The 72089-nt window shown below is 31.5% G+C and overlaps 1 protein-coding gene across 2 annotated transcripts; it reads left to right on the top strand.

Moving 5' to 3' along the window:
- Positions 1-2777: 2777 nt before the first annotated feature.
- LOC122515494 (iroquois-class homeodomain protein IRX-6) lies at positions 2778-53138 on the top strand. Of its 2 annotated transcripts, XM_043632867.1 has the most exons (6): positions 2778-4166; positions 4252-4735; positions 25569-26093; positions 28133-28245; positions 51244-51548; positions 52090-53138. In XM_043632867.1, exons 2-6 carry the CDS (start codon positions 4697-4699, stop codon positions 53061-53063), a joined length of 1956 nt encoding a protein of 651 aa, XP_043488802.1. In that variant the 5' UTR covers positions 2778-4166; positions 4252-4696; the 3' UTR covers positions 53064-53138. The 2 variants fall into 2 exon arrangements, with proteins under 2 accessions (XP_043488802.1, XP_043488801.1); XM_043632866.1 differs by having other exon boundaries at positions 2778-4735.
- Positions 53139-72089: the final 18951 nt, after the last annotated feature.

Genomic DNA, 72089 nt, shown 5'->3' on the forward strand with positions numbered 1-72089 from the left:
CATATTTGCTCATACTCTTTTACTCCGTACACACTTGTATACACATGTATGTGTGTGTGTCTGTGTGCTTATGTGCGTATGTAACTCCGTATGTTTTCGTAAACGTAGGATAAGTCCAGCGGTATAAAAAAGAAGTAAGTGAGAGGACTCCGATCTCCTTCCCCTACCCCACTACCGTACACTCCCAAACGATACGTCCTCCTCCTTATTCTCTTTTACAGGCTGCCGCCCCCTTTTCCCGCCTCTTTCCCTCCAACCAACTTTTAGCTGAAAGAACTGCGCAAAACGCACTTTCGCTGCTCGACGCGCGCGAACCCAAGTTTCTTCCTTCCTCGTTCTCTCACTACGTCCACGAGGATAGCCGTCGGTCTTCACTGAACGTGCTGAGTTATGAGATTAAACTCTACAGATTTTGGTTATAAATATTTCTTTAATATTCACATTATTTCGCGAATAGATTTTTAAAGATAACACAGTTATTGTTATCATTTGAGTTACTCTTAAACGTATTTTATGTTAAAGGACTGAGTGTTTGAAAAGAAAAGAGAAGTAAAAAGATTTGGGCCCAGTGAAGAAAAGAGAAAAAGAGAAGTTCGTTGAACGCTGTAGTAGGAGTGAGACCAAAAGAGGTGGAACAGGACAGTGAGAGAGAGAAAGAGAGAAAGAAAAAGATTGTGTAGAGTCGAGTGTCGCGCGTTGTGCGTGAACGCGCGTTGGGGGAGTGGGTGAGCCGACGAAGTTTTGGGTGGGGGTTACAAAGTAGTGACGATCTCTTTGAAAAGGAAAGAGCGAACTGGAAGGAGTGTGAGCAAGTTAAGTGCAAGAAGGAAAGAGAGGAAGGGAGACTGAGTGAATAGTGGAGGAAGAATGGAAGTAATGGTGGGGGAATGGATCGTAGAAGGAATGGTGGGGGTAGAGAACAAACTACCGGGAAGAAGTCAGCGGCAAGTAAAGCAGCGCCGCCGAGGCTAAACTTTCGGATCTATCGAACTAAAATTGTCGTGTAGTAGCTCTCTCTCTTTCTCTTTCTCTCACTCATTCCCCAGGTCTGGGGCTCTAGCCTGGTAAAGCCCCTATCGTCGCGTCCCCTTGCGACAAGCAAGCAGCATCCCCACTACTTTTAGTAGGAGTCGGCACATCGAGTTGAACGAAGAGGGAAGAAAGTGTGAGAGACTGTACGGTGGGGCGAAAACGTCACGAGGCGCGAGAAAGATAGATGAAGAAGAGAGAAAGAGATCGAGAAGGAGGCTCGGCTGTAGCAGCAGACCTAGTTGGAGTGGGGGATAGAGGAAACAGGGAGAGAGTGTACGTTGCTGGCCAGACTCAGCATATTTTATTGTCGCGTTTGCCAACGCTCCTGCTGTTGCTGCTGCTGTTGCCGCTGCTGCTGCTGTTGTTGTTGTTGTTGTTGGTAGTGGTGGTGGTGGTGGTTTTGCTTCTGCAGTTGTCGTTGCTATTTCTCTTGATATTCCTGTTAACCGGCAACAAATTCGTAGTTCATAACCGCGACGCGACCAAAAGAAAGAACGTTCGATTAACCCCAAGAAAGGAGAGAAGGAGAACTAAAATCCTACTAATAGTATTATTACTAGCAGTAGTAATAGTAGCAGTAGTATTATTATTACTAATAGTAGTAGTAGTAGTAGTATGCTGGAGAAGTGGAGAGAAGAGAGAAGGAAGAACTACACGCACGATATCCAGTCTAACTAGATACGAAGATTCGCGTGGCTGCTACCAACGGAGGTGGCACCTGTCCCCCACCACAGCACACTGGCAGGGCCTGCCCTGTCCTGCCCTGCCATGCCCTGACCCTGCCCTGGACCCACCCACCCAACTCGAGTACGAAGTTAAGCCGACTCCCAGCTTAAATTTTTACCCTTCCTTTTTTTTTCAAAACCAACGGAGAAGGAAGGAAAAGAGAAGAGGCATCGAGTTGAAGGATTGATCGTCATTAATCGTGCGTGTGTACATGTGCGTGCGTGTGTGTGCGAGTGTATGTTCTCTTTATCTAATTCCTCAATCAGGGAATCATCGTGACGAGCCTGGAATCATCTAAAACAGTGATTTAATCGAAGATCGAAGAAATCCAAGTGACATTTAACTTCCCCACCATAAAGTCACCCTTTTAGCCAACCCTTGTACGCGTGTCAGGAACGAAAGGGAGTAACTTTTCACAAGCAGCAGGGTCGTCAGACGTGTCGACGAACGGAAAGGGAAGATGAAAAGAGAAAGAGAATAACAGAGAAAGAGAGAGAGAGAGAGAGAGAGAGCGAGCGAGTGAGTAAGCAAGAGAGTGAGGGGAAAGGAATCCCACAGCCGGCAGGCAGGCAGAGCGCCGGCACCCACCACCAGTTACTACGCTCTCTCTTTCTCACATCGTGCTCGTACGCGAGCGAGCGCGCACCGCCGAGGACCCACGTGTTGTGTTGTGTCGTGTGTCGTGCGTACTACTTACACGTACGTCTCTTTAACTAAACATCGACAGTTCCTCGAAACAAATTCGTACAACCGTAATCTACCCGTACTATTCGTGCGCAAAACAAGGACGATACAAAAGTTTAATAATAAAAAAACAAAATAAAAAGAAATAAAGTATAATAAAAGAAACTTTTAATATGTAAAATAAGATTATCGCTAGCAAGGTGTTAGAAGAAGAAGAAAAAAAAAACAAGAAGAACGAAAGAGGGGAAGAAAAAATATATTTAGTGCGAGAAAGAAAAAAAAAAAGAAAAAGAACGAAAGGAAGGAAGGAAGGAAGGAAGAGGTGTAGAGGAGCAGCTAGCAGAGACGCGCAGGACAAGAAGGATTTGAGGAAAGGTGGTAAAAGAATTGGTGCGCGCGCGATTCGTTTTCCCTCTCTCTCGAACCTTTTCTCCCTTCCAAGTATCGCGAGCCGTCCCTCTCGCTCTCGCTCCTCCCCCTCCGCGCCTCGCCCCTCCTCCCACTGGGCAACCGGCCGTCCCGTACTTGTTCTCTCTCTCTCTCTATCTCTCTCTCTCTCTTTCAAAAGCTTGCTTTCTTCGTTCCTCTGAGGAGACTAGTGTACCGGTGACGGTACCACCGCCTCCACCACCGCCGCCGTTGCCACTGCTGCCACGGCGCTCTCTTTCTCTCTCTCTCTCTTCTTTCTTTCTCGTATACCCACCGCCTTCCTATCCACCAAGCGGAGGACTGGATTCCGTCGAAAAGAAACGACGATTCGGAGGATAGTCGCGACCGATCATAGCTGGCGCGTCGATCGGATCAACGACGTGCGCTGGGCAGCAGCCTCGTTGCTAGCACCAGCCCGCGCGCGAGAATTGCTTGCTTGCTTGCTTGCTTGCTTACTTGATAGCTTGCTTGCTTGCTCGCTCGCTTTCCTAGCTTGTTTCCTTCATCGGGAACATTATTTTTTATTCTTCTTTCTTCGAACCTGGTCGTAATCGTCGTAATCATCATCGTCAAAGACAACTTCATCGTTGTCTTCATCGTTCATCCCTAAAAGCTCCAGGCTATCATCTCGTGTGCTACTACCGTTTGCGCTGTTATTATTATTATTATTATTGTTGTTGTTGTTGTTGTTGTTATTATATCTTAATACTTCGCAACGCACTATAACTCTAACAAACCTCGCGCGCCTCGACGACTCTCTTCGTGTTAAACTACTGTGCGTGTGCGCGCGCGCGCGTCCCCGCGCGCTTCACGCTGCTGACCGCTCGTCACTTCATTCTTGGACTCTATTGGAATTGACGTTTTTCAACACTGTGATCGAAGGATTTAACATTAAATCGTCGTTCCGCGTTTTTTAAATCCTTATTCTAATCCCTCATCGATCTATCCGATTGGGTTTTATATATTCTTCAGTATTTAAAAGTCAACGGTTCGAGTTTTGTTGTGTTCAAGTGGTGAGAAGAAAAGTACTGAACGACGTCCGACGGATTCGTTCGTTTTGATAAGTGTTCGTCTATGTCACCGGGAGTTCTCTTGGATTTTTGTTTTGTTTTTTATTTCACTTGGGTGAACTGATAATCGAAGAAGGGAAGAAAAAACTGTATAAGAAGTTGAAGAAGTATAGTGTCGAGGTAGGAGGAAATTGAAACCGGGAAGACTTGTTGGATTGTTGCTGCTGCTGCTGCTGGTGTGCTGAGATGAAAGAAGATTAAGAAACAGAGAAGAAGAAAAATATTGTAATATCTTTCTCTCTCTCTCTCTCTTTCTTTCTTTCTTTTTTATCTATCTTACTCCCCCTCTTTAACACGCTCGATCCTACAGTCTGGATCCTCCGGTGTGTCTCTGCGTGTGACAGTGAGAGTGCATCTGCCGGGAGGGCGCCTCCAGGGCCGAGTATAGTAATCATCTTCGTGTGCACTATAATCGTAACTAAAACGTGCGTGTAATCAACTAAATATATATCGTTCACGTTTAATATTAAATATTTCGATTTGTTATCATCGAAAGAAGCCAACAAAGGAACAGTTCGACGTAAAACAGTGACATTGGTTACACTTTTTTTTGTGATACTTCGAGAAAAGAAAAAAAGAAGAAGAAGAATAATCGGAACAAAAAGAATATTATTAGTGTTTTGCGGATTTCGAAAAAGTGACGAATAAAAGCTCGTGAAAAATAAAGGACCGAATGAAGTAGTGTGTCCCTGAGTTTAAAAATGATGATCGCGTAGCGGCGCCCGATTATCACGGCCCTGAGCGGCCGACACATCATGTCACAGTTCTCCTTCCGAGGATCGCCAAATCTACAGGTGAGTCCTCGTTATTAGAAATGTAATTTGAATACTCTCTCTCTCTCTCTTTTTATTCAGCAAATTAATTCAATTATTTGGCAAAAATACATCAGCAGCATCCTCTTTTCTGTTAACATTATTGTTTCTTTTTCACGTTAAATTCATATTCGTGACGATTATAAATTGATCATCTCGCAATAAATATTTTCAATTAAGTTAGATCCTAACGTAATGATTACTACGAAATAAGGTTTGCTTACTCCAGATTACTCGGCAACGCTTACTTTTAAATCATCGTCACGTACGATTTGCGACGGGTTAAAGTTCAACGAACGTGATCGATGTGCCGGGTAATTTAATGACGTATTCGATCAATCATATTCTTAGTGTTAGAAAAGAGATTACCGAACTGTATCGCTTAATAACAAACGCGTATAACCGAAAAAAAGAACAACAAAAAAAAGAAGAAAAAGAACTTATTTTCAATCGTACAAAATAAGCGACGCGTATAACCAACGAGAAAAAAGAAAACACCCATAATAAAGAAGTATAAAAATGTAACAAAAATTCTCGTTTGTCGTTTAAATCGGAAAAACGAACTGACACGATCAATCGGTTCAAAGTTTCTCATTCCCACGAAGTAAATCCAAAGTGAAATGCCGGCGGATGTAAAGTTTATCGTGAAATATCCCAAGATACACATAATCGTAGAAACGAGTTCTGTGTCTCTAAGAAGTTCCAAGAAATCTCATTGGAGATGAAATGAGTTAGAATGATTTTCTTGGCGGAAGTTGGACTCGGATCGCGGTATCGTTTGTCGTAACGCGTGCACATAACTAACAACTAAGAGTGTAAAAGAGAGGGAGAGAGAGAGAGAGAAAATGTAAGGGAGTGAGTGAGAGAGAGAGAGAGAGAGAGAGAGAGAGTTAGGTAGAGGTGTGCCGTTAATTTCGGTTTTGTAGCCGCATCGGGTAATTTGTAGCGTAGGGTCTTGTCCGTAGTGTAAAATGAATAGCCGTTGGCAAGCCTGAGAGGTTCGGGTACCACGTGTCCTGACACGTTGCATATAGGTATACTCACCCCTCTCATTCTCTCATTCTCTCTCTCTCTCTCTCACTTACTCTCAGCACATACTCCGACTCGACGTGCACCTAACGCCGGAGCTGAGAACATGTGTTGCCACGCCTAAAGCAATGCTCGCGAAATGATCGAGGAGCTTTAGCTCGTCCTACGAATAATTATCTCGTCTTGAACCAATGACTACTAGTTTACTACTCTCTTTTTTTGTCATACTTGTATTTCCTTAATTTCATTTAATCGAGGGTTGTGTTCAAGTCGTCAATTCTTCTAATCGAATCCACTAACATTTTCCTTTAGACATTTTTGTATATTTTAGATAGCAAATATCTATGATTGATTATAACTTTTTTTAATGCTGATGTTGAATGAACAGAAAAAAGTGTTGGGATATTGAATTCATGAGATTGAGACTGTTGTATCTGAATTCATGAGAATGAGACTGTTGTATCTGAATTCATCTTGTTATCAATTATGCGAAAAAATAATAAAGGATTTTTGTTCATCCTCATTGAGATGATTTGTTATCTAAAAAATAATGATCAACTAAAGTTGCTTCAGAAAATTTTTGATAGTTTGTGCACCGTAAGAAAAACTAGATTATTTGGGGTAACCAGTTTGTTCATTATTATCCAAAATTTTTTGGATATTTCTTGGTTTCTAATATCAAATTCATGTATTTTATGTAAATTTAATAATACATACATATATTTAGATTATGTATTGATGATATTCAAACTCGTTTTAATGAAAATGCAGTGCGAATAGGGTTATGTTATTTATTTCACGGGAGAAAATGATGTTGTTCATTCGAATTCTTTTCGGTTATGTGAAGAAAAGTATTTTCTTGATTCCCATTAAGATAGTTTATTATATTCTAATGATATTTATTTAAAATTATATTAACTTTTTAATATTTTACATACCCCAATAAAATTCGAATTATTTGTGGTACCTTGTTTAGTTATTATTATTGAAATATTTGTGATATTTCAAGCTTGTAACATCAAATTTAAGTATTAAATATACTTTTAATAACAGAAATATAAATTTAGATTATTTATAATAGCAAACTTATTTCAAAACAGACGTACGATGATCGAAAAAATTAACGTTACGCATTTTAACTCTTTTCAATTGAAATGAAAAATAAAAATTATTTCCAGTTCCATTGAAACATTATTTTAAAATCCAATTAAACAACAAATTTATCTAACTTTTTACATCTCAAAAGAAAAAATAAATCATTTGTAATTTCATGTAAGTTCAAACATATTTCATATTAAATTTAACACTTGTAATATAAAATCCTAGTAAAAAAACTTATACGTTATCATAGAAATACAATATTTCAACAATTCAATAATTTGTCAATCTTAGCATTAATTTAAATGATTAATTGCTTTTTTGTAGTGTTTACCAATGATCTAAAATGATAGATAAAGAAGTGCTTTTATTGATCATACGTTGTATTAGTAATATCGATACGATAAGATGCGATAATGGAAAAGTAAGAAATTCTATGTACTCAAAAAAAAAAGCAGAGAATACTATTTTTCGTTTCTATTCGATACTATCGTCATATTGTTCGTGAATAATAATAATCAAATATATATTGCAGATGTTTTATACATTCGTTTCGAAAATGGATGAAATGATTTTGAACTTGTGTTAATATAACGTACGGTTAATAACGATTTGTTATCCGAATGCGAACGATTCACTCGCTTGTAACAACAACAGCACCCAACTCTCTAACACCCGTCTCGCTCCGACGACTTTTACGATGAGATTTGTTGAGACAAATTGTACTTACTGTGAGAATGATAATATTGACGATAACGTTTTATAATCAAGTTAGATGACGATGACAGCTTTTCTACAATTTCATTATTTCTCAGCTACATGTGTCGATTATTTTCGAGAGAGATTATACAAATACTTGCTTTAGTTTGATATGAAAATGTTTTCGTTAATGTTTCTTACACAACGAACAAATAATAATACTAATAATAATAATATTTTAAGCATAATTATGACGAATTTATTTTCACCAATTAATTTGATCAAAAATTGCTGATACTTTTTATTCAATTAATAAATGTAAGAAAATTTATATCGTATTAATATGAAGTTCGGTGAATTTAATTGAAATAATGGGCTAGCACGTTCTTTTTATTCTCTACTATACGTTCGTGTTTCTCTTAATACGCGGTGCATATTTTTGGAACACACTTTCCACGATATACCAAATGTCTAACTTAGTTTCCTCGTTGAGCTTGAGCTTGACGTATCGGAGAATTACTTTGAACAACGCGTTCCTGGAGAAAAGCGTCGTCTTCTTCTCCACACTCTCTCGAGTCGAGTTATGGCCACTCGCTTGTCGCTTATATTTATGATCCCGTTGAGATTACAGCAAAGCGCGATTCGAATCAACATTGTTTGTAAATTTGTACGACTTTGTGAATAAGAACCTTTACAATTATTAATCCAGTATAATAATATCATATTACGAAATTATAATACATTTGATGTTTAATGGACAGTTAAATATTCGTTTTAAATTTATAATTTTATTATTTATATATCAATTTTTATTTATATACGAAAAGTATCGTTAAATATATTTTTTTAATATTAAATTATATCTATTTATACATTTATATATGATTATTAATGGATGATAATTGATGTAGGAATTAATATTATTAAAAATAAATCTAATTTTTATTTTAATAAAAATTTGGCTCGAATTTATGATCCCGCTCAAGGTTAATAAAATAATACTTGATTTGAATTATATTTTGGTTGAAAATTTGTACAACTTGTTTGAATAAAAATCTTTTAATTATAAATTAAAATATATATTACAAATTATTATTTATAATTATCATACAAAATATCGTTAATTATATTTCTGTAATTAGTTAAAAATTAAAAATACTTCATATAAAAATGTTATACATTTAAGATATTAATTCTAATTCGATGTAGAAATGAAGAAAGAGAAAAATTCTAACTCCAATGAAATCGTATTTATTCAAAATATTACATCTGACTACCTTTTTCACATTTATCCGCGTCTAAATTTTTTATCGTACCAAACGTACGTATTGAAAATCGTGTTGACAGCTTGAATGGCCACGTTCAAGTTCTCTCGGATACATATGTATGGCTGACATCGTTTTTAGCAGGTTTGATCCTTAATCGATTCATATTTTGGTTATTCGGCATTTATCTACCGTCGATATGGTAATATGCTTCGAACGTTTGTTGCGTTCGAACGTTATTTGACCGTTAATTAACGTTATCAAGTTCGATCTACATCAACGTTGACGTGTCTCTTAAATCATTTCCATTTTAAAGATGTATTAACGATATCATTTCTTATTACTTAATCGTAATTATCATTTTAAAAAAATAATAATTACAAAATTAATTGTATTGAGAAAAAATATTAAACAATGAAAAAATCAATAGAGAATTATTTTCAATTAAATGAAAAACAAACAAATTAAATAAAGAAAATATAAAATAATGATAATAAATAATAATTTAAATAAAAACGTGTCAAAATAATGTGGAACAGATTTTTCCATTTAAATAAATATTTTTAGATTTATGTATCTTTTTTTCTATTTTTATTCTTCTGGTTAGTTATTCCAAGGTCATTATAATATTAACCATTAAATTACACCATTTGTTTTTAAACAAGATACTTTGACTCTTTGTGTCTTAATGACACCTAATTAAAAAGTATACACAAAATGGTAGAAAAAATAAAATTCGCTTGGTCACGAAATTTAATGAACGCAAGTATTACCTATTGTTATTTATTGTTTTATTTTTCTTAATAATTTTTCTTAACTCATGTTCATTCGAAATTGATAAACCATGTTTCGTATACTTTATACACAAATAAAAAATATTTGACATAATATTTTACTATACAAAGTATGTTTAATAGTATTATTATTGTGATTATAAATTATTTTCACGTTCATTGTGTTTGACTTTTACGAAGATAAATTTACTTTTTAATAAATAAATTATTTTGAAATTGTTTTGTTTCATTGATGTAATTAATAGCAATTATATATTTGTTTGCTATAATACATATATAGTTTTAGTAGTTATTTATAATATTTATTATACAATTGTATGATTTTAGTAATATATATTTATAATACTAGTTATATAATATTTTATAATTAAGTTAACTATTTATTAACTATAACATAATCAAAGTAGTTAGCTCGATAATAAAAGATATCACAATTTCAAATATATCCTAACCTCAAAATATAAACCACCATTACGAAAACAAAAAAAACAATTGACTCTCTCTCTCTCTCAAACCAAAAGTAAATAAAATAAATTAAATTAAATAAAATCAACAACGAATATCATCCTTGAACTCGTATACATTAGAAACGATCGATTATTAAATATAACATAATCAAAGTAGTTAGCACGATAATAAAAGATATCACAATTTCAAATATATCCTAACCTCAAAATATAAACCACCAATACGAAAACAAAAAAACAATTGACTCTCTCAAACCAAAAAATAAATAAAATAAATTAAATTAAATAAAATCAACAACGAATATCATCCTTAAACTCGTATACATTAAAAACGATCGAAAGAAAATAATATCAACGATTAATAAGTAAGAATTGTGAATGTGACAAAAGTTTTACACACGTTGATAAAGAAATAACAAAAAAAGCTATAACATTAACTTAGCATATTTTGTCTCTTCATTGACGAAGAGAACTGTCTCTGTGTAAAAATTATGAATGGCGACATTATTGCAAGTCGGCACCAGTTACACGGTTGCAGGTTGCATTGCGCTTTATAGATATAGATAGGATCTCTCGGGTAGTAGTTTTGCAGGGCAGCAGTTAGCACTGTTTCTCTCGCTGACTCGACGCTACTCGATCCAAGCAAGCAAGAAAGCAAGCAAGCAAGCAAGCAAGCAAGAAAGCAAGCAAGCAAGCAAGCTGACTCAGATCCTCCCTCACCCTCTCACCATCATTCTCTTTATCTATCTATCTCTCTCTTTCTCATATACACAATCTCAATTTTCCTCTTTCATTCTTTCATTCAAGTTAACTCGAACTCACCGATATACCTGTGTTCCTTCTCCTTTTTTTTTCATTTTACTCACCACCCTCTTATATCTTTTTTTTTTCGTTTGTTCTTTATTTCTTTTATATATATATGTATATCACACGCATGCATCACATGCGTAAAAAACTCTTTTACGCGATGATGGGCGCGGTAAACGCATACCAAAGCAAAATGTAAGCTACGTGCCTTGCGGTGATGTGTTGTTGCGTTGAGCCCTGTGTACTACGGCGGAAACATTGTTGCTCGAGGAACGTTGTGACTTCCGGCACTCGTGTTACCTTTCTCTACCTACTCCTCCTCCTCCTCCTCCACCTCCTTTTTTTCCTCCTCCGAGTGGTGTTCTAAGTTTATAAGGATCATAGTTGTTTTTTTATTCGTGAATTGATTTATTAATCGTCTCATTTATTTATTCATCACATTTTTGTCCCTTTTTAATTTGGAATCAATTTATAAAAATAATAAAATATTGTATTGAAGAATTATACATTTGAAAATTTAATTACATTTTTAAAATTATATTAATTTGCCGTTAAATGTTTTCGTGCTGATTTATATATATTTTTTTTTGTATACTAAACACATTTTTTTCTTAATAATTCGTACGAAATTTTTCGGAATACTTAATGATTTTTGCATTGGTTTTCTAAAAAAAAATTCGGTTCCAATAAGATTGGACCGAGGATGATATTTTACGTATTACGAATAAGTAAAATAAATGGAATCACATTTTTGTCGAGAAAATCATGTTTGAAAAATTTTTCAAACCGCGAACTGTCTCTATAATTACTTATTGACAACTTATCGCTAACACTTTCGTATTCATTGTTCTCCGTAATGTTTACGTTCTTTCTTCAACCGTATGACTTATTTTTCCAACGTTTAGCTTGGTTTTATCAGTCTAACTATGACAACGATTGCTAATAACAACCGGTATTACGCGGATATAGTAAAAATGTTAGAAGTTCATAATGGAAACGCAATACCAGTTGTTGAATATTAAAGACAATGGTTTTTTTTTTTTTAATCTTCGTTAACCAGACAAAAAGGTAATAAAAATATTTTTGTTTATTTATTTTAATACACGTTTAAATCCCCAAAGATTTAATTGTTTAGTGTATGCATATTGTTTAGAATTTTTTTCTTAAATTAGGACCTTAAACGATAATATTTTACGCTTACACCGTATCGAAATAATTTAATATATAAATTATATATATTTGTACATTAGAACCCTCAGCTTAGATACATCCTGCAATTTTTATTATATCCATTAATTAATATAAGATAAAAAGTATGTAAGCTGTATTGTTTGATTATGAACATTGACCTGGTGTTAAATGATCCGTACAAGCACTTACATTTACTGTTATCTTTAAGATCAATCACGATCAAATTTTACTACTTTTTCTCGACTTATTTTTACGTGTAAACCCTGTGTATATTTATAACGTATAGAAATATATTTTAAATAATATAAATTATATTTGAATAATGTATTATATATTATCTTCGGCAAATAAATTTTCTATTCATTTAATATGTACACGAAATATATAATCTTACTATAAATAATTATATATTTCAGAAAAATATATATATAAATAAATATTTCTCATATAATATTCGTAGGTTAATCAATAAGGCTATCCGATTAGTTTTTTTTTTTTTTTTTAAATAAATAACCTGACCACAACTCCGGTTAATCTAAAAATTTGATCAAAATTATATGCTTCTTTTTCTATCTATCCTTACTTCTATACTTTTATTCTTTCTATCCGATTTAATTTTAAATACAATCGGTATCATCCAAGTATTCAAAAATACAAACGTTTGAACTTTAGAGAGGAAAAAAAAGGAAAAGAAATAATTAAAAGAGGTATTTCTATCTTTGGAATTTTTCGACAGAAGCCTTCTCTGTTTATTTCTCTGTCTTTCTCTCTCTTACTCCTTGTTTTATTTAATTTAATTTTATTCTTTTTTTTACAATCGATCTCGGGACATATTTTAAAGAAATCGTTTATTTGCGTCACTCTTTCGGTCAACCATTATTTTTGGTTATTCGAATACATCTCCTTATCTGTTTTTTTCTCTCTCTCTCTCTCTTACTCGATGCTATTACTTAGAAAATCTTTTGTCGTTTAAAGTTAATCGCATAGGGGTTAAACGATCGACTCAATTTATAGTTAGAAAGACGGCTAACAATCGGACGGGCCAATGTTCCTGCACAAAATCTCTTTAATTAACTAATAGTTGGATACAAATACAACGTTACTCTTTCTCTTTCTCTCAAATGAACGAACGTATCTACGAATTCGTACGATACGATATACGTACGTACGTGTACGAATGATATAAATACATACGGTTGACTTTGCGGTGAACGTTCAACACTTCTAACGAAATAAATCATCCCACGGTGAGTATTCCAGTCCGTCGACGGACGACGAGCACGATAAATCTTTGAACGACGAAAGTTCGTGAGCCCCGAAGTATTACGAATTCAATAGCCACCGCGAATGTATATTCTATTTTCATGCATATATCATGGGCCCTGGTTAACTCATCCCCCCACCCCCTCGCCCTCAACGTTTTCTCTCTTTCTCTTTTCTGCTTCTTTATTTTTTTCCCCTCTCTTTTAAAAACCACGCCGATATCACCGTAAACGTTTTGTTTTTCTTTTTTCTTTTTTTTATTTTTTTTTTTACCGTCAAATGTAATTTAAAAAGAAAAGTGTTCGCGTTGCGAAAGGTATTCGTATTTTTTCTAACAAATGGTTCAATGCGAGTAAATGATTTGTTTTTTTTTTTTCTTATTTGATGTAGCAATTATTTCGGTGGCTTTCTTTTTTTTTTTATAAATTTAGTATTTATAGTATTCGATAGTATATTATAGTTTTCATTATTTTGTTGATTATAAAATGGCGGATCAGTTAAATCATGATTGGAAATAATTGAATATCAAGGCAACGAAGTTAATATTCATTTATAAAGTAATTTTTCGATATTGTCTCCATTATTTGGAGGTTATAAAATGGCGGAACATTCGAATCATGGTTAGAAATAATTTAATGTCAATGTATCGAATTAATTGGTTCCATTTAATAGGTTAACCTATAAGTTTTAGCAACAAATTCTTTTTATTATCATCAATATCAAATAAATAAATTATATAATCGATTGATTCGTTAAAATCGTCTAAAAATAAATGAAATTAAATGAAGAGAGAAAGAACTAATGAACTTTCTTAAGCCACTTGTCTTATTAAGCGGATGTAAAATAAAAATAGATCATCGGTTTAAAGTGTAATGTATATCTGCGACGAAATATTTAAAAAAACTCGACACTGTGTTATATTAATCAGTTTATTTGGTTTTAAATTACATCCTTAGCTTCATTGTAAGTATATAGAATAATATCTTCATATAAGTGATAACAAAGACACGATTATCAAAAGAAAGAAGGTAAGGTATCGTTGTTGTTCTTCTGTATCTTTAGACCGCCGGATGCTACAGCGACGCATTGTCGTTGAGGTGTTCATTTCCGATAACCATTTCTGCACGAAACCGATAATCATTTTAACTGGAATGTTTCGTATCAAATGACAAATTCATGTGAACATAAAAACATGTTTAATTACGTTTTAACTATTTATTTTTAATGAACGAACTTCCAATTCTGACGGTTTTATAAAATTATTTTTAAGAAGAAATTTTGATTTTGAACATTTTTAGATTCTTATGTGATCTCGAGTACCGTCGGTAATTATGAAAGCTTCGTTTATAGTGAAATTTTTTATTATACAATTGTCAATTATGTAAATAATTGTAACTTTTAATTTATTTGTTCGATTTATAGGTTATGTGTGTGAGTGATTACGTATAGCAATGTTCAGTTCAGTGAACATGATTTAAAATCAAATTCTAGTCGATGTAAATCATTTTAATAAATTAGGAAGACAATTTTTGTTTAGCTATGATCGCAGATTGTATAGTGATCCTTATTACACTGATTATATAATAGAGTATAGCGTATATAGTAGTTATATAAAGTTTAAAATAATTTTAACCGAACTTGACATTATTCAGAACAGAAAAACGAGGAAAGAAAATGTATTCTCAATTAACTGCGATTGTTTAATGTATAGTAGTCATTATCATACTGACTAGAAGCACAAATTCATTCTAACCTAACCTAAAAAAAAAAAAAAATTCAAGCGTCACTTAATTATCTTCATAAACAATAAAACCCAATTTGCTACACCACGTATGAATAAAAATGATTTACCTAGACTAGAATTTGCTTTAAAATCATGTTGAATGAATTTGACATTGTTCAGAAAAAGAAAGTATGAAGACAAATGTATTGTCCATCGATTATGATCGCATATGGTATTTATTTTTCGTTCGACATTGGGTAAAATCTATAATATATTTTCCAATAGAACTTGTTTCCTGCGATAGTTTAGCAAAAGTTACGAAAAAGAAAGGAGGAAGAGAATAAGAGAGAGAGAGAGAGGGAGAGAGCTGAGCTGTGTGGGAAACATAAGTGAGTGCCGCGAGGCCTAAGTATACATGCGAGGAAGGTCCATCAATCTGGACTGAAGTCAATATTGACTTGGTCGGGCCTCGTTGCAAAGAGGGCATCATCTCTCGGCACGCATAAAGAGGGACCGGTCCCTTTTCGTTGGCAGGACACGCGTGACAAATGCTCCGTGTGCAAACAGTGGCGCATCTGTGTCTACAGGATAACCGATTCCTTCTTTTCTTTCAAAGCCGAATCACCTATAAATCCTTATGGTGTGTCTTTCAAATACTCTTTGGTGGTCTATACTTACTTTCTATGTATATTTATCACTTTCTTTTTCTATTATAGATCTTTAACTTCTACTTTTGTCAGTCTTACGTTAACCAAAAGTTTTGATTTGAGTTAGGTTCCTTTCTTTTTCTTAGTTTTAGCGCTTTTTATAGGTTAGGATAGTTAAGAATAATGTACAGGATAAGATAATGATCAGTCATGATCTGTGAATTTGTTTATTTTATTGTAAATTTGTTATTAATTCATTTAAAGAAAATTATTTAATTTAAATATTATAATATTTGGTCGCGTGAAAGTTCGTGTCAATTTATTTTCATGCAATTTTAGATCTTTCGTTTAAAATTGGCAGAAACTTTTACGCGAGCAACACAATATAATAAAATTAAATTGAACAAATAATATATGAGAGTTTAATGAATTATTTAATAATTTGATATTTAATCTATCCATCAAAGTCGATAAATATCGAAGTTTTAATTCTAACCTGAAAATTTGTTTAAATCTAAAAACTAAACAATACACGTATAAAAACTATTTTACATATCTTGAATAGATCTCTTTCAATCCGCAACGAGAAGACCAATTGAAATCAGATCTTTTCCTCTAGTAACTTAGTTTTCATCTCAGGTAGTAAATGTCTTAGAAAAACGTTCAAGATATCGCACCGATCAGAACTAGTAATCTTCTGGTCTATTCCACTCAAGGAGAGCATACAACAGTTCTTACGATAACAAAAAGAAAACCAAGACGAATAAGAATGAACAGAAATCATGCGTGCCCAAATAAAGAAACAGGAAAAAGAATAAGATGAAGAAAAAAAAAAGAGAAAGAAGATGAAAAAGAAACAAAAGATATAGAAAATGACAGAGACATGTTCCCCAGGTTGGAGACAGTGACTATTACATTGTGCATATAAATCGTGTCATAAAATGCATGTACCATCTCAGATCGAAGAAGAAGAAGAAGAAGAAGAAGAGTAGAGTTCGTTGTTGGATATGCTTTGAAGAAGGTTGGGGTTGAGAGACGACCTCCCCCAGCAGACAAGCGCATATACTGGTTTTCTAGTTGGCCTGGGCTCTGCACCAGATCGTTTACGACCGTTTTAACCGAGGCCTTCCACTTTTTTCCATCGAGAGACTATAAGATCGACGGCCATCGATCATCCATCCGTCGACTGAGGACGTTGTCGACAACACGATAGCTTCGTGCGTACGATATCGGTTGAAACTTTTTCCTCTTCTTGGTCTTCTCTCAGGTATGCCAGCAGACTCCGATCTTCGTTTATGCCTAGACCTTTTATACCGTGACCAGAATCCATGATAATTTTTGCCCATCGAACTTAACAACAAGGTGTCACCCGAAACTAGCCACATTTTTAACGTCCTACCCTAAGTTTCCCCTTGTAAACCCCCTTCTTCCCCTTTACCCCTTAACCACCTAACCATCTCTCTACCTCTCTTCCACTTCTGGGTTCCATTCCAAACTGGGCCCCAAACTTCTTCCTCTTACAACTTCCCACATCTCGACTTCTTGCATTTTTATGTTAGACGGATTCGCATCCGAGCAGAAGGCAGGTAGCTTCTTCTTTTTCTTTTTCTTCTTCTTCTTCTTGGGTAAGAGACTATGACAACGTCGACGACGACGACAACGACGACGACGACGACGACGACGACGACGAGGCGTCGCCACCTTTTACGCCCAACCGGTTTAGACTCCTCGAAACGAGCGATAAATAGCACGTCTGAGCTTTGTTCTTCATATTATTCCACTCGGCATCGGCTTTCCTCGTGCAAAGGAGATGTACTAGGATTCACTGATCTTTATCTTCTGATATTTCTTCTTCTTCTTCTTCTTGTTATTCGTTTTGTCCCTTTTAATCTTTTTTTCTTTGTTGAAAGAAATCTTTTAGGGATTCATTATATATATGTTGAAGTTTTGGTAATTAAAACATTTCTCGGGTTACATGACAATTCGTTTAAAAAGTATTTTATTGTTATAGTATTTTAATTGAATAATAATAACAGAGGGTGCAGATTGTTCATGATATTTTATATAATTAGGGTCTTTTGTAATTCTTGATTATTCGATAAATTATTAGATCGAGTAAAAAGTTTCTTCGTTATTTTAATGGAAATGTGACCACAAGTTTTGTTCGTGATTTCTATCAATCCTTCTTTCAAATGGCTTAGAACTTTTATTTTAATGATTTTACAATATGTCAACTTTCAATCGCATGCAAGTTTTGTTAGAGTTTTAATAATATCAGAGTTATGTGATCCTAAAGCCATTTATAAAATTTGAAGAAACTTTTCTCTTCAGCCTAATGTAATGTATTATATAATATACTATACTAATTATATAATAATAATAATAATATGTAATAATAGTAAAAGTAAATTTAATTTGTTCGAATAATATTTCAAAAATATACCAAATAATAATAACAAATAATATTTTATTTCAGGCAATTATCTTTAATAATTAACATATTATTCATTTTCTTTTATTAAATGCAGCAACAAATAAAAAAATAATATATATATATATATATAATTTATATTTTTTCGATTATTTAAAATAATTAAAAAATCTCTAATTTTCCATAATTGTTTCTTAAATTAGCAAAACAATACAATAGAAATACATCAGATAACAAATCTAAACAATAAATAACCTGAAATAATTAAAACACCGTATACGCTTAATACTTCATAATTAAACTCGATAAAAATTGAATAAATCCTCATAAGCAAATAATACAAATCGGAATCAGATCCATAGTTACCTTTCAAATTTTATAAAATCCATTTAACAATTACAAACAATACATAACCTAAAATAATCAAATCATTACCATACATCTGATAATTCTATAATATAAACTGAACGAAAACACAACATCTCTTCGTAAATGAATAAAATGAATAAAATAAAATTAAATCATATCTTTTCTTTTTATACATTTCAAAATTAAATAAAAATCCTCATAACCTTAACTGAAATTGCAATGGGTAAAAACGAAAAAATAAGTGTCTAAAGTGTTTTCTCAAAGTAAGAGAAAATATAGACGAAACACAGTTAGAAAAAGAGAATAAGGTGAAAGATGGTTGCGATAAATAATACAAATCGAAATCAAATCCATAATTACCTCTCAAATTTCATAAAATTCGTATAACAATTACAAACAATACATAACCTAAAATAATTAAATCATTACCATACATCTGATAATTCTATTATATAAACTGAACGAAAACACAACATCTCTTCGTAAATGAATAAAATGAATAAAATAAAATTAAATCATATCTTTTCTTCTTATAAATTTCAAAATTAAATAAAAATCCCCATAACCTTAACCGAAATTGCAATGGGTAACAACGAAAAAATAAGTGTCCAAAGTGTTCTCTCAAAGTAATAGAAAATAGAGACGAAACACAGGTAGAGAAAGAGAATAAGGTGAAAGATGGTTGCGATAAATAATACAAATCGAAATCAAATCCATAATTACCTCTCAAATTTCATAAAATTCGTATAACAATTACAAACAATACATAACCTAAAATAATTAAATCATTACCATACATCTGATAATTCTATAATATAAACTGAACGAAAACACAACATCTCTTCGTAAATGAATAAAATAAAATTAAATCATATCTTCTTTTGTCATACATTTAAAATTAGATAAAAATCCCCATAACCTTAACTGAAATTGCAATGGATAACAACGAAAAAATAAGTGTCCAGAGTGTTCTCTCAAAGTAAGAGAAAATAGAGACGAAACACAGGTAGAGAAAGAGAATAAGGTGAAAGATGGTTACTATAAATAATACAAATAGAAATCAAATCCATAATTATAAAATCCGTATAACAATTACAAACAATACATAACCTAAAATAATCAAATCATTATCATACATCTGATAATTCTATAATATAAACTGAACGAAAACACAACAACTCTTCGTAATGTAAATGAATAAATGAATAAAATAAAATGAAATCATATCTTCTTTTATCATACATTTCAAAATTAGATAAAAATCCCCATAACCTCAACCGAAATTGCAATGGGTAACAACGAAAAAATAAGTGTCCAGAGTGTTCTCTCAAAGTAAGAGAAAATAGAGACGAAACACAGGTAAAGAAAGAGAATAAGGTGAAAGATGGTTGCGATAAATAATACAAATCGAAATTAAATCCATAATTATAAAATCCGTATAACAATTACAAACAATACATAACCTAAAATAATCAAATCATTAACATACATCTGATAATTCTATAATATAAACTGAACGAAAACACAACAACTCTTCGTAATGTAAATGAATAAAATGAATAAAATAAAATGAAATCATATCTTCTTTTATCATACATTTCAAAATTAGATAAAAATCCCCATAACCTCAACCGAAATTGCAATGGGTAACAACGAAAAAATAAGTGTCCAGAGTGTTCTCTCAAAGTAAGAGAAAATAGAGACGAAACACAGGTAAAGAAAGAGAATAAGGTGAAAGATGGTTGCGATAAATAATACAAATCGAAATTAAATCCATAATTATAAAATCCGTATAACAATTACAAACAATACATAACCTAAAATAATCAAATCATTAACATACATCTGATAATTCTATAATATAAACTGAACGAAAACACAACATCTCTTCGTAAATGAATAAAATGAATAAAATAAAATTAAATCATATCTTCTTTTGTCATACATTTCAAAATTAGATAAAAATCCCCATAACCTTAACCGAAATGGCAATGGGTAACAACGAAAAAAAGGAAACAAAAACAAAAGAATAAGTATCCAAAGTGTTCGCTCAAAGTAAGAGGAAGTAGAGACGAAACACAGGTAGAGAAAGAGAATAAGGTGGAAGATGGTAGCGATGCTGGCAGTGGCAATTAGCATGCTTGAGGAACAAACGAGCTAGTCGGTCGAGCTAATGCATCGATATACTCACGGTCTTGAGAATAATTATCGGCTGTTCTCCAGCCTACTGTAGTCAAACTAAAGAAGAAGAAGAAGAAGAAGGAGAAGAAGAAAAAAAACAAACGAAGAAGAAGAAGAAGCAAACTTGAATGCACGCGCACGAGCCTACCTTGAGTGCTACTTTAAAGGCGACACCAAAGTCAGCAATTGCGGCATCGAAGAGAAGAAGAAGAAGCAGTAGAAGAAGAAGAAGAAGAAGAAGAAGAAGAAGAAACTGCAACAGCAACGGTGATATAGTTGCGGCACGACCTGCAACGGTTGCCCACTCGATGCGATCGCGTCGAGTAACTGGGAACCGGTCACCTTTTCCCTCTTCTTCCTCCTTCTTCTTCTCTTTCACTCTTTTTTCTTCTTTTCTTTTTCTTTTAAAGAGAGTCCTAGTAGGACTGAATTATTGTCGGTGAACACCGGACACTCGCCAACACGCTTCGTCGTTTAACCCCAAGCTCAGGGTCCCAGCCCTGTAGCACATTCTTCCCATCGTTGAGTTTTCTCCGCCAGAAGATGTGGAATTCTCTGATTCTTTCATCTCTCTCTCTCTCTCTCTCTCTCTCTCTGTATCTATCTATCTATCTATCTTCTTTCCTCTTCTTCTTTTTCGTATCTTTTTTTCTTAATCGTACATAAAATTTTACTTTCATTTTATTTGCATTTGTTTTTACTTTTTCTTTTTTTTTCTTTTTTTGCTTTCCAAGTTTATTTTCGTTTTTGGTTTTTAGTTTTTTTCTTTTGTTTTTTTTTCTTTTTTTTTTTTAATGCATCGATGAATTTCCTTTCTTCCCGTTTTGTCCGTTCACGCTTTATCTCTTCGTTCCAGTCACCTTGGGATTTACGATCAACGAAACTACAAGCGCGGTTTCGTGCCTCGATTCGTTACAGGAACGCGCCGGTATAATTATACGGATTATCTTAAGATTAAGCGGCTATTTTCTTTGTAAAAGAAAGTCTTTGTATGTGTGTGTAAATGTGTATTTGAGTTTAATATGTGTTAACACATGACATTGATTGAAACATCTTTTCAGTGATTTTATGTGTCTTACATTGTTTGTTTTTCATTTTTTGTGGGATAATCGTTAGTTTTAGGTGATTTTTTTATTTACAGTTATAAGTTTCTATTAATTTTTTATATAAAGTATGATTTTAGAATTATCAATTTTTTTAATATAGGGCAGAATTAAGTTTATAACAGGAATTATATAATTTGAGTTGAGTTAATATTAATTTTTATAATCTAACATTTGCCTATTTGTTATATTATGGAATTTTAATTATTAGTTTGACTTAATATAGTATGTGTAAGGAATTATAATGAGATATTACTAATTTGTATAATATGATAAAGTAAAAAATATTTTGCACGGTTGAAATTATTATCATTTAATTTTTATGTATTCATTATTTATTATCTCTATATACTTATTTTAAAATTATTTCTAGTTATTCATACTTTAAACTATAAAAATATTCTAATAAATGTTAGAACATTTTTATTGTTCTACTTCTATAGAAAATGTATAAGAATGTTCTTTCAATAAGTGAAATCTCATCTGATCAAAATAATATATTTTAATTATAATTCTAGTTCTAAAAACAATTAAAATGTAGAAAGATACATAAAATTTAAAAAGAAAACACTAATTAGAAAATCATAGTAGAATCGGTTAATTTAATTAGAACAGTACTTCCTAATGAGATATTTCTATACTCATATCAAACAACAGTTAAACTATGAATAAATAAATCAATCAATTTAATTAAATATTATATAAAACATTCTATATATGAAAAAAAAGTATACGATTTCTTTAAAAAAAAAAACATAATCACGATATTTAATTTAAACCATGAAAGCCTAATTAAATATTAAAATAAACAAAATAAATAAAATTGAATAATAAAACTATCAATAAAAATATAAATAAACCATTACACTAATACCAAAATAAAATCCAATTCGACAATTTAATTTATCCAAAAAGTAATCAAACAAACCCCTCTGTCTCACCCCCACGCCTACGTACGCGTAACGATTTACGAAAAGAAGAAAAAGAAAAATGAGTGAAGTAAGACAGTGAAAAAGAAAGAAACCGAGAAGAAAAAAGTAAGAGAAAAGAAAAACAAATCTAATCGAGGCACGATTATCTCGATCACGGGGGAAGCCTATACGAGAGACGTAACATGCACGTGCATAAATCGAGGAACGTGCGACAGTTGGGCAAGCAGGAGGAAACATCGTGCTACGTGGCATGAACGACACGCATTAACGCTATACTACCACTCTCGATGGCCATAATGCGTGGAGCACGATGGCTCACGTTTTTCGACTCCCTCTTACCCTTCCTCAGCTAACCATCCAACTTCCCTGTTTCTCTCTCTCTCTGCCCCCACCCTGAACCCCGCGTAGCCCCCCAGCCCCCTGGAACCCCCAGAACCCCTCTTTGCTCTTCAATACAATACCGAGCAAAGTTTCGACAATATGTTTTGGGGCCATAGCAAAACGAGGCAACGGATGGATGAACAACGGACACAACGGATGGATGGATCGATCGAGAGGGTTGCTATAACTCGCTTACTGCACTCTAACTATCTCTATATATATATGGGAAGTGGGGTTTGGGTGGGGGGGTTTCTGATACGTTGCTCAAAACGCCTGCATTAGCCTAAGTGAGAGTGAGAGAGATTATTGGGCGGAGTTTGTTTAGGCCCAGGGCGCGAAAGGCACTCAAGCCGCTAATCTATTTAGCCGTAGTGTTTGATATGGAATTAATGAGGAACCCCCTGTCCCCTGTCCCCCGCTCCCGCTCTCCACCCTACCCCAGCACACCCTCCTTAACCCAACTTCCCCTTTTCGCGGTATTACCTACCCGAACCCTACACAGATTTTCGGTTTACCTTTAGAAGTTACTAAAGAGGGCTGGGGTGGGCTGAGGGAAAAGAGGGGGAGAAAAAAGAAATAGGGAAAGATTGGTTATAGTCTTTTCGTTCTAACGTTTTGTCCTTTGAGAGAATGTCGTCGAGCCGTTGTTTCTTTTTCTTTCTCGAACTGTGAAAAGGTATTAGAGGATATGGAGTAAACGCAGCTGTCGCAACGATGACATTCACTCTTCCTACGATGAAAGATATTTTAGGGTGTCCGGGGAGTCATTATATTTTGAATGCATTGGAAATATTGTTTGGGAGATGGATTAGAGGTGCTAAGATGTTGCATTGGGTATATACGGTCAAGTGGCCCCCCCCGAACCCCTACCCCACCACCACCACCATGATCCCAGTGTTGCAATTCGTTCTTTATCTTTTCCTTGCATTAATACTTTTTTTTTTTTTTTTTTAATACGTTTCTTTTCCTTATTTTCTTTACCCCCCCCCTTTTCTCTTCCTCTCGTGTACATTTTTTCTGCTTTTTTTTCTTTTTAAGATAGAAGGGGAAAGACGTGCCGCGAAATAGCGCATCAGAATGCGACACTGTCAGCGAAATCCCGTGGCGACGGAGTACCGGTAGTTCTCTTGAGAGTAAACTTTGAATAAGTTGACGCTTACGAGTATCTTCTGTCTCACTCTTTCTCTCTCTCTCTCTTTCTCTTGCTCTTGCTATTTCATTCTTTATTTCTGTTATGTACTTTGTTGTGACGTCAAGCTTAGAAGCGTCACCAAGAGAGAACATTTCTTTATCAACTTTTAAATCCCGTCTGTTTCTTGCTCCTTTCGTTATAATAATTAAGCTCTTGCAAAGCCTATCATTGAGGGGGTTCAACATTTGAATCGTTCATTTGATTAATTTCATTTTCTAATTGTTATTATAAACATATTCAAATGTTTATTGAAAATATATTGTTGGAACGATTATAAGTTTATCGTTGTTCTTTGTAACGTTATTATTATTATTGTTTTTGTTAATCATAGTTTTTTTATATATATAAAGGAAAGATTAATTGAAATTATTTATGTTTAATTATTTAATTAATTCTTATTAGACATATATATATAAAATGTTGTTTCTATTTGATATTAGAAATGATTATCATTAATTTAACGGTAATAATTTATAATATTGAAAAATACATTTAAATAAATTCAGGATTTTGATTAAGTTTTTGAGCGCATATATGCGTTCGGCTAAAAGATATTGAGTTTGGATTATTAGTGTGTATATGGGTTCGGTTAGAAATTATCAAACGTAGACTGCAGATTTATGTATGTGTTCAATAAAAGTTTTAAGAATGAACTATGGGCGCATATATGCGCTTATTGATATAAGCACGCGTGCACAATTAAAACAATCTTTTTTTAAATTGTCAGAAAATAATAAAAATTGATACAAAGTTAGGAATGTTATAAAAGTAAAATGTTTCAGTTTATGTCAAGAAATAAGAGTAGTAAAGTCATATTTAGTTACAGAGTCTTGTAACAGTCTGGCAAATGTCTTCTGTTGTTTCTACTATGACACAGAGATTAGAAAAAAAATAGAAAAGAATATATTTCTAAATGAATTATAAATTATTCATTTCTCTTATATAATTGCAAGAAAAATATAAATCAAAAGAAAACAATATTACGTTCTAGAGTTCTCTGATTAAAATTCTGTGACTAAAAACAAAAGTCAGAATAAAACAATTTCGTTAAACATTCTCGAAATCCTATGATTACAAATTTTTCGATTAATAAGTTTTTGAATATATAATAAAAAAAACAAGAAAACAATCTAGAGAGTTAATACAATAAAAAAAAATAAATTTGTAAAATAAACTTGTATCTCTGAAATATTTTTCTATTGTAATCTGAAAATATGAAATGAAAATTTGATTAATGTTGCAGTGTCCTGTGACAGTAAATTCGTCGTTAGCGTCGTCGTCGGGCTCACCGTCGTCAGGAGTTCACCTGAGCGCAGGAAGTTCATCTTTGGTGAATGCGGCGTCCGGCGTAGGGACGACGAATCATCCTCTTGGTGTGGTGGGTGTTGTACCCAGTGGCGGGGGGGCCGGTGGTCTGTCAAACGCAAGAATGGCGGTGACGAACGCGGTGGTGCGACCACCGGGGAGTCCAACAGCCTCGGTGAGTCCATCTCAAGGTCACCCACCGCCAACAACGGCAGGCCCGACAGCCGCTAGGTGCTGTGACACCGGCAGACCCATCTTCACGGATCCAATCACCGGACAAACTGTCTGTTCATGTCAATACGATCTACTTGGCGGTTATCAAAGACTCGGTGGATTACCAACTGCAGCCCTTTCGATGTACAGCGCACCCTATGCTGCTGCTGCAGCTGCTGTCGCTTCCGAAGGCATGGCTGCTTATTTTCCGAGCCTTGGTGCTGAACAAGCACCATTCTATACACCTACTGTAAGTACCCCTTTAGTTCTTATTTTGTTATATTTATTAAAAGTATGGAGATAAATAGTAAACATAGTAATTACGAATCTCAAGGAATGACTCTTGTTTTGTATTTATTTTATAATTATAATTAGATTTAATTGACAGGATTAAAGGGTTCTTTTTTAATCTTATTTATTAGCAAATAGAATGCAACGAATCTCAATGAACTTATTTGTTTTGTACTTATTTTTTAATTATAATCAGATTTGATAGATAGGATTAAAGAGATTATTTGTTGATCTATAATACGATGAGATTGGTAACTTGGTTTTTATTTTATTTCTGATCAATGATAAGATGCAATAGATTTGACTGGTATTCTACTTCTGATCAATCATTTGATTGAATAGATTAGATGCAACAGATAATTTGTTTTTTTAATTGTGGAACGATATTAACCAAAGGGAAAGAAAAAAAAAACAAACAAACAAACAAAAAAGAAGAAGAAGAAAACTACAAATTTAATAAATCCTTGACAACAACAAAAAGAAAATTAAGAAAGGGCAAGAAAAATCGTTAATCCTATCATTTTATATCGTACCATGTTAAACGTTATATTGAATTCAGCAAGTTCCCAGTAATATCCAGCGTGACGCGTTACGATATAATAAAATAGTATGTGCGTAAAATACTATAGTGTGTAATGTCCTTTAAGCTCGATCATAAAGAAGAACGATAAAGGCGAGCAGTACTCTCAAGCCGACGGTTAGAAACACGACACAGTGTTTCCACTGTCGTGGACAACTCGAATTCATAAATTGACGCTTGCGTTGTTAAGTATTTTCTTTTAGCGAGAAATAAATAGAATGTGTGAGAGAGAAGGAAAAAGAAAAAAAATCAAATAAAATAAAATCAAATCAAATAAAATAAAATAAAGAAAGAAATAGAGGTGGCCCTGTGTGTGGTCTGATAACCCCAAGTCAGCAAACTACGACACGATGCATGCATGAAACTTCGATCTTCTTTACTTCCACTTAAAACTATTTATTCTTCTTCTTTTTATTTCTTCTTATACGTTTTGTGCTCGTATTAAACGTCATTCCTTGGTCCTCGATTGACGATAATAACGTCTCGTTTATGTTACCACCGTTACATGTTACTATCTAACGATATATTTATAAATCGTTTTAAAGAAAATCCATTTACGCACCATTGATGTAATAGAATTCTCAGTTTAGATCTAATTCCAAATCGTGTCGATTAGTTTTCATCTATTTCCTATTAAGATCTTACCGGTTTATTTCTATTTTATTACTTATTTATCTTACCCATAACATGTCTATCAGTTTTAATGGTATTTCAATCGGTAAACTTATGCGTCCAGTTAGTTTGTACAATGTTTTTTTTCTTTTTTGATATATATCTTGATACGGTGACAAAAAAATAGAGAGAAATATTTTCCAGGTAAATGAATTATTTTCCCAAGTGAATATTATTAGAAAGTCTAATATAACTATTTGGTTTTTTTTTGAGGGGGCAGGGGGGTTTAAGTAAAAGTTAGATTAGTTGTCGATTTATTTAATATTTTTACAGATTGAAATTTGTTTGCTAACGGATAGATTTTATTAAGTAGATTATTGAGTAATCTGGTAAAAAATAAAACGAAGAAGAGGGAGAAGAAGAAGAAAACAATCGTCGGTTAACTCGGGAATAAAAATACAACACGTTACTGTAATAATTTTATTACAGTACTGTAATAATAGTTACTGTAATAATTTTATTACAGTAGTGTAATAATAGTTACTGTAATAATTTTATTACAGTACTGTAATAATAGTTACTGTAATAATTTTATTACAGTACTGTAATAATAGTTACTGTAATAATTTTATTACAGTACTGTAATAATAGTTACTGTAATAATTTTATTACAGTACTGTAATAATAGTTACTGTAATAATATTACTTTCTTCGAAATGAAAAAAAATGTGAAGAAAAATAAAAAATAAAAGAAAAAAGAAAAAAAACACATTAAAGATAAAAATATTATAAAATTTATTTTCCAGGCTGCAGGATTAGAATTGAAAGAAAACCTAAGTGCTAGTGCAGCAGCAGCATGGCCCTATCCGTCTGTGTATCATCCTTACGATGCAGCATTCGCGAGTTATCCTTTCAACGGGTAAGTAACTAATAAAAACTATTAATAAATACATCGATAACAAATATTTATTTATATATATATATATTTATAATTTTATCATCTTACACGTTATTTATTATTTCTTATTCACAATTAGAATGTGATAAAATACAAAGAATAAGAATAAGAATAAGAAATAGTAGTTGATATAAAAAAATAACGATTTGATGATTCTTTATTTCTTGATTTCATTTCTATTCCGAGTTCTTCACTTGTTGAAAGAAAGAGAGAAAGAGAGAGAATTTATAAAAGCGTACGGGTAAGATAAGCTTGCTCCGAGTGAAACACATAAACATTCTAATAAATTAGCCACGAGTTGACCCGAGACTGTCGCTTTAACCGTCTTTTCCTCGACGCCTTCGTTCTCGAATCGGTCGAGTGTCACAACACTACGCTTTAGACCGGTGAAAGGTCTTCGTTTGTTGATAATAATTTCTGATCGAATTCACGCACTATGGATTAACGTGATTTAATTTGAACGCTTCTTTTTTTTTTATTTTGTCTGTCTATCTGTCTCCCCCTCTCTTTTTCTAAGAAATTTTAAATACTTCTTTTTTACACTCGGATTTTTCCATCTTATTTTTTTATTTCTTTTTTCCTGTCTCTTATTCTCTTTCTAAATAAATAAATTTAAATAAACGTATATACGTTTTTGATATTTTATTTAAGAGAAATTAGATAATCGTTGGATTTATTTTATATCTGATTGGAATATTTTATACTTACATTTTTATTTTAATTGAATGACTGTATAATATTATTTTGAAGTAGTTTCATTGATTTGATTATTGTTTTAAATTAATATAATAAATTAATTGCTTCACAAAGTATTCCAAGGTTCACTGGTAAAAATGTGGGCAACATATCATTTTAATCAGCATGTTTAATACAATTTTTAATCGAATAACTGTATAATATAATTGAAATAGTTGAATTGATTTAACTATTGTGTTTAAAATTAATATAATAAATTAATTGCTTCACAAAGTATTCTAAGGTTCACTGGTAAAAATGTGGGAAACATATCATTTAAATCAGCATGTTTAATACAATTTTTAATCGAATAACTGTATAATATAATTGAAATAGTTGAATTGATTTAACTATTGTTTAAAATTAATATAATAAATTAATTGGTCTTCAGAAGGTGTTTCAAAGTTTACTGGTAGAAATGTTGGAACTATATTTTACATGTTTAATACAATTTTTAATCGAATAACTGTATAATATAATTGAAATAGTTGAATTGATTTAACTATGTATTTAAAATTAATATAATAAATTAATTGCTCTTCAGAAGGTGTTTCAAAGTTTACTGGTAGAAATGTTGGCACTATATTTTACAAATTGAAATAAGAAAAAAATGTTATTAAAAGTACGATGTAAAATATTTTATTGCAAAGTTTTAAATAAATAAAATTGAAATAAGTAAAAACAGATTTTCCTGGAAGACCACGTCACTCTGTATTTTTGAATCATTTGAGTGTTGAATACTTTTGACTGAAGTACTTCGTAGGGCAGAATACTTTATCGCTTGTATAAGTTACGTTGATTGGTTATATTAAGCAAAGTTAACAATAAATTATAATTGATATTATTGCGAATGAAATAATACAAGAAAGTTTTTTTTCTTTTTTAACCAATATTACATTACACGTATTCTTATCAATAAACGCATATATGCGTCCATAACATTGAACCAATTTTAAGCAATTTCGATTGAATTTGATTTAGAAACGAACGTTACGATTTTTGTTCAGTTCTTGGAAGACAATGACGTTCGTAAAAAAAATTTTAAATGCAGATGATTTGAGGAAACACTTACGAAACGATCAATGATTTGTTTATCATTATTTAACTGTTAAAAAATTAATTTCAATAGATTACCGGAAACCGATTGAATTTAGTATTTGGTATACGTATGCAGTAGAAATCGATAATATTTTCTTATCAGAAATTTTATAAATAAATTAATATTACATCTGTTATTACTTATATCAATTTTATTTGTTGATAACTATGTAATAAAGTATTTCTAATCTAATATTAAATAATAATATTTATTGACGAATATTTTCTATTATTTCCTTTTTTATTTTCCTGTTTTGTTTTTCAATTTATACACACGTCTATCCAATTAATTATTCATACGATTCTCATAGTCGTTAATTTTTATATTACGTAGATCCATTATTCATTTATAGATCACATTAAAATATTCTCGTAAGTATTATATTCGTAAGACACACTTTTAGTTATTCGATCGCTATTTATTCGAATGATTTCTTGAATGTGTTGTTGTTTACACGATTAGTTAGCGAATCGTTGCATATCTTTATTTAACTTGTAACAATAGATTTACGTATTTTGTAAATTTTTATTGACGTAAATCAAGTTACGAAATAATAAATGAATAAAACAATCTATTTCTTCGATCTATATTCGGTATCTATTGTATTACTCGAAGTTTATATGCAAAGGGTATTAGAAAATGAGGTTAGGAAACCGTAGTATGTGAATTTAAGTTTTATTGTAGATGTAACAGATATAATTTGAAATTTTACAATAATAAATAAACAATAATTTCACAATTGATTTTTATAGAATTATTTTTATTTCAAATTTAACGAAATTTATCCAAATGTTTTTTTATATAAATTACAAATATATTTATGCGATGTTTTAAATTGTATTTGTAAGATCTAGTAACTTAAATCTTATTACAAGATTGGATCGTAAAATATCGGATATCTTCGATAGATAAAGTCTCTGACGAAACTACGAATTTGAAACATTCGTCGGTTCAATTTGACGTAAAAATAAACCAAGGAATGTAAGAATTTAGTATCGATTTCCAAGATAAATCGATTTATACGATCGATCGATTAGAATCTTATTGCAAAAATGATGTAAAACTTGGAAGATTAGATTGGGAAATATTTTCTATCCTGGATTGAGAACATTTTCCAAGAATTTATATATTTCATCATTCATCAGTATTCGACATATAAAATGTTGCAAAAAAGAATATTACGAAAGAACAGAAAGTTTGTTCATAGAATTAATTGTTTAGAAACCTTATTAAAAAAAAATTTATATCAAAATTGATTGGTCATTCCATAAAAAAGTGTAATAAAAAACCTAACAATTAGGTATGAATTGAATATACTATTAAATAATTAAAAATACAATAATTGAGATGAGACTTAAAAAAAAAACAAAACAAAACAAAATATTGTCGATAAATAAAATAGAAAAGAATAAAAAGAAATTTGATCACTCGAATGAAATCCCTTGTTAAAACATCGTAACAAAGTAACGAGAAAATTTCAATAAACGATTTATATTAATTATCGTTAAAAAAAACAAAAATAAAACGAAACAAGATCGGACAACAATATTAAATAATAAATCGTCTCGTCTGTGTGATAATAAACCTACAAAATAATAACAAAATTAGATCACTTCAATGAAACATAGTAGAAGAAATAAAGAAATAAATGAAGAAAGAATATGTGAGGTTAGATTTCAACGATATTGAAACTTGATAAGGCAAGTAAGTAAGTAAGTCGAGTATGAGTTCTCAGTCACGTATCTATCAGTCGAATTCTCCCCCGGTAAAGGCAAGGCTATACGCGGCTTGACAACTGCGTTGAGCTCATGGGCATCTAGATACTATATTGCGACGTGACGCACTTCCGGTCGGTGCTCTGAGACTGCTTCGTATGCAAGGAAGCGATCGGGTACTACAGCTTGCTTAGCATCCATTCGGTCTAGTCGCTTAGCACACCGAGCCTTCCTTTATGGAGACCTACCGCCGCTCCTCACCGGAACCGCAACACGCACTCGGCCAAAGTGTGATAAGAATTGCCGGAAGGTGATCGGACCTGCACCTGCACCTTCTCACCGAACACGATTTTTTCGAACCTATACCTAAACCTCCCACCCCACTTTCTCTTATTCCTTATCAATTCATCGCGTAAACAAACTGTTCCCTCTATTCTTATTTTTTATATCTAATTTTGGTATCCAAGGCTTGAACACGTTAGGCAGATTCTTTAGATATTTCTCATTAGGTATCATTTGTAGCGTGTTAAAATACAAGTTGTTGAGGTATCAGGTTGCTGGAGTACTTCCTGTTCAGTTGTCTGAATAAATTTTCTGCGTACAATTGTTTAACAGGGTTACTGGGATGATTGTTTTAACATATATGTGCTGCTTCTTTATTTTTTATATCCAATTTTTGTATCCAAGGTTTAAGCACATTAGGCAGATTCTTTAGCATTTAGATGTTTCTCATTAGGTATCATTTGTAGCGTGTTAAAATACAAGTTGTTGAGGTATCAGGTTGCTAGAGTGCTTCCTGTTCAGTTGCCTGGGTAAATCTTCTGTGTATAGCTGTTTAACAGGGTTACTGGGATGATTGTTTTAACATATATGTGCTGCTTCTTTATTTTTTATATCCAATTTTTGTATCCAAGGCTTGAACACGTTAGGCAGATTCTTTAACATTTAGATATTTCTCATTACGTATCATTTGTAGCGTGTTAAAATACAAGTTGTTGAGGTATCAGGTTGCTGGAATACTTCCTGTTCAGTTGTCTGGATAAATTTTCTGCGTACAATTGTTTAACAGGGTTACTGGGATGATTGTTTTAACATATATGTGCTGCTTCTTTATTTTTTATATCCAATTTTTGTATCCAAGGTTTGAGCACATTAGGCAGATTCTTTAGCATTTAGATGTTTCTCATTAGGTATCATTTGTAGCGTGTTAAAATACAAGTTGTTGAGGTATCAGGTTGCTAGAGTGCTTCCTGTTCAGTTGCCTGGGTAAACCTTCTGCGTATAGCTGTTTAACAGGGTTACAAGGATAATTGTCATGTCTGGATTTGTTTTCACACAAGTGTGCTGTTTCTGTTGTTAAAGATTTGATTTTAAATAGTTTTAAGTTTTAGGTATGATTAATTGGATTGATTTTTGTTAAGTTGTGTAAAAAAAAAACTTTTGGCTTACATAATCAATTGTTAGATTTCGTATGTTCAGATAAGTTTAATTATTGTTTTAGTTATTTAAAGTTTGTTGTTAACTAGTTAACCAAACCATGTTTTTTTTTTCTTTTGATACGAGGTGGATTTAATTTGTTTCTTACGCGGTGTTTCCATGTTAAACGGGAGTTTAGATGCATATCTTAGCATTCTACTATTTTTATTAAGGGTATCAAAATGGTAAAAGAGGGTATTGTAGGGTGACTTGAAAGTTCCTAAAATATAGTTAAGATGGGTTAGGTTAGTTCTAAAGTACATAGTTGATTACTCCGAATTTTTTTCGTGACTATAAAAAAAATGTATATAACCTAAAACAAAGGAAAGATAACCTCTAAATTAACAATGGAATTCTTGAATATACAGAATATTACAATCTGATAAGATAATTGATTCTTAAAATAAACTCTTACAATTTTTGTTCATTTTTTCATATTAATGATAACTACATTGTTAATTAAATAAAATATTTCGCATTGTGTAATTATCTCTATTTATAATTTCTTCATTTTGTAAAATCGAAAAAATTCTCTTAAAACAGGAAAAAATATTTTTATTTCAAATATTAGGTTTACCGACAAAAATTTCTGTTAATAAATTTTAACAAAATGTTCATCCCAAAATAGTTGGAAGAAGATATTAATATTAATGATAATTACATTGTTAATTAAATATTAATCATTTGCACATTTTGAGGTTATCTCCTATGTGATATTCCGTTGTGCTAATAAAATAAACCAGTAAGAGACGGTTTTATTGACAAATTGTACATGTGTATTTACACGAGGATGGCTCATATTTAATTAATATTTCTCAATATTGGAATAACGTAAATGGTATATATTTTGGCCAGAGTGCGAAACATTTCTAATGGCCACAAATAGTTAAAGCCAATAAAGATTTTTAGTTAAAAGTAAACAAACTTATAGGCAAAATACAAAATTTAAATATTTAAGATATTATATATTTATTCTATATATATTATTATATTATATTTATTAAATATTCAATTGAAAAAAATTATTAACAAAATATTTGGACGTAAAAGAAAAAACAATAGACAAAAATCCTTTCGCCTAATTTAACGAAAAAAAAAGAAGTACGAAAATGAGAAAAAGCAAGATGAGTAAAATTTTAAGCGTCCACATGATCATCGGTCATCTGCTTAACTTTATATGAAAAAAAAAAAAAAAAAAACACAATTTAAAAACGGCCGTTTCGGTTTACTGACGCACGGATAACAGTCCCGAATGATTATCTTCATATTTAAAATTTTTTTTAATTTTTTTATATCGTCCATTTATCTTACCGAGATAGGGACTGTTTTAAGTGATTACGTAATGTCATCATCGTCGGTCCCAGTTCCTTTTTCCTTTTCTCACTTTCGGCACGGCTCGCAAGTGCGATGCAATTAGCTCAAGCAAACGTCTCGTCATGGGATATAAGTTTCACGATGCGATAGGTACACCAAACGTTTCATTTCATTTTCTTTCTTCTTTTATACATCTTATCTTTCTCTTTCTCTTTCTCTTTCTCACTGTTATGTTTATACGTAAGAAGTTTCACACATATTCAAGATAATTGACATCAGACTGCTACAATTAATGTAATCTAAACATATTAAGCTTGCATACATTGCAATTTATTTTTTAAACAAACTTTTATTATTAGCAGAAGGGACAACACGTTTATCGGATAATTATTATTATTATATCTGCAATCTTATTTTTACACGTTTATATGAAAGAAGTTGCAAACAATGTTTAGATAATTGATATCAAACTTAGTGTATTTTAAGAAATCAGAAAACAAACATGTTATCCTTGAATGGTCAGGAAGTAATTTTGTAAAATTACAAAATAAAAATAATAAAATTTTATTAGGTTATTAAGTATAAAATGTTCTAATTTCGAAGTGAAAGTAATCTGACAATTGCAACCTCAGGTAGACTAGGCTCATAGTCAAATTTTTTTCAAATTTTACATTCTTCTAGGGATCCATGAGGACTATATATTTCACTTTGGAATAAATCTAAACAGCTAACCATTTTCGAAAAATTAAATGTAGAAGTTTCGTAAACGTTCTTATACACGTTTATTTCCTTTTAATTCCATACTTAATTCATGCTGTCGGTAGCGTAATGGATAGCAGCGCGATTTTGTATTCACAATGTTGTCGGATCGATTCTCGACGCGCGAGTGTTAGGATTTTTTTCTTAGATTTTATCGGAAACTATTATTGACTATCTAAATTGGGTTTATTTTCAAGATGTAAAATTATAGTTCCCATGAAACTCCTCTACACGAGTATGAAAAATTTGAAAAAAATCTGACTACGAGTACCCTACAAAATATTCCTAGATAAATATAAAACCAACGATAAAATAAAAGAAAATCCAGATGGAGTGTGACTAAATTTCATCAATAAAATCAATCCAAAAACCCAATACCGATTTCTCATCAGGATCTAACTAACTAAGAAACACGGAAGTAAATGTTAAAATCGTATTGAATCAAAAAAAAAAAAAGAAAACGGAAGAAGAAGAAAATGAATAATAAGAATAGTGTAGTGAATTTTCGAGGACTATAAAGAGCAGTCAGGAATAAGAAAGAAAGAGATTGATAGATAGATAGATAAAGAGAGTAAGAGAGTAGAAAAAGTTATAATATTATGGGGGAAGGGTGAGGGAAAGAGAGAGGTTGTCGATTATGCGAGAACGTGTGCTAGGGGCCACTTAACATAAGCATACAAAAAGCCAATAATGCAGCGTTGGCATGCATGGCCGCGATGTCTTGGGATCGAACGGGTTAACGGTCTCGTCTTTCCGGCGGATTGGCCCTGCTTCCGGAGACATATAGGGTAGACAATAAGAAACCAACAGCCGGGCCACTTCATTCGTTTACGACATACGTCCTTCTTTATTCAACTTTTCATATCTTCTTTTTCTTCTTTGTCTATTTCGTTATCTACTTTTATTCTAACTCATGCTATTGTTCTTGTTCATATATTACTTTTCCTATTTCTTCTTCTTTTACTCTTCGCTGTCTTCTTTTATTATATTTCTTCTTTTATTACTCGTCTTATTTTATTTTACTTCTTCTCGTATTCTACTCGTTCGTAGATTTCTTCATTTGTTTTTCTTCCTCTTCCTGTTGGGTTTTCTCGATGTGTTCTGTTTAAAAGTATGGTACCGTAAAATACTTTTTAAGCAGAACCGTGCAACACGTATTTTATTAAAAGTGTGTCCGTACAACGACACCACCGATGTGTCGGCACGCGAATCGAAAGCACGAGCGACGAGTCATCGGCGTCGTTTAAGGACGTCCGACTACGTGCCGCATGCGGAATGTGTTTAAATTGAGTGTCGTCGGCACAAGTAAGTAGGCATATACCCCGCGTAACGTTCTTCGATTATACGCAATATGTATTCCTAACGAGATACCAGTACCGTGGTATGATATATACTATACGAATGTTTCGTTATGTAATTTGTTAATTTCAAAGAATTTTTATTTTAACGTTCCATTTTTTTATTTCCCAAAAACGTTTTGTTATCTCAAATTTAAACGCGGACGTCGAGTAGACATATTTTATTACGTAATTTCAAGGTTAATGAATTTAATTGGTTTTTTCTTTTTCTTTTTTCTTTTTTTTGGAACATTTTATTATCAATAATTTAATTTTGACGTTTATGAAAGAATAATTTTATTAATGGAATATTTGTTATCAAAATATTTAATGACATTTCGATATATTTGTTACGAGATCTGTATCGTTGGCAAGGTGTAACATAACCTAATTAGTATTCACGAATGTTTTATTATGTAATTTTTTCGGTTGTGACGAATTTTATAATTTTTTTTTATTTCTTCTACATTTATTATTAGAAATGAAATGAGATGTGATTCATATAATTCATTGGTTGAAGAATTTTTAATGTTTTTATTGAACGGTAATTTATTAACAGATATTAAATATGATTTTTAATCTTAATCAGTTTCTGAATATCGATACGAATAAATAGAACGAATGTTTGTTTTATCTAATTCGATAATTTTTTTACGAGTATTTATTATTAATAATTAAGTGTAATAATATGTTTTACTAATATGTTTTATTAATGAGATTTCTATCATTGCTGAGATTAATAATATGAATATTTAATTATGTATAATTATTTAACGTCGGAAAATTTTTCTATTTCTTTTTTTTTTTAGTATTTATAATTATTAACTAATCTTAATACATATTCGTGTAATAAGATATTAATCTTCTGTAAGATAAATAATGTTTTACTACATGCATAATTAGAGCCTTTTTTTACATTTGTGAGTTTATTATGTAATCAAATTTGATTCATATCTGTTACGAGAATTTTCAACATAGATTAAAATAATTATTACAGATGTTTTATTTTATATAATTTAAATATATTTTTGAAAGAATACAAACATACCAAACAAAGTAAATAAAAATTAAATAACAATGTACGATTATTTCGAGGGAATATAAATCAAAATTATAAACAAATATAAAATTAAAAAGATCTAAATGATGTTAAAATAAATCATACGTTAGTTTAAAAAAACAAAAATAAATATAATAAATCAAACGATAATTTAAAACATGAAAATTGCTTGATCAAATTAATGCAAATTAAAATAAAAAGGTATAATTAAATAACAATAATATTTAATAATCAACTATATCAAAAATAATATTGAACGAAAATTACAAAATAAAATGTATTTAATATTATATAATGAATAATATTCTCTCTCTAATGATATAACTCTTAAATAAGATTTAATTCGATAGAAAAAAATTTCTACGAGAGTCCTTTTTCATGGATGATAGATGAAAGTTTTCTTGCAAACTCTTCTGAATATCAGAGGTTGTTACGTAAATCAAGAAAAGTATATACTTGATCGTAAAGAGCCGACGGTGTATTATAATCGAGTGTATATGCATTCGGTGAGAATAATGTTTCTACCTGCTGTATGCTTTCGCGCGGCTGATATCAGAAGTACATTGATATATTTCGCGAGTTAATGCAAAACCGAGGCTAATGCATTCCCCATCTGCGTGAGAGACCTCGATCGTAGTTTTAAACGAACAACTCAAATTCTACCCGTTCGTAATACTTAACACTAAACGTACACCATGGTCGCTTACATTATCGGCTTACAATTTTAAATTAAAATTCACCATTCGATATCATTACTTTTCTTTATTCCATTATATAATTTTATTAATATATAATTTTATAATATTATTTTGAAAAAAAAAAGTTGTTTTATTTTTATTTTATTTCATGTTAGAAATAAAATGGATTATTATTAGCAATTAGATTTTCGAATTTATTTTATTATTGTTTAAAAATTATTTTATTTATAATTTAAAGTAATATCAAGTTTATTATCATCAATGATAATTAATTGTACAAAATATATATATTTTTTTTTAAGTGCTTTAAGTTTAGTGTTACAATTTTGGGGTAAATGTTCTTATTTGTCTTCATTTTATTAATATAATTTTATTGTTTAAAAGGTTTTTTATCAGATTAATGATTATATTTATTTAATTCTGAAAATATAAGGTTTTGTTGCTGTACGATCGTTTGAATGGTTGCGGTATAAATAGGTATACGTAATCAATCGATAGGTTCAGTGTTAAGCTTCGAACTTCTTAGAAGATTGCACAAGTGTAACAAGATTACCAACTATACGCATGTAGTAAATACAATGAAAACGTTATTTGATTCTTCGCATCGTATATTGCAGTTAATTCATCATCCTTCATTGGAATGATCGGTTACTTCTTTTAAAAAATATTTATTTCAACTAAAGATTCTTTGAAGTAACGTGGACCCCTTTTCCAGTTTATCAGCTTCGAATGAGATCATGCTGAATAAAATCCTAATATTATCAACTATCTTTCTTATGATCAATATTTATACAACAAGGCGAAACAAGTTATATTTTTACATTTATAATTAATTTATTAGTTCTTGGAACAATATTAAATATAAAGTAATGAATGATTTCAAAATTAAATAACACAATTATCCTAATATTTGCTTACATACTGATTTGTATTAAATAAAAATAAATTAAACTAATTTTAAAGCCAATATATAATAACATTCTCCTTTAAATTGATCAATAGTTTAATTAATTTTCTAGTAAATATATAAATAAATATAATAATAAATACTTTTAATTTCTCAAAATTCAATAACCGAATAATCTTTACTTATCAGATACAAAACATAGAAAACCAATAAGTAATTTAAAAACAGATAATATCATCTTAAATAAATCATCAAAAAATAAATTTCACCCACCTTAAATCACAATAATTCAAAAACACATTCAGTCTCCACAAACCCACCAATAGAATCCTTCGATAAAACAACAAAATATTACATTTTTTCCAACAAAATATTAAAAAACAATAAATCCAACAATCATCCAAATACCCAACCGACGATCAACTACTAACAATAATACACTAATTTAAAAAGAAACCCAATAAGTAATTAAAAATCCTTTAATATGCAATACTACTCTCTAACAGATTTTCCAGTAGAAGTCACGTCTAGATCGGATGATGTACGACCATTTAATGACTTGATTTAAACCAAGAGGGTTGCTGTTTTTTTTTTTGGTTTGAAGGATAGTACCACTAACTGTAGCAAGATCACAGGAACACTACAGAAAAGCAGCAAAAGGGTTGCACTAACGTTGTCAACGTTAAAGATACGCGTTTCACTTTTTTTTAGGTTAGGTTTAAAAGGGGGCGGTAACGTTGCAACGATTTTTGTTTCTTTCTCTCATCTTTTCTTTTTCCTGCAGCCCTGTTTGTTTTTTTTGTCTGTCTCCCTTACATGGTCGACATGCAGATGACAGCGGTTCGTCGAAGCACACGACAGGCCTCTCTCAGGCCCCAACGTGTCTCGTGGCTCGCTCGCGCTTTTCCCATTAGCCTTAATGGACGTAGATTAGTCCTCCTGGTAGACGCCGTCGTACGGCAGGATTTAATGACTTGGCCGCACCCCTCGATACCGATACCAACTTATACTACTCGGTTCCACAGCCTGAACGAGTGAAAGTAACGTTCTTATGGACGATCTTTCTTCAGCTATCGGAACTTTACCTTAAACCCTCCCCCCTCTCTCTCTGTTTCCCTTACCTCTCTTATTTGACCATATCAACTCCTAGAAAATTATATTTATCTGGAAACGTTTTGCGATCCTTCGCGTGCTCTACTAATATCAACTTTAAAAATATTAATATTATTACGTATTTTTTTATTTTCTTCTTTCTAATTTGTCTTGTTAAACTGTTTTTCTGAGCTGTTAATTGAATAAATATACTTTACGATATAGTATATAATATTAGAAATGTGTTAAACTAATTTTGTTTAACTTTTACGCTTTGTGTATATTTAACCTTAAAAATATTAATTGATTAATTGACATAAAAATGAGATAAGATTAATTTTTTGTGTTTTCTTTTTGTAAATTTTATTATACAAATTATTGTCATAGTTAAACGAATAACGAATTTGTCGTTCGATCGATAATGGCGGCCGTGAAGAAATACAATATGGCGGCTTTAGGATTGTCCGTAAATAAAGAAAGTACGCAAGTTCGATAAGGTGAAATAGTGTTATGGTTTAATACGATGTTATTGTACGTCTGTTTGTAAAGATCTGATAGAAAATGAAGCTTTTCTTGTGAATCGTAATCACTCGAGTCCGTACACCACCGTAGTTATTATAATAGTAATAGTGGTGATATAGTCAAGATCGTTTTCGGAGATTACGAGAACTATATTACGAGCGTTGTAAATTTCGTAATCTAGGCACAACACTGGCTCGAGTTAATCTCGATTAGCGATAACTCAACTCTGACTGTAATCTTGGAACGCAATGTTGGTTAAAGCGTAATACTAACTAAGATGAATTTTAAACGATCGTATGACAAAGTAGCACATTGTGTGTTACGTTTTATATAAACTCGTTTGGACTCTCTTGGGCCAGAGATTGCTTGTATTATATATACATTTGTTTTTTTTTCTCTTTCTCTTTATTTCTTATTTTATTTTCTTTCTTTCTTTTTTTCTTTCTTTTTATTGATACATGAGCGTCGACATTTACAGCAGGACCACACGTGATCGAAACAGAGAAAGATGTACATGCACGTGTAAAAGAGTGAAAGAGAAAGATTCAAAGTATCAATCTCATACGTTTCACACACACACAACACGTACACAAACGTAAACTCATTTACATATATATAACCTACAAACCGCATACTACTAACAATTCATACACATATATGCACATAGACATATTACACAAACGTACATCACTCATACATCAAATAGATAACCATATATATATATGCCCATATACATTACGTACCAAACATAACCAACAAATACCAAACATAACCTACATAAACACCACACAAACCATACGCGAAGACATATATCAATCATCACATATATATACAAAGAAAATTCTTTGTATACGAGAAGGTTTACGATCGATCGATTAGTCAGTTTGCAAACAACTGCTAATAAAATGATTCAAATGTGAAACACAAGCAACATTCAGCACGGTGACAAAACTAACTCCATCCCTTCCTCTCTTTCTCTCTTTGTCTCTTTCAATCTTCTCACTAAAGTGCGTATAAAGCATTTCCAAGGGTTTCTAAGTGTGACGACATAGGTTCACATATATAAACGTCTACAGTCACTGGAGATATCCACGTCGGCGTCGTGTAAACTGTAAGAGCACAAACCGCGTTCTCTACTCTCTCTACTCTACTCTACTCTACTCTACTCTACTCTTTGTCGCATGATCGTAACACGACGCTACGGTAATCGAAGGAACTTCTCCTCCATTTATCTTTCTTTCTTTCTTTCTCTCTATTTTAATGATTATCACGTTTGGTTTCTTTTTTATTCGAGTCATTTTTCTTTTTTCTCTTTTAACCATATTTATTTCAACGCAAATATTTCTACTGTTTAACAATCCTGCGCACATTTGTGTTCACATTTTTTTTTTCTTACACACAGAAATACATTTATTTATTTCGTATTTTTTCTTGTAACATGTAATTGATTTATGAGTTCTTAAAAGTTTGCATTATACTTATTCCACTGGAATAAGTTTAGTTAATGTAATATAAATCTATTTATAAAAATTGCGTTCATTGATTATTATTCAATTGAAACATTAATGACAATATTTAAATCAAATATAAAATATTCTTCTTGTATTTTTCTTTTTTAAATAGTTTTAAAAAAAACAACTGATAATGGTTGGATGTATCAGGTGATGTTTTAGTATTGAAATTTGCTTACAAATGTTTTACAACTGTACAGGTACATGTAAACTAATGTATTTATTGTTACTAACATCTAATAAATATCTAACAAATGTCAGAATTTGCAATAAACATGAATAAATATCGGAATAAGCAGTTTTTCGCGAGATAGTGAATGTTTTGTTATGTATATTACTTTTTGTTGTCAGATATTTACGATTTATTAGGCGTATTTTTAAAAAATAAGGATATTAGAATAGTGTTAATATTTATAAGCTCACAATCAGTTGCTTTTTGAAATATGTTGATACCAATTCGATGAAGAAAATTCTAATATTCTAATATCTTTCAATGTAATTTTAAAGAAAGATAAGTGAAACCAACCGCAGGTATAAACAGGTAACACTAAAACAATAAAAAAATATTTCTGTTAATATGTGTCCAATTCAAAAATATATCCATTTTGTTATGTGCTACCATAATCTGCTATAACTTATCTTCATAGAAAATACTTAAAATGATCATTTTTTAAATTTGTATTTTTAAACAATGCTCTGTACCTATTAAATATTTCATTATTTCAGTGTTGAATTAGTTAAATTTGAATATTTATATATTTAGCTATATCAACATTAACAGTAAATTCCCAACGCCCATAATTACCGATTAAAAATAATACAAATAATTATAACACCTGATTACAATATATCAACCAATTAAATATTACCAAGTAAGGCCTATAATAACCCGATTAATAGGCATTAAATTCCACAAAGGATTTACCGACAAGACAAATCGTATCGAGCGGTGTGTACCGAAAGAAGGCGGTACGATGGTTGAAAAAAGAAACCGTAGGAAAAGGGCCTGGCATGTCTTCGCGGTTGATTAAACTCCAAACGAAGCATGAGAAAAGTAAATGGGAAGAAAGAAGACAGAGATAATCGAAAAAAAACGCACAAACACACACACGCGCACAGAAATTACAAAAGAAAAACAAAACGAAAACTAGAAAAAAAAATAACAGAAGAAAAGTAAACAAAATAAGTATGGTTTCCCTTTCTACGCCTAAACCCACACCCACTCGTATACACACACACACACACGAGTGCGCGCGTATATATCGAAAGAAGATGGCGCCTAAACCGAAATGGCTACACTTTCATGCTGATAAAACCCATGACCCTAGGTAAAAAAAAAAGGAGGGTCAGAGAATACGTTAAAAAAAAATGGTAGGAGAAAGAGAATAAGATAGTGAATGAAAGAGCGAGAGAGATAGATAGATATAGGAACGTTTAGGTATCACCCTTCGCTACGACTGGTAACGAGGGGCGGAGTCCACGTACGTGTCGCACACCTGCCCGTTAACTGTTCTAGATAGGTGACACCCGTTTCTACCCCTCTTTAAACGTACCCCCATTTTTTATCCCTGCTATACTATAATACATAGTGATGAATGTTACGTACGCGTACATTATGAACTAAAAGTTTACAATTTTTACAGACATTTTTACAGAAATTGTATATTTCTATGAACATAATTAATAACCGAGGTTTACCGAATCGTTGAAATTTTTTAATACGTAATTCTGATCACAAATATTTGGCGTAATAATGATATATTGTTGTTTTTTAATTTATCGGTGATTTTAATTTTCTTTGAAAATAAAATCTACAAAAGATTCTTAACTTTTGACTGGCAGTGTATTTGTCGTATTAGTACTCAGTTTAAAGCGATAAACGTGTTGTTTTAACAATACGATGACGTGCGTGCTTGTTCTTTCTTTTTGTTTCTTTTTTACTTTTGTTATTTTTTTTTATTAATGTATATAGATAAACATAAATTAGATGTTATTGATTTATTATTGCTTACTGTGCTATTAACGCTACCATTGTTTAAAGATTAAGTCTTCAAACATTGTTTGAAAATTGCTTGTTATCATAAATATCGAGCACTCATTGCGATATTTAGGTATAATGCTGCTATTTGTAGTTTTTTAATGTAGTATTGTGTTGTTTATTGGTCTAAATATAGATTAGGTAATTTTCGCTTTAAATTATTTTAATTTGACATCTTTATTTTTGTTATTTTTTTTGTAATACCTTTTAAAATTTTAGTTTCTATATTTAAATATTTTAGTGGTTATTATTATTTAGATTGCTGATTTTTCAAAAGGAGTTGAAGTTTTGAATATGTTTGTGGTAGGTGTGTTACAATATTAGGTTTTTTTATTAATTTATTTCGGAATTATTAGATGTTTAATATAGAATTAATGGTATAAATAAAAATTATATGTTGTTTGATTGGTCAATAAAATCTGTTTGTAATTAAGGTTGAAATTTTCAAATACAAAATGGTACACATTCAGTGGAAATTGATACGAAAATAGTGTTAAGTAAGTCGCCATTTTCTTGTACGAAAAATTTCTAGTAGACATTATTATAGCGTTCGATTAATTTATTAATATTATCAAAATATTTAATTATTTGTTATCGGGTTAACTAATAATTACGATTGAAATTTTGAAATATTAAACACTGATAAAATTTGAATGAAAAATATTGCAAATTCTTTCATATACATAACCTAAAATCACGACTATATAACTTACTATAAACATTTAGTATCAAGAATCGTAGTATTAAATTAGTCTAAAAGTATGTGGCAATAGTAAAATTGTTTACAAAAAAGATTAAAAAAATATATTAAATGAAAATATATTTAAATATAAAATAACACAAATTTCTGTGCATAAAGATTACCAATCATTGCAACCCAATAACTCACAACAACACATTCAAAAATTTGTTTAGAAAAAAGATTAAAAAAATATTTAAAATGAAAATATATTTAAATATAAAATAACACAAATTTCTGTGCATAGAGATTACGAATCATTGCAACCCAATAACTCACAACAACACATTCAATAAAAATTACTTAAAAATTAGATTACCTTAAAAAGAAAATTAGTACAAATAATGAAAATTTTCTATAACAAATCCAAACAAATAAATATGATTAAAAATCAATTCAAACAAAACATACTTACCAATTCCATAATATATCATTTCACCTTACATCTCAGTAGCTTACAATTACATTACTTCCATAAACAATCTTCCGTTCAGTTAGGGAATTCAACGAGAGGAAAAGGCAAAGGAAGGAAAGGAAAATCGGCGGACAGTAAAGGGTGTTCGAGTAGAGAATAGGAGGGCCAAATAAACGGGTAGACGAGTCTGGAAACTGAATTGTACGAGGAGGAGGGAACTTTGAGTACGGCCCGATTAGCAATCGCCATGGAAACAAGCAAGCAGTTGATGCGATCACTTCGCGCATGAGAAGAAAAGGGGTTGCGCAAGATACGCATATATAAATGTATATCTACATACATACACAGACACATAAACGAAGAGAAAGATAGAGAACGAGAAGGGTGAGGGAAGGGAATAACTATAGTGATACATAAACATATACTAAAGTGATCTGTAGAGAGTATAGAGAGATGTACAAAGACATTAGTGGGTAAACGTGTACATCCCATTTGTATATAACTCAATACAACGTGGCTGCATTCTAGTCGTTTGACAAATACCAACTCACCCTCGCACATATACACATACACACATATAAAGACAAATATATATATATTCGTTGTATTTAAAACGGAGGACGATGACGCTGGGCGGGTTAGTGTTAGTGGTGGTGACGTCGGTGATATCGAGAATGGCAATGGTTGGGTGAAAGATAGATTGAGGGAACCGTGCCGAAAACGACTGAGAGTGAGCGGTTGTGAGGACTGAGGATTGAGGGTTCAGGGTGAGAAGGAAGGAAACAGAGAAAGGTAGAGATAGAAGCGACAGGAACAATGTGCATTGAAAGAGAGAGAGAGAGAGATAGTTGAAGTGAACGAGGTATGGAAAAGGAAGAAGAGACAAAATGAGAAAGAGAGAAACGCGAATGGCAGAGGTAGAGATATAGAGAATTGTCGGAGTTAGAGGAGGTGGATGAGGAAGAGAAAGAAGAGCAGGAGGTGGAGGAGGTGGAGGAGGACGAGGAGGAGGACGAGAAATCGGGAGAAAGCAGCAGTTGCCGCTCTCGGGGGCGGCTGGCTGGCTGTTATCATGAGAAACAAGCTTCCACTCTGATTTTTTAATCCGATCCGCACCCCCTGCCACCCCGACTGAATTTTAAAATAACTGCAGAACGCCATTTGCTCCTCGCAAACAGACTGGGGTTAAGCCATCCCTCCCCCCTCCTCACTCTCCTCCTACAATCCTACCAACCTGCTCACCACCCTACTCATACTCCTACTCCTGTTCGTTCCTCTCGGCCCTTCCACCTTCTTTCTCTTTTACTTTTTTCTTCTTTGTTTTTTTCTTTTTTTTTTTTTGATCTCTTTTTCTCATTTTTTCTCTCCCCTCTCTTTCTCTCTCTCCCTCTCTCTATCTTTCTTTCTTTTTCTCTTGGTTTCAACGATCCCAGGCTGTTCGTTTCGTAGCTGGCTAGCTAGCTAGCTGTGTACTCTTTTTCTCTTCTTCATCACCGTCTGTCTAGTCTCCATGTAGGAAACGTATCAGTCATGACACACGCGTGTGCGTTTTCCTACCTTTTTACGGTAACCCTACTACTGCACGGATAGATATAACAGACTTGGATTGAGAATAGGGTTATTCAAGTATACGCGGCGTTTTCAATGTTTGAGTAGATTTTTTTTCGGGTATAGGTGGAAAAGAAAGAGATCTGTATCGGATATAAAAACGGCCAATGGTGCTGCTGATGCTGACTGGCTGGTTCTGGTGCTGGTGCTGGTGCTGGTGCTTGCCAAATTGAAATGTTTAGAGAACTCGTATTTAGAGTCCGTTCTGAATCCTACCCTTTTCTACCATCTTTCTATCTGCCTACGAATGCTTGCACACAATCTAACTTAACCCAAAACCCAGCGAAAGATAGGAACGGGTAGATAGATTTGTTTATCGGATTATTCCTTTTTCTATATTCTTGCAGGAAGGAAGAAGAGTCTGATAAGTGACAGTTTTATTAATTTTCCATCTACCCAGTGTTGCACAGTTTTGTTGCACAGTTTTGTTGCACAGTTTTGTTGCGCGATGTTCCCCCACTCCTACCTTGCATATCTTCCCATTCCCCCTCTCCTTTCCCACATATTTTCTACTCTTCTTTTCCCCTTCTTCGTTTCTTTTTAGTCACCGAATCGTGCAACATCGGGCACGCTTGGCGTTCACATTCGAATTCTCTCTTTTTTTCTTTCTACTTTTCCTACTTTTTCCTGTCTTTTTTTTCTTTCTTTCTGTACCCACACGTCGTCGTTCCGCAGGGTGAAAATAAAGCTCAATAATGGCGACGCGCCGTGACGTGGCTGGCTGGCTGGCTGGCTGGCTGGCTGGTTGGTTGGTTGGTTGGTTGGTTGGTTGGTTGGCTACCTTTTTCGATGTCTCTGAAATGGAATAAATCCTCAGCCGTTCTTTTTTTTTTTTGCTTTCCGCCTCGGTACTTTTCGAGCTTTCAAACAAAACCATCTAGAAAATAAAATATAAAAAAATAAAATATATAGATAAATAAAATGGTCAATGGTAAAAGAGAAAGAAATAGCTGTTTGTTCTCGCGATAAAATATTATTATTTTTATTTGAATTTTATATATATATATGGGAAAATATTTTATAATAAATTTTTATGAATATAATTGATTGAAAGTTTATATTGTTGGTTTGTGACTCGTCTTATTTCTTTTACTTCAGTTCGAATTTTCTAAATTATTTAAATTAACTATGACTGAATTTAAGTAATAATAAGGAATATTTTAATTGTTTTTATTTTATTCAATGTGGTAAATAAAAGTAATTATATATTATTTTTTTTTCTTTCGGGATTATATATATATTTATCTTTGTAATAATTTTGAATTAATTTCTATTTACAACAAATGTAGACAAGCTATGTTAGAAAATTAATTGAAAGTTTTATATCATATTTTTAATAACTTTAAGCTGAATCATGAGCGATTAATTTGAAACAATTTAATGATATTAAAATTAATATTTTTTCGAGTCAAATTTTTAATTAAATCAATAACACGGATACTTAATATTCCCTGTTTTATTTATAGTAAAAAAAAGAAAATTATTAATTTTAATTAATAATGTAATATTTTTAATCATTTTTAAACAAATCAATAATTTCTTATCAAACTTTTCAAAATCTAATACTAAATTTGATCAATCACAAGAAAATAATTATTTCTCAATTTTATTTCTAACAAATACAGAAAATATAAGTTTAAAAAATAAATGAAAACTTCTATATTAATCTCTCTGATAAATCTCATAAGTTCAAATACAATAAATTTTCTATACGATTAAAATTAAATGTCTAAATTAATAAGAAAAAGTTCTCGAATAACTATAACTGACTAAAATAAAAACAATTATCACTAAAACACGAAAATGCTGTCAATAGAAAATAACCAATCAGATCTATAACAAAAAGAAAAAAAAAAGGAAATAGAAAAAAATAAAAGAAAGAAAGATAAAGAAACAAAGATCACACGAGTAGTAAAAGATCTTCGTGGAAAACCGTTAGAGTACTTAGAGTTTTCAAGTTGGAAGTCGTCGCGTCTGATCTCCCTTGGGTGGTGCTCTTATCGGTTGGAAAAAGAAAAACGTTTTCTCGAGAATAAAAAAAGAAAGAGAGAGAGAGAGAGAGAGAAAGAAAAATCGAGAAGCATCTGAAGAGGTTGGGAAGGTCTCCCCGACGCTGGAAAATTTAATTTCGATCCCGTCGATTCAGCAGTTATACCAAAGTTTAATCTTTGATAAGGGTTAGTCTTTTAGTAATGGGATCCCAGAGGGTCGGTCTCTCCGGATGGACTGGGTGAGGCAGACGACTAAAGCAAAAGAGACCCAAAAAAAAAAACCCATAGAATGAGACAGATATAAACCAAGAGAGAGTGAGAGAGAGATTGAAAAAAAAAAGAGAAAGGGAAAAGGACAGAGGACACCTCTTCTCCTTTTTTAAGATGGAAAGGAAAGAGCTTAAACCGTTAGATAGAGATCTGCTCTTTGGATGAAAGTAGTACCTTCCCGCTTATAGCCCTATCTATCTCTATCTCTCTCATTCCCCTTCTCTTTCTCTTTCATTCACTTATTCAGCCTTCCTTTTCCAACCAACGACCTCAAGACTCAGACTTTTATAACGCTCGCGAAGGCGTAACGAGCCTCACGATTGGATAAGTTTTCCCGACACGAGCTTCCGCGGTGATTCCAGAACTACTCTTCCTATTTTTTTCTGTTCTTTTTTTATTCATCTTCTCCTACCAACGCTAGCTAGTCTTTATCCCTTTTTCCACCTTGGTGTATTCCAGACCGCTTGTATCCGGGTCACGCGCATCCTTCAGACGATGAAGATACTTAACGATCGGATAGCTTAATAAACGGATAACTCGTACGATCGTAACCACGTTCCAATTAAGGAACAACCTAAGGAGAGGAGAAGATGGAGGAGGAGGTGGTGGTGGAGGAGGTAAAAGGAAGAATGGAGTTTTGTTTTTTTATTTTACGATATAACTTCATCTGGTTTGGTTTAGGTCGAACCTCTCTCTGCTTGATTTTATTTGTTCTTAGGTGGCTAATTAGTTGAGTTATTTGTTGGAATTTCTAATGGGTTTTCGATTTTATTTGATCGGGATTTATTTGGATTGTAGGATTGATGGATTGTGAGATCTTTGTTGGTATTAAAGGATGATTAGTTGTTATTTGAAGTACTTGAAGTATTTTTAGTATATTGTATATTGAATTTTAGGATATTACTTGAATTGTATCTATTCTTTAGGGTATTAGGAATAGGAAATATATAAAATGGTAGATTGAATTTAAATATTGCATTTGTTAATGCAAAGAATAATTATTAATAATTTGGGTTGTCCCAGTTCGTTGGGTATCTGTATATTTTGTTATAACAAAATATTAATCAAGTATATGTAATCTTTTGAGTATTTTGAATATTTGGAAACACATAACTGGATAAATAACACACAAATACTAATTTTACTGATTTTAAGTTATACATCACATTGCACAAATTATCATGGATCATAACATCTACTGTTTTTTTATTCTATTATATCATACCAAACTTGAAATTATTTCGAACATTGTCCATACCTGGATAACAAATTTTACAATATCTAAATAAAATATATCAGATTATTTAACCGAGAGAATTCCGAATTGAATTGTTTAATTGAAAATATAATTTACGTGGAATATTTAAAATATCCCATTGACACAGTAGAATAAATTACAAAATCAATCCTATTACCATTGTAAATTATTCAAATAAAATGTACTCGATAATAATTTTCTGATATAAACGTTTCCACATAAAAGAATAAATCAATCTATAATTAATAAATAAATATAATAAATATAAAAAAATTAATAATAAATATAATAAAAAATTAATAAAATAATATCAAAAGGTATAATAATATTAAATAATGATATAAAAAAATAAATCAAAAGGTCAAGAGATCAAAAGATTTAATAAGCACACTTCGTTCTGTTTTTATTGTTACAGTTATGCCGTTGATTTGAACGGTCAAAGGCGGAAAAATGCAACGAGAGAAACTACGAGTACGTTGAAAGCTTGGCTCAACGAACATAAGAAAAATCCTTACCCGACTAAGGGTGAGAAGATTATGTTGGCTATAATTACGAAGATGACGTTAACGCAAGTATCAACGTGGTTCGCGAATGCACGAAGGAGATTGAAAAAGGAAAATAAAATGACGTGGGAACCACGTAACAGAGTAGAAGATGAAGATAACAATAACGAGGATGACGATAGCGGTAGGAAGAGTGTCGATGAAAAGGATCGTCTCGGTGAGTTATACTTATGTTACGAGTTTTATTAAGTCTATCAAAAAGTTCTGCATTGCATGAGCTTTCATAACTTTCAAGGATATGTCATTTCAGGTTCCATCGAAAAACTTCAAATTTGTTAACTTTTTAACATACGATGATATCAGACCAATGATATTTTTCTTCTTTCAATATTTTACATAACTGTTAATTCATTATTTCATAATTTTATTTAATTAATAAACTAATTATTAACTTCCTGTGTTCAATTGAACCAAATGAAATATTTTGTTGATAAATGGAATTATTTATCATATAATAAATTACAAACTTCTAATTAACTTACCTAACCTAAAAAAGTCTAATTTCGAAATTCAAGTAATTCGATCTTCTGTCTCATCGAGTATAAAAATATAATATAACAATTTTAACTTTAAGAATCCGCAAAGTTATCAGAACTTTTCGGTAGACCTGATTCGTTTCCAATGAATCCAACAATAAAGAAAAAAAATATTATTAGGGAAACATTAGCATAAAGGAAGGCTTATTCGTTAAATTACAGATTCAAAAGATTCGGGTACGGGTTCAAGCGAGGATGGTGAACGGCCAGCTCACAGATTGGACTTATTGCATGGTACAAGTGGTGGTCCAGCTGGTGCACAGGGTAGAACGGAGAGTGAATGGAGTGAGTCCCGTGCGGACAGTGGTCCGGATAGTCCGGAATGTCTGTACGATCAACGAGAACCGAGGCATCCTTTGCAACTTCAGCATCCAGCGTATTTAGCATCAAGTCATAATCGATTACTTCGTCACCCATCACCTGAGAGTACGTCACCGAGTGCTCATCACCATTTACCACCAAGTACGAGTGCACCGTCGACGGGTAATCCAGTTACGACGAAACCAAGGATTTGGTCGCTGGCAGACATGGCAAGTAAGGATGGTGAACAGCAGAGTCCGAATCCAACGACGATGACGGGTTTGACGTCACCTTATGGTGGAGCGGGTGGTGGAGTTGGAGGAGGAGGAGGAGGAGGTGGCGGGGGTGGCGGAGGAGGTGTTGGTTCTGGAGGTGGGCCTGGAAAATTAGTGAGTCCTTTGGCAAACCGTTTACGACCTCATCATCATCCGCTGCACCCAGTTATGCATCCGGGAACTCAATTCGTAAGGCCTCACCCAGACTTTTACCGAAACTTCTACGGGGCATCGCACCTTGGTTCTGGAGACATGTCCTTGCTAGAGAGTTATTCGAGAACTCTGGGTGGTTTAGGAGGTGTCATGCCACCGTCAACAGCTCCAAGTATATTAACATCATCCTCCTCGTCAATAACTGGCGCTGGTAACGCCAAACCTTTTTCCATCAATGGGGAAGCTGCCGGTGTTATTACAGGACCAACAGTTATGCTTACAACAGCATCATCCGGTCTCTCACCTTCGTCATCATCGACGGCATCATCGGGTGGTTCGGATCATTCACCTCATCCATCCGGTCCCTTACCACCAAGTCAAGAGCTCAAATCTCCTGGACGTGTGTGATTCGACGTCTAAGTAGGTGTGTCAACTCTTTGATTAACTAACGAACAGACAAACATAAAAATAACGATTACAAAATTATAAATGAAAGAAAGAACATAAGAAAAAGTAAGACTTTTAGAACGTCGCTAAAATTTTGTCCTTTAGCGGCGAACGTGTGCTGTGCTCTGGTGTGTCCGACAATAATGACAGACTACAATCTTGTAATTAGTGTACAGTGAACGACATTGGAGTATAACTCTTAACATCGGCAACCCTTTTTATCCCGCTTTGAACAGTCCTAATCCCTAATTCCTTATTCCCGATCCTAAATCCTTGACCTGTTCAAATTCGGTTGTGTTTGATCAACGAGAAATAGTAGTCCTGATATATCCGTAAAGAAAATACGGTTATCATGGTAAAACTATCCTAGTACTGACTTGATAGTAAAACATTATATATAAATATTATATATATATATATAAATATAAATATACATAAACATATGACGATAATATTATTATTTATGCGTTTGTAAATAGTAGAGATGGCCTAGTAGAGAGCGTCCGGCCAGTGTATGTATTGTATGTAGAGTAGGTACACACAATTATTATTATTAATATTATTTTTATTTCATATTAATATTATTATTATTATTAATAATATTATTTTTAATATTATTATTATTATTATTATTATAATAATATCACAGCGGAGATCATATTATTCGTACCGATGATCATCCTCATCTTTAAAATCATCTTCATCGTCATCGTCATTTATTATTATTATTATTATTATTATTATTATTATTATTAATTATTATTATGAATTATTATTATTATTATGATTAATTATTAATTGTTATCGCAATGTTTATATCATCTATTCGCGTCGGCTCGGTCGATCGTGACGAGGTATGGATTCCGTTCGCGATTTTTTTTCTCAACATTGAGATCACCATTATGCCCTTTTTATTACGTATATATGATAAAAGAAATAAAAAAAGAAATAAAATTAATATTTCAAAGTGAGAAAAGAAAGAAATAAATAGAAAAAAAAAAGAAAACAAAAAAAGTGGCAGAGAAAATGACAGGAAAGGTCGAATTTTGGTGGATCGTAATGGAAAGGGTGTAATGGTTGTTAAAAATAAAAAATAAAAAAAAGTATAAAAAATAAAAAAAGAAAACATATCGTGTCATGTCGAGAGCGAACGATTGCCATCACCTTTTAGTCATTCGTGTCAACAAAATTTCACGCGGCTCACAACCCGGTGCCACATTGGCAGCCAACGAGCGCAGACTGTGTCTTTTCGCAATAAATGAATCATTACGAAAAAAGTAAAAAAAAAAAAAAAATTAAGAGAGATGTATTCACTCAATATTTCTAATTCATCAACAACTCGTCACAATTCCACTTCCTCTGATTTTTTTTTATCCTATAACCTTTTTATTAATAGAAATTGTATCGAGATGCGTGGGGTAAGTCGAATATTATTTTTCAACAAATTATTTAATTTGGTTTAAACAACGTTTCGATGAATAAATATAAAAATAGAACAATATTTCGAAGGAAGATCGAATGTTTTATACAAATAATTTTTTAAATCAAAAAATAAATAATAATAATAATAAAGAAAATAATATTTAATTAAATGATATTACGAAATATTATCATAATTAAAAAGAAATGAAAAATAATTGAAAAAAGAAATCGATCATTTGTCGAAAATTATATTCTAAATTGAACAAACGATTATAATAATAATGAAAAAAATAATTTTTGAAATAACAAGAATTTATGAAGAGTAGATATAAATGTACCAATTGAAATATTATATTAAACAAAGATCGTTCAGAAATAATTTGAAAAATTCTAATAAGAAAAGAAAAAATGACGTTATTAAATCCACAAATAAAAATAAAATAAATGAAAAACTTACAAATGACAGATATTATTCCATTCGAAAGACGATATCACAACAAAAAAAAACATTTTACAAAAGCAATTGTCTCGAAAAAATAATTTGCAATATTAATAAAAAAATAAAATATCTTAACAATAAATAAACGATATCATTACGATAAAATTATGCTGTTCAAAGAGACAAGGCGCCAGTATCGTAAGAAAAGGAAGACAATACTTTGAGAGAGAGAGAGAGAGAGAGAGGAAGAGAAAATAAGAAAGGGATAGGAAAGGAAAGGAAAGAGGTCTCCGTTTTACGATTTACAGGTCCCCATGATCTCTCTCTTTCTCTGTCTCTCTCTCTTTCTCTCTCAGATTCGTCCTCCGTAGAGTCTGGATGAATATGAAACGTCCTCTCGTTCTTGGAACCGGCCTCTAGATGTACTTATAAAAATGCAAAGCGCGACCGACTTCTGGGTGGTTGCGGGACAAGCCTGGTTATTAGTAAACATTTAAATCGACAATCGCTATAGGTATACACATTGGACGGGCAAACGGGGGAATGCTGGTCTGGTTTCGTCTCATTCTATTCTTTATCTTTCTCTCTCTTCTATCTTTCTTATTCTCATCGATTCAGAACGAAGGAAGTAGCCCCCATAGCGTAGGAGAAATAAAGAAAGAAAATAAATCGAAAAAAGGAAGAGAGATAGATAGAAAGAGAGAAAGATAGCACAGCAACGTAGGTTGCGACCGATCGGTCGCAGTGGAGGAAACAAGAAATCAAGCTTGGAGACCACCCGCCAAGACCTTGGGGGCACCGAGCCGCGGATCCCAAGGAGGTCCATCCCGTCTTCATGAATCAACTCGTTCCTGAATCGGCATAAACTTTCAAAGGGTTGTAGAACTCGCCCTTTCTCTCTCTCTCTCTCTCTTTCTCTCTCTGTGTCGTTGCTTTGCTTCTGTCCCACCTCATCGTATTATATACCTTTTATCCGTCCAACCTAGATCTTTCTAACTTATGCGCTACATCTCTTCAATGTTTCCTTTCCCGTTTCTAACTCGAGTAAATGTATACTTATTTTTTCATATTTTTTCAAAGAATTTTTCTGATTGTCGTATTCTATTATTGAAGTAGAATGAAAAATGGGAGAAAGGATTGATTGAATGGAAGGAATTCAGTTGGTTGGTACAGTAAAATTTGTTGGGATATTGTGTATATGTTGTTTGATCATTGTTTGGGTAGTCAGTTTTTATTCAAGTACATATCTAATTATTTTGATATTTTTTCAAAGAATTTTTGTGATTGTCATATTCGATTATTGAAGTAGAATGAAAAATGGGAGAAGGGATTGATTGAATCGAAGGAATTCAGTTGGTTGGTACAGTAAAATTTGTTGGGATACTTTGTATATGTTGTTTGATCATTGTTTAGGTAGTCAGTTTTTATTCAAGTAAATATCTAATTATTTTGATATTTTTAAAAGAATAATTTTTATGATTCTCGAAGTAAAACAAAAGGGGAGAATGAATTGATTGAATGGAAGGATTTTAATTGATTAATATAGTAAAATTAGTTGGGAAATTGTGTATATGTTGTTTGTTCATTGTTTGGGTAGTCAGTTTTTATTCAAGTAAATATCTAATTAATTTGATATTTTTAAAAGAATAATTTTTATGATTCTCGAAGTAAAACAAAAGGGGAGAATGAATTGATTGAATGGAAGGATTTTAATTGATTAATATAGTAAAATTAGTTGGGAAATTGTGTATATGTTGTTTGTTCATTGTTTGGGTAGTCAGTTTTTATTCAAGTAAATATCTAATTATTTTGATATTTTTAAAAGAACAATTTTTATGATTCTCGAAGTAAAACAAAAGAGGATAATGAATTGATCGAATGGAAGGAATTCAGTTGGTTGGTACAGTAAAATTTGTTGGGATACTTTGTATATGTTGTTTGATCATTGTTTGAGTAGTCAGTTTTTATTCAAGTAAATATCTAATTATTTTGATATTTTTAAAAGAACAATTTTTAATTGATTAAAAGATTAAGTCAAAAAATTCGTTCTGATTAAATATTTCTCTCAGTATCGATAGAAACTTTTCCGAGAAACAGAATAGATTTTCAGAAAATATTGTCTATAATTAATAAAAGTATTAATAAATCCGCACAAAGATTTCCACAGTAACCCCGAAAACTTATTAAGTATCGGTGGCAAATAATAATGAAGTATAACAAATACTATTTGAACGTCGGAACGTCGTTAGCATACTCAAATGCTACTGCAATCGCACGTTAAAGTCGTTTTACGTGACCGTAAAGATACCACAATGGTTGAAAGGGAGGAAGAAATGAAATAAAAAAAGTTTAGATATATACCTAAACGTGGAAGTACATAGAAATACCTTCTTACCACTTTCCGTTTTGTATAGAAGTGCGAAGCATATAAACGATTCAGTAACGGGCCGGTGTTGTTGGTAGTCCAGTTGTAAAACGATCATGTTCAACGGCACTTACGAAGACAAGATTATCTTACTTGCAATCGGTATGGGAGGAGAACGTTAGTTTCAAAGCTACGTTAATTTACGTTTAGAAAGAAAAAATTCTACGGTAATCATTAGGTACGTTTTAACATCTTAGCATACGTTATCGCAATATTAAGAACATTATTTTATGTGATTTTTTGTTTCATTTTTACTCCTTCAAAGTAGCACCCATTAGAAGGAGTAATCAACATCGTCATTTGCTACAATCTTTCACGGACTATTTAATAGGGGTATTTAGTTTATTTTTTCTTTTTTCAATGGGAAGTTTATTTTCTGCATCATTGCTGGGTCATCAGGAGTTAAATACTTTTTCTTAGGGAGGAATGGGATTTTGTTCAGTATTGTTGATTGAGCGTTTAAACTAAATGGAATTTGCTAGTTGGAATTATGTGGTTTTGAAATTATAGCAAGCTTATCAGAAATAAAATGAGGAATGTTTAAGATTCTTGGAAGATTCAGATACGAGGTCATTGATCTTGACGAATACTTAACTTCTAAGTTACTTGTCTCGAATTATTATTCTAAAAATAATTCTATAAAGTTCAAGCATTCATTTGTATTAATTAATATGATCGTTATTTATTTATTAATTAATAATAAATATATCGTAATCATAAACTTCTTCGAAATTAAATTGTATCCAAAAGAAGATAAAAAGAAAAAATTGATCTCAAAATTCCAACGTAATCGATCGACGAAAAAATTAGATCACGAAACAACACATCATCCTAAACTTTGAAACATTATTTCAATATCGCTAAGCTTATTAACCATAAAAGAAGTAAAAATAATCTCACGATACTTCGGACACCTTGGTTGACTTTCAAGAAGAAGAAGAAGAAGTAGAAGAAGAGGAAGGGAGACGATAAAACTTGGTTAAACGTGGTACGCGCGGTGATGCTTTATTGGCCTTTATCGAGTTTCAACGCAAGCACCGGATTCCTTTATGGAAACGCCGTTAATTTTACGACGCGGGCATATTTAGCCCGCGGCCTCTCGTAAAATCATACTTTGGTCGCGATAAAGTTAAAACATCGGCGAAGTTAAAGCAAAGTTCGCCTCGTAAATACGCGAAGGGGTGGACGGTGAAGTAACGAAGGATAGAGAGAGAAAGATGTAATGGGAAAGAAAGAGAGAGAGAGAGGGAATGGGGGTGTGTGTATGTGTATGTATGGGGGTGGTAACTTTCTTAGTATTATGTAATATATATTCAATATACTTATTGTATATATACGTGTATATACTGATAGAGACAAGTTTATATACTTTGTGTATGAAACATTCTCTTTCTCTCTCTTTCTGTTTTACTTTTAAGTACTTTGAAAGGTAGCCCGGTATATATGGCTGCCAGCAGTGTTTTAATGCCATGATAATTAACGTATGGTAATTAACTGGGTCGTAGGCAAAGATATTAACGGATTTCAGAATTTTTCATTTTCCGCCTCGTATAAAGCTCGTTAATAATTATTTCGTAGATATTACCAAGCTAGTTACCTATTGTCGATAATTTTTAACTTTGGGGATTGTATTATTTGATTTAATATCATTAATCATATTTTGTACAAATAAATATATTTAAAAACAATGGAAATACTAAAAATTTATATCGTAACAATTTCCTCTTCTGCTGATAAAAAATAATAAATTAAGGTTATCAGAATTATTTGATTGTATTGTTACATTCTAGTTTTATAATGATGTACAGTATTTTTTCGAATATGTTATTGTTTTAGGGTAAGACGAATTTTTTATTTCTTATTATTTAATCCTTTACCGTATCATTTAATTCAAAAAAATTCGAGCTGAAATTAATTATTATTATTTTGTACTATTTACCCATTTACTTAAACATATCATAATTTTTTTTTAGGTTAACTTTAAGATTAATATAATGACATCTGACGGACATTACTTTTTTTCATATTTTACAGGACTAGTAATTTCTTATCTCATTTATAATAATAATTATTGTCCTTTAATATTATAAATCAACCCCATTAACCGATATTGAGCAATGTAAATAAATAATTCGTTCCGTTTTTTGGCATACATAACTGTTTAGTTGAGCCAAATTAAATAATATTTTTAGGACACGTTGAATCCAATTTTATTAGTATGTCAGGGCCTCTAATAACGATAATCTTAAGAAATCTAATAAAATATATACATACAACAACAAGCAGAAAATAGTAGAAAAATTGTACTTCCTTCTATTAAAAAAAAAAAAAGAAACAAAAGGAAAGAAATTTATAAAGAAAAGAAACTGCTTGTCATCGTTACTTCTTCACACAATAACGCGCTGTTAAACTTTACAATTGTACAATAGCATTTGATTAAATGATGTTAATCGTGATTATATTTGAACAGTTTAATAACATTCTACTTTCTACATCGAAAGTCAATTATAATTAGAGAGAAAGGAAAATATTTCATTTTATTACAAAAGAAACAAAGATTAAATGAAAATGTGAAAAGAAAAGAAATTGCTTGTCACTGTTACTTGCTCACACCGCAATGTAGTTTTATATAATAAAAAAGCAAAGAAAAGGAAAGAAAAGAAAAGAAAAAAAAGAAAACGCACGCGGTATCTCTCAGCAACGCATGCGTTGCTTCTCCGAGTCAGGATAACGCGTATCCCGTATGTCGAAAGGTAGCGTATACGTGTAGGAGGTGAATAATGAATGGCAAAGTCGAGACAACTTGCTGGACCAGCCGCGTCGACGACGCGGATCAGAAAGATGGCGTGTATATACCAGCCGACGACCGACGACTACACAACGAACTACGATGACGATGACGAGGAAAGAGAAGACCCCGAGAAAAGAAGGGAGAACCAACGAGGAACGTTGTCCCTTCTTCTTCTTCTTCTTCTACTCGTGAAACGACGTGAAAAATTAACGGGCTCGGCCTTTGACGTTGCGTCAAACTTTTCGTTGCTCTCCTCCGATGATAGATCGTTCGTTCTGAAGCAAGGACGTTTGCTTAGAACTAAAGCAGAAAACATTACGACACGAGTATTCTCTTTTTCTTTTTTTTTTATTTCTTTTATTTTTTCGTTAATAATTTCAATTTCTTTTTTTCATTTATCATATATTTTATTTATTTCTATTTAATTGATAATTGAGGTTATGTCGGTTTCATTGGTTTCCTTTTCATAAGTCACATATTTTTATTTCTTTTTTTTTGGTATATAAGGCTGTTATTTGTTTCTATTCGTTTATATTTTATTTTTCGTTGGTTTATTTGTTATTATCATTATATTATTTAGTTTTTATTTATTATCATTTAATTGACAATTGAGGTTATGTTAATTAGTTTGTTTCTACTTTTTGTTATTTATTTAAGTATAAGTATTTATTTTATTATAAATATTTATATATGTTATGTTATTTATTTAAGTATAAGTATTTATTTTATTATAAGTATTTATATATATATATGTTATGTTATTTATTTAAGTATAATTTTTTAAGTATAAAAATAAAATCTGCTGATTCTAATTAACTTAATCATAGAAAAAAAGTTTCTTTTAAGATCCCACTTTGGAGTCTATTGTTCAAGTATCTAATTGTAAGTTATGACTACTACTTCATAAAAAAAAAAGGTTTATTTTGAATCGAATTGTGCGTGGATTCAAAAGAATATCGTTTAAAGAAGACGGGAGAACATATAAACGACTTTTTCGAGTAATCGCGAGGGAAGTCGAAGAGTTACAACCTGCCCTTCGTATTCGGCCATGCAATGGTTTATTCAGGAACAATAGATAGCCCGCAGCATCCGGACCTACGGCGAAGAAGACGCGGCTGCATCAAACATTCGATACCAGAGCCACAAATCGGAAAGGCAGACGTCGACGATATTTTATGATCGTCATGGATACTACTAACGTTCTCTACCGATTCGGATCATCTTGATCTTATCGATCTATGATCCATCTAATTTCAACAATTCAACAAAACAACAATGAAAAAAGATTCGAACGTTATTCATAGTTTTTAAGATAATAATACGAATATAAATTATAATTTATGTTTTTAAATAGATTTAAAGAGCTTAATTTTCTCAACAATTATTATTACTCTGAAATTATTTGAATACTATTTAACAAAAATGTAATAACCAAAAATTATAGGTTATGTATCATAACCTTCGTCTATCTGCCACGAAACATATAAAATAAAGTAAATACAAAGTGTATATTCAAATTAGTAAGTAATTTAAGATAAGTTTAAGTAATTTTCTCGTCACGAAAGATGAAACATTGAAGATACAGTTAAGAATCATTCCCTTTTTGAATGCACCTTGCACATATATCACGTTTAATTTCGTACCATCCTTATTATTATTAGCCTTAGGATATAATATTTCGTGTATAATTATAATATTTACGTTATCAGGTTGGTTATAGGATGCCAAAATTCGACTTAGTCGATTAAAGTAAGTCATACCTCTGTGGTTCCTAATGAAGCGTCTTAACGTCCTCGGTTTAGCAATCGTCACCATCTTGACTTTCTTTTGTTTCTTTTTCTTTCTTTTCTTTTTACCATCTCTTTTTCTAATCTTCTTCTTTTTTCTTATTTCTCTTTCCCTCCTTCTCTTTTCTGCAGTATTTATAAGTGTGCAAGGGTTCTGCTTTCGGAACTTCTTCTTATTCTTCTTCTTCTACTCTTCTCTCTCAGCATAGTCATAGAACTTCAGCAACGATGAGATTTCTCAGCTTTACTCTCCTCTTCTTATTCTTATTCTTCTTCTTCTTCTTCTTCTTCTTCGTTTGTCGACTCACAGACTGTAAACTGTAGCCTCTTTGACAGACTGCCGGCTGGCGTGAAAACGCTCGCCAATTAACTCGAGCTGAATTATGCACCACCCTTTACCCACTAATTTAGTAGGTGACTTATGTCGTACTTGCCGGCGGACAAGTCCTGGATGAATTCGAGTAACTCGGCTGAATTTCTACGCCGCCTTTTTTTTGTTTTATCCTATGCTTTTGTTTTATCTTTTATTTTATTTCTTTTTTTATTTTCTATCTTCTTTTTCCTCTACTTAAAGACGTCCTTCGTTACTTCTACTCAACTATCTCTAACTGTTTTTTATTTTTTTTTTTCCATTTTCAAACAGAGTTTGTCCTTCTGTTTTACTTTCATATAGGACTTCTCGTACTCAGGCGGACATCCGGTTCAGTTTCCTTTGATGTCTTTGAACATAAGAATTTCGCGGAATCGTATGGTGAATGAAATATCGTGAGTTACAATGTGTCCATTGCTTACTTTTCCATCTCTTGTATTTTTTAATAGAGTACTTTGTTCTCTCCATCGGTTAAATGCGTTCTCGTTGAATAGAAAAAAACAAAAAAGAAACAAATTACTGAAGATGTGGAATTCTGAGATGAGCGTTCCTTGGGTGTTACATTCTTTTTTTTTTTCTTTTTTTTATGATCGTCCTGAAATCGGATCATTTTTACTTTTCTTTCGACCGTGTCCTTTGACTTTTAATTAACCCCTTCTTCTTTACGTTTTTTTACGTAAATGAAAAATATTTTCTCTTTCTTTTTTACAGTTAAATAATATGATTTAACGTTTTGTATAAAATGTAATAAGTAATTGATTAGAATTGTTGAGAATAATAAATTTTGAAGGATTTCTTTGTATTAATTCTTAAAAGTTAACACAGGTAACCTTATTAATAAATTAAACAATAAATCTTAAAGTATATCTATGTTTCAATAAAACATTTTAAAGGTATGTAAATTAATTAAAGTTTTGTATGGAAATATAAAATTAGTATGATAAAATAGATCAAGGTATATATTTTCATGTTTACCTCTACTATAATTAAATCAAAAACATTAAATACATTTCCAAATTAATAATAAAAAGTAAACAAAATATCAAAAGTGACCTAAATAAAACGAGTCTGCTTTAAATGCACAAAATCAGACATCGAATAAGATTAAATTTTGAAACACTCTCGTTAAAACAATAAAACAAAATTAAATCCTCTATATAATGCTAATTTTTAATAACAATAACACGGAATAATATCAAGAACATTTATAATATATGATTAAACAAAAAATATGCAATACTTTCATTTCCTTTTTCGATAAATTTGTTTGTTATAAGTTTTTGATGTTTCATTAAACACGAAATAATTTTGGTTAACTTTGAAAAAGTATTACAGTAAATCCGCTTGGTTCTTTATTTCCGCCAAAAAGGGAAAGCAAAACATATTTCGGCAGCGTCGACACGCGTGCTACTAATTATATCAGCGACTCGTGTTTGCCTTCCTGGAAGGCGACGTGCTTGGTTGAAACAACGCGTTCCACCTCCTCTTTTTCTACACCTCCTCCCCCTTCGCCCTCCTTTCCTTCTGTTCGGATATCGTGGTTAAGGAGTAGTACGTCTTTTCTTTGATTTATTAGTATTTTTGCGACACGTTTAAAACCGAACTTTTTGTATTCTCAACCAGGGGTGTGAGAGGTGGGGGTGTAAATAAGGGTTGGTAGGGTGATTTTTAAGAAGAAATAAAAGGTGACGAAGATGAGGGGTGATGAGATTAGCCTAAAGATGAGGTTAGGGTAGTTGTAATGAAGGTGCAGTTGACGTGATAAGATGGTGAACGGTAGGATGGAAGGATTTGGATCCACTTGAATGAAAAAGTGTATTTAATTAAAGTCGACTGAAGAGCGAGGAATGATTCTGTATCGATGCTAAGAGTTCCCTGTTGCTTTAGCAAAAGAGAATGACGAAGAACGACGTGGACTAGTCGAGGGATCGCGGACAAAAAGCTGCATCGGCTACGAACCGATATATGTCTCCTTCTTGTTCGTGCGGTACCGCAGTCAGGAAGGAAACTCGATGGATGGATGGATGGATGGATGGATGGATGGATGACGAATCAATCCTCAATCTGCCTATGTCTGGTCCCTTTCGGAATTTAAGCTTCGTTCACATTTGTTCTTTTCGTATTACAACGTTTCTTTTGTTTCATTCTTACAAAAAGATATGATTTTTGTTGTAATATTAATTTCATATTATTGTAAATAAAATGTTAAATACACGAGTGTTAATAGTAATGATTAATACATTTTTATTCTTAGATTTAATTTATTTGTTAAATAATATTATTATGTATGAGTGTTTGACAAGTAAACAATTTTTGAGGTTAGGAAAGTCATATTTTTGAATTGGAGAAAAAAATTGCAAAAAATTTCCCTAAAAAAAAACTTGTCAATGAAATAATCCAAATATAAATTCATTTATTAATTAAACAAATACGATATTAAAAACATTGTGATAGTCCCTTTAAAAATAAACTTCGAAACTTCGATCCTAAATGAGGACCCAATCAAAAAGCAGTTGGTTTTAAAACAAGCAAAACGTTAATAGAATAGAAAAGATGGCTTGGATATCTGTTCAAGGCACGTCATTTTGCGATCACGTCTCAATCAGCGAGTCGTGGAATCGAAGGACGAAAACGGGAATGAGATGAACACTAAAAGGAGCAAGATAATAAAGACTGCGGGGTGTCATCGGGGGTATTCTGGTGAGTTGCGGGGATAGAGGGGGGGGTGGAGAGGGGAGGGTATACATTTCTGTCTCTTTCAGTGGATGGTGGCAAGAAGCTACTCGAAGAGCCGGCTAAACGTGCCGAATGTTAATTACGCCTGCGGGGTTTCCACATCTTCTCTCTCTCTCTCTCATCTTGACTTTCTATCTTTCTTTCTCTTTTTCTCAGTTGGACGAGCCCAGGTGAAAAAGTTCTCGTTCGAATCTCGCCGATGGTCGTCGTTCCGAAGACGATTATGGCTCCTGGAGCGTGCTACTAGCACAGAAAAGGGGTAAACCTCTTGTCGTTCTCTTTCTCTTTGATCATTCATTTATCTTTATTTTTCAATCTTTAAATTTTATACTTTTTTGCGTATCTTTGGATGAGCGACATCGAAATAAGAAATAACTCGTCGACAAGATTTTTATACCAGTCTGGTTTGTTATCGGTTTCGAAAAAGATCGGATTGGATTTCGGTTATGTGTCTTGAAAAAGGTTGTCCTTTGTAAGATCGAATACGAGATTATCGAAAAATTGGACGATTTCAAGTTAAAAGTGGAGAGAGTTACGAATTTAACTAAAATCTGAAGAACTTGGGAAGATCCTGTGAAACGTTGATTGGAGGAACGGAACGGTTTACGCGATCGTTAGCTTTGCGATCTGTTATCTCTTGTTTGGTCGTTTGATCGAAAAATACTTGGGAGGAAAGTGGCCTTCTATGTTCGGTTTTATGGGGGGACAGGAATTTGAATTCAGAAAAAAGGAGATTTTGTTCTTTTTTTTCTTTCTTTGTAAAAAAAGATTTACGGATTTTTATGATATTTTTATTAAAACTTAATAAAATATATTAGATAATAATATAAATATATAATTATATTGTTATATAAAATTAATATTATTAATAATAATAATAAATAGTAGTATATAGTAGGTAATCTTAATATATTAATTATATATTAATAATAATAATTAGTATAATAATAATTGTAATATAATTTTCAAGAAATCAAACAATTATTTATCTAAAAATATGATTTTTGTTTCTAATCGTTACATATTCATTTCCAAAATACACAAACAATCCAATCAATTAATAATTTGAAACCTAATATTTTTTAACGAAATATATTCCTACCAACGATTTCAACAAATATTCACATCCTTCCTCTTTGCAATAAAAAAACTTAATAACTAACATACTTAATCAAAATATAAAGGGTGTCCCACATAACTCTAGTCACGATTTTTTAAATACTTGCGATAACCTGAGAAAAAAATACTTAAAACAAAAGTTGATCTGTTTTTGATTGACTATACATTGCAATAAAAAAAAGTTCGAAAAAAATTTTTCGTTTAATGTTTTTTAAGGCTACCTTTATTTTTTTAAATAGCACTTAGTATTTTTGACTTAACAGCTTATTAATCCAACAATTGCATACAAACATAACCTAACTTTTTCCAATCGTAATATAATCACAAATATCCTCATTCAAAAATGATCCTCTTTACAATCGTAACATAATATCGATATTTTCATTCTAAAAATATATTAACAAACTAATTCAATAATTACATTAACATAGTGACATAATAATTCTTTCTAATCGTAACGTAATCAGTACCATTATTTTTCGTAAAACGATAGTGGTCGTTAGCAATAGGGGTGGTAGTATATCTATCTTTCTCACTCCTCCACTTCTCCCTTACTTTCTTTCTCTCTCTCTCTCTCTCCTTCTTTCAAGGGTTGACTAACGGCCGTCCTACTAACTGTCTCTCTTTGTTTTTCACATGCAAGCAAGCGCGTACACGCACGTGGTATATTTCATCCGGTTTGCGATTTACGATCGTATCGTACTTTTCTCGTGTAACCGTCGATCTTTCTCCAAACATACGCACACACACACACAAACACACAAACACACAAACACACACATACACATACACAATCTCTCTCTATCTCTTTCTTTCACTGTCGTTCACACCAAGTGTGTGTCGTATGAAACAGAATCCTACCGAAAGTACGAGAGAGAGAGAAAGATGGAAAGTTTACGTTCATTCGTGCGAAGTAGCGTATAAATAAATGACGTTTATTATGAGAGAGAAAATCGAGTTAACGAAATGATGGAAAAGGGTGTGAGAATGAGGGAAAAGGATGATGCGGGGGTCGAGGAGGCGGGATTCTCTTAGCTGGAGTGGTACAAGTTTCGAGAGGTTTGAGGGGTGTTGAAGGGGAGAGGGGAGAACGTCACAACACCGTCGAGGCGCGAACCGTCAAAGTGGATTTATGATGTTTTCCCACCGTTCTTCTCTTCTCTTAAACTTCTCTTCTCGCTAGATGTGGTTTCTTCTTGTTTAGAAATAACAAAAAAAGGAAAGAAAAAAAAAGAAAATATAAAAAAGAAAATTAGGAGAGACGCGGCACGTTTTGCTTTGATGTTTAGAGGCGCTACTTCTTCTTCTTCTTCTTCTTCTTCTACTACTTCTTCTTCTTCTTTTTCTACTTTTTCTTCTCTTTTTTGATGCAGAAGCATCAGTATGATGCATCACCGTTTCATTCGGTAGGGGATTCGTTGTTAGGTTTTAAACAAATCGTCAGTTGCTTTTGATCGTTTTTAAAATACTGGAAATTGACGGGTCTGATGTTTGCTGGATGATTGATCGTTTCTTTTTGTTTCAAGTTTATTTATATTCTTATCTTTTATTTATTTAGAATTTAGATTATAATATTGTTTATGAGGTTTTTCTTGATTGACAATTTATTATTATAATTAATTTCTATTTATTTGTTATTTTTTTATTGTTTAGTAATATATAACATAATGAAAAAAATATTTAATATTTCAAATATAATAATTAAAAATGAATATTAAAATATATATATTATTAATCATTTAAGTATAACGAGTATAAATTGTAAAATAAATATTAAGCTAGACAACAGTTAATATAACAAATTATGAAAAAGTGTGACAAGTTTTACTTACTTCTTTTTTTTTTCTTTCTTCTGTTTTCTTCTTTTTTCTTTTTCTTCTTTTTTTACGCGATTGACTGAGGCAAGGAACTTAGTAGTCGGTGACAAAGCCGGTGATTAATTATAAATAATTAGACATGATTCGTTAAAATATCCAGAATAATTCAGGACGACAAGACTTAACGATCGTTCGTGACCGAAACGAAACGGTCCTTTCTGGCCCTTCATCCTTCTTCCACCTACATTCTGGTCTTACAATTTTCTTTTCGTTCGTCGTTCGCAAGGGAAGGAAGCAACGCGTCGGCAAGATCGTTATGTTGACGGATCTCTGCTTTCTGACATCACCGGAAGTCACGTGGTGGCGCCTTAGAAATATTCCTTCTAACGAAATCATTTCTTTTTCTTTTTTTTTTCTTTTCTTTTTCTTAACTTCGAAAACATTTGTACGCTGATTTACATTCACTGAACATTAATACTCGATTAGTATAACGAAACTAAAGTATTATTATTATTTTTTATTGTGTTGATTTTTTTCAATACTCAATTAGCATCGAAAAGTATTTGTATTAATTATTTTTTCTTTTTTTATAAAATGTAAGACTCGTCAAAAATAAACAATTAACATAAACAGTTAACAATTTTTACTAATTGCATTGTTATTAAAATAAATTTGACTCATTAATTTGCGATTATCGAAATAATAGTTGATTAATATAAATAAATTTCCAAGCATTACATATTTATTTTCTTTAAAAACAAAACGACTTATTATTTTTCTATAAATTGATCGTCTAATAAATATGTATAAGTCGTAAATACGAATACAAAATTATTGTTTTACATATTGTAAGCTAATGAAGGATGATAAATAATAGAACAAATAATCTGAATGACGACATTTCTAACAGAGACGCCTATTTATATAAAATATTTTTACTCAAATAAACATTCAAATGATTTACATACAAAAGACACTATCATTAGTTGACACTTTCTCAGTATAATTGAGTTTATGTTTCGAAAACATTTACATTTACTAAAAAAATATAGATTGTACGAATAAGAAAATATAATTTTCTGTTAAATATATTGCAAAAAATTGATTATATCGACAAAATCTAAAAAAGGATATAATTACAGTGACAAAACTCGAAAGAAAATCATTTTAACATATTAATACTCTCTTATATGAATCATTTTTATTTTTATCAAAAACTAAAAATCACTTATGATACAATTTAAATTTATTTTAAATACGCACGTGTACAAAATTTTCATAAGAATAAAAAAAACTTTAATTTTTCATAAGAAATAATTGACAAAGGAATAAATAAAAAATCAAATATTAATTATGATTCAATTAATGAAACTGAATTGAATTCATAATCTCCTCTGAATTTAAAATTTAAATTAGCTCAGTTCAATATGCCAACCTAATTACATTAAGAAATAATACAAAACCATGTCAAAATTCTAAGAACAGAGTACAATCATTCTATGTATGAATATACAAATTCTCTCACATACATTAAAACCTAATACAATAATAAACTATGAGAAAAAACGTATAGTTTCAAATTGTTATTGTGTTCTCCTTAAATATTAATGTATTTTCAACATTTTACTTATACTTCATTCTCCAATGTAATATACAGAATGTCCATAAAAATTATAACCAAACTTATACCATGTATTAACGAAGTCAACCAGTTTAAAAAAGTTTCTACAAACTTATGACCAAAGATTATGTAAAGTAAACATAAGAATTCAAAGATTAATGTCAATTGTTTTTATAATATTAATAAATATTTAAAATATCTTTTTCCTAAAACCAGAGAAGAATTCAATTCAATGAAATAATGAGTGGTGAATAATTTTTTCAAATAATTTTCTTCTAACAGAAATCATTTCCTTGACTTATTTGATATCGTATATTTGTCGGACACCCTGTATATTTGTTCATATAAACATGCAACTCCACGAATATTCAGTTTGTTTTCTAGCTAGGGAGGAATAGGAAGAGAAGAAAGAAGAAGAAGAAGAAGATGAAGAAGAAGAAAAAGAAGAAGAAGAGTGTCACTGTCGTAGAACGTCGAAGAAGAAGGGGAAAGGCCAAAGAGGCAGCCCTCATCAATCATTAAGTATACCCAGGCTCGTTTATTTTAAGACAGCCACGTTTTTAATACACGCGTCATTAACGTGTGTGCTGGCACCTCTGAAGAACTAAGTAAGTAAGTAAGTACTTAGAGAACGCACTTATACTGACATGATTATATGTATTTGATATTTACATTTTTTTATTTGTTGGATGTCATTTATTAAAGTACTGAGATTTATGTTAAAGATACAGAAATGTTCTTTTGAAGACAAATTTTGTTTATATAATTAATAAGAGATTCAATTAATTCCAAAATTATTAGTTGTGTTACAGTGTCAGTTTTGTATTTTAAGGTAAATTTGAAGGAAAGTTATGGGAATGATTATAAATATTATTATAAAGATGTAAATATTATTTTTATATTATATAATACAGCTTCTTTTTTCTTTATAGTAACCAATTTAAAGTAACAGATGGTAATTGATTTAACTTATACAGAAAGCTATCAATATTGAATTGAATGTAGTTTGACAATTTTAATAAAAAATGGTTTTATTTCATTTGCTTTAACTTAGTTGCATTGATATTTATGATTTATTTAATAGCAAGTAGTATAATAAATGATACAATTTTATTTAGCCTAAAAACTTAAAATATAAAACAGTACCATGATCATCTTTTTATAATACTTTTTTTATAATACTTTCGTTACAGTGTCAGTTTGGTTTTTTAAGGTAAATTTGAAGGAAAGTTATGGGAATGATTATAAATATTATCATAAAGATGTAAATATTATTTTTATATTATATAATACTGCTTCTTTTTTCTTTATAGTAACCAATTTAAAGTAACAGATGGTAATTGATTTAACTTATACAGAAAGCTATCAATATTGAATTGAATGTAGTTTGTTAATTTTAATAAAAAAAGGTTTTATTTTATTTGCTTTAACTTTGGTTGCATTGATATTTAAGATTTATATAATAGTAAGTAGTATAATAAATGATACAATTTTATTTAGCCTAAAAACCTAAAATATAGAACAGTACCATGATTATCTTTTTATAATACTTTTTTTATAATACTTTTGTTACAGTATCAGTTTAGTATTTTAAAGTAAATTTGAAGGAAAGTTATGGGAATGATTATAAATATTATCATAAAGATGTAAATATTATTTTTATATTATATAATAAAGCTTCTTTTTTCTTTATAGTAACCAATTTCAAGTAACAGATGGTAGTTGACTTAACTTATACAGAAAGCTATCAATATTGAATGTAGTTTGACAATTTTAATAAAAATGGTTTTATTTCATTTGCTTTAACTTAGTTGCATTGATATTTATGATTTATTTAATAGTAAGTAGTATAATAAATGATACAATTTTATTTAGCCTAAAAACTTAAAATATAGAACAGTACCATGATCATCTTTTTATAATACTGTTCAACCTTTTCTCACTTTTAAAGTTAAAATTGTTTAACAGTATTTCTCAATAATTTATTTAGTAAAAGTATAATTAAATATTATCTAAAATTTAATTTAGAATCCTAAAATAGAAATATACTCTAATAATATGTTTCCAAATCAAGATTACAAATTATGACACTGTTTAACATATTTTCTTTCATTTCAAAGATTGATCTAACTTAGTCTAATTTAACTTCTCTCTTTTCATTCTTCTTTCAAATCTAAACGAGCATTAGCTATTAGAATAGATAATTATCGAATTAACGTGAAGTATAGTGTCTTCTAACAAAAGAATATAAATTGTACCTACATGAGTTGTAGCCTTTTGTATCATATTGAATTCTAAGGAAGATTGTGGCAATGATGTTGAATAATTTAAGAAACAAATATTATTCTAATTGCATCTAATATAACATTTCTTTTAATAGTAATCATTCCTCAATAGCAAATATCAATTGAAAAGTTATCTAAAACTAACAATCTTCAATGAAATTAATGAAATTTAGTT

Source organism: Polistes fuscatus, unplaced genomic scaffold (assembly GCF_010416935.1).
Source record: "Polistes fuscatus isolate 324 unplaced genomic scaffold, CU_Pfus_HIC Scaffold18, whole genome shotgun sequence".
Lineage (NCBI taxonomy): Eukaryota > Metazoa > Arthropoda > Insecta > Hymenoptera > Vespidae > Polistes > Polistes fuscatus.

What these genes read in the sequence shown, in the direction of transcription:
- LOC122515494 (XM_043632866.1), top strand. Translation starts at nt 4,697, where the DNA reads ATGTCACAGTTCTCCTTCCGAGGATCGCCAAATCTACAG. An exon ending in GAGGATCGCCAAATCTACAG is followed by an intron (nt 4,736 to 25,568) that starts GTGAGTCCTCGT and finishes TTAATGTTGCAG; the next exon opens with TGTCCTGTGACAGTAAATTC. An exon ending in CACCATTCTATACACCTACT is followed by an intron (nt 26,094 to 28,132) that starts GTAAGTACCCCT and finishes TTTATTTTCCAG; the next exon opens with GCTGCAGGATTAGAATTGAA.